A 57,780-nucleotide genomic window follows, 5' to 3' on the forward strand; every position below is an offset into this window, starting at 1 on the left:
TTATAATGAAAATTCATTTTTTAACTTTTAACTTTTCAACATTCAAACATTTATATAATATCCTTAAAATAAATTTTAATCACTCATTTTTTTTCATCCTCAAATCTCAACCACTTATTTTTTTTCCTTCTCCATAAATCATTTTATTCTTCTAATTCATTCAAAAATCTTTATTTCAATTACTATACATCGATAAATTATAAAAACTATATGAGTGTTCTTAAAATTTCATACTCTTTCATTAGAGATGTCATTCGATATATTTTCGACGAATTTTTAAATTCAAAGGCAGAGCCCGGACGGCTAAGACATTTGGCTATCACACTCCATAAGACTAACCTACCATCTCTTATTATCTATCATACTATATGACCTATCACTCCACCATCTCACCACCACAATGCATAAATATTTTGTCTCGTATATCTAATATGTTTTCAAACACCACTTTTAAATAGTTTATGTGGATGTAGAGTGCCGTTATCGTGTGATATGGATATTAGAAGCACTTTAATAATGGATATATATGATTATATTTAATCCATATATTCTTCCAAAAGTGGCTTTTTTTATCTCAAAAAACCTACTAAATATAACCCCCACCCCACAAACTATAAATGATAAATCAACTTAATTTATATGTTTAAAAATCAACCTAATTATATATAAGATAGAGAGTAGTGACATATGGAAGAATCAATGGATAATATTAAGAAAGAAAATTAGTGGAATTTAGATGTCAAATTTTCTAAAGTTTAGGTTTATTAAGGATATAAATTAGATTGATTTATCATTTTTCATATATATAATATGGAAAATGATAGATCTTCCTAAAGATTAACCTAAAAATCCTCCTAAAACTTTAAGAAGGTGACATATGATATCCACTAATTCTCTTTCTTAATCTTGCCCCATGATTTTTTCACATGTCATCATCTAATAGCTAGGAGAATTTTTAGACTATTAAGTTAGAAGGATTAATTATTTCCCATATAATATATATGTTAAGTTTACAACTCGTATTACATATAAACGCAATAAAAGGAGGATTACTCTAATTCAACTCAACAAAAAGGATATTGCAATGAGGTTTTTACCTTGTGTTAGGTATAAATTTGCTGATGAATCTCTTTATCATATTTTCACGACATGTTTTTCATGTCCATGACTTATACACTTTTCACTATTTCCGAACTGGGGATAAAAATTGGAAGAAAATACCCAAAGTCATTATTCTTATTGCTATTTGGAGCCTCTGTAAATCGAGGAATGATGCGGTGTATAATATGATATTTTTTTTATAGCTCCTATGATCTTTTTGAAGAGATTAGATCCATGACTTTTTTATGGATTTCGAATAGAGATAAAAAAGTGAACTTAGATTGGGATAGTTAGTGTAGTAAGTCATGTATTTTATGATTAGTTTTACGTTTTTTTTTTCTCTTATTTGTTTATCTAACTATTTTTATGTTATTTTCTTGCTAGTTTGAGTTATTAATAAAATTCACTTTTACCGTTAAAAAAAAAAACATATAAACCCAGCCACCTCTAACTTTTTAGCTAGAAAGCACATCTAGTACTACTGTACTAGGCTACCATATAGCAGTGACATTTCCAATTCGGCATTTGCATTGCCACGTGAAAAACATTATTACATCCCTTCCAAATTAAAAGCAACGAATAAATCTTTTGAAATAAATAAAATGAAAATATAAACATGATGTATATTTTAGTTGGTGCACGTACGGATGAGCAATTTTCCAAATTCCGATTCCCGTTTTGGTATCATCCAAGTCTCACTACTGGAAAGTGGTATCGAAATCAAATGAGACTGAAACCGGTAAACTTTTTTGGTAATTAATTTCGATGCTGGAATAATTCCGAACATATTAATGTTGTACTGGTTCTTCATAGAAATGAAAACAAAATCGGTATATATTTTGATGACTTTTATTACTGGTACAGTAACTAATGTAGAAAGGCATTAAAAAGGAAAAAAAGTTGGGGGTCTATTCTAATAGCTTGTTTCATTCTACCTCAGTGGTTAAGCACCAACTTTACATGATGACCGGAGATCTCGAGTTCGAGACATGAGAAAGACATTTCAAATAATTTCACAAAAAAATGTCATCAAGTGAAGCAGGCTTAAGTCATGCATAGGGTAGAGTTTTATCACAATTAAATGTCTTGCATTCTGACGGTTTAGTTAAAAGTTTCTCCTCCTACTAGATATTGGAGGTGAGAGGCTCTCTAAGCAAATCCGATTAAAACAACCTATGTTAGACTCTCCGCTGCGAGTAATCCACACGTTTTAAATAAAAAAAACACCTTGTTTCATTCAATCAATTAATTGATGCAACGTTCAGACATTACCAAAGTTGGGGTCTAGCCTAAGAGTTACATTTAATATTAAATGAGTTCACGAAACATTAAGACATTACCAATTATGGAGCATTTGCCTTGAACACCGAAAGAAGAATCAGAAAAGCCAACAACATACTTTTTATTAAAAGGTGAATTTCGGTACAAATTAACTTCGTGTCGTGATTCACAACAGAAGGTCTAATATACGTTGTCTTAACAGGGAGGTCTAGCATCGTTGTATTAATCCTCCCGAAGACAGATCGATTAATAGGAGTAAACTCTGCCTCTCAGACTTGAACCTGGTTATACCCAAATTCAACCCTCATAGCTAAAGGGACTTCCTATGTCCAACCCAAACTTTGAACACAAGACCTCTTGAATAGAAGATGTTTTTTCAACCACTGAGTTGATGCTCAAAAACCATTGACCCATTAGCTCACCTTTTCGTCGAGCAACTTCTTGCGGTATATAATTTAGTTGTTACCATCGTGTAACCGTTTGCATATATTGCCTGATACGCATAAGAACAACACTTTCATTAATGATTAATAATCTTCATTCGATAATTGATCGATACACATGTAGAAATGAACGAATGCGTGTTTTGACAAAAGTTTTACTGAAAAAAAAGACATTTAATTATAGCTTAGATCGGTCGGGTTAGTCTAATGGTAATGGGAAGTGATATTCGTACCATAAATTTTGATGAATGTACCACTAAGTACAAATTGTATAGCTTATTGTACAAATCTATAGTGCATAGTTGTGGTATATTCATAAAAAAATGGTACAAATATCCCTTCCTAATAGTAACGAGCATAGTATCCGCGCGTTGCGGCGAAATTTTATAACTACTTTTGTGAATGAACACATTGGTTACATAATGTGTCAAAAATATAGATTATGAGATTCTGTCGATTGTTTTAAAACCATATAAAAAGATCAATGTTAACTAAATTAGAATCAAAGATCGGTTTATTTTTTTGGGTTTAATTTATTTGTAAGGGTAATTTCGGTAGTTAGGAATAGATAGTGTAAAATATAAAGTAAATGTGTAGGATAGTATGGGAATGAAAAAGATGTTTAATTTTAATTTCAATACTCTTTATAAGGGTTTATAGATTTATAGATAGATAACATGAGTTGTTGTGCTCAATAATGTTAGTCTTGAAAATTACGGATTTCATTCAAGTAGCTAGCCAGCAAATGTAGGTAAACATTTATACTAACAAAAACCATAATAGGAAAAACCCTTATAGTTGTCTTCGTTTCTCAAACTATCCACAAAATGACAATGTTCTTTTAAATGAGGCCGGTTCCTTTGAATGCGATTTTATCATGGATTATTTTTATTTATTTTTTTCGTTAGTTTGGCCGGCAAAATAGTCGGGATAAAAAAAAATCGGATATATGCTGCTTAATTGATGCTATAGTAACTTGAATGGACTATAGTCTATAGTATGGCATGCGTAATAAGAAACCAATAAATGATGTCGTGTTATAGCTTATAGGTTGCATTTTCCCTCACCACCGCAAGCCCCTAACTAGGCGAGGTGGGTTGGCCAAGGGTATTTTCTAAATTCACTATATGGCCCCGGAGGTTAGTTTTTTCCAAGATCTCATGTTCGAGTCTTGGGTTTTTCATCTCAAGGTATTTTTCCATGAGGAGGGAGTTGGAGGTTCAACGATTTGTTAGTTAAAATTGCCTCCAACACGTCTGAATTGAAACGATTTGATGGTTTGGGTTTGTGTGGCAAGTTATAAGATTTTGTTTTCTCATTAGCAAAACTGCAAAAGTATTTACGGACACAAAATAGCTGCATTATATATATTTGAAGGCAAACACTCAGAAGTCAAACCTTAATTAAACCTGTGAGTAAAAAAAGTTTGATATTGAAGTAAGACATTCTGGTGTGTTATGCATTGTATATAGACCAACAATTCTTTTGTTCTAAATTATGAGCAAACGTATTGTTCATATTGTAAAATAATAATTATATGTCTCAAGTTACAAAATCTGCAGGTTCAACTTTGGATCAAATGGACCATTGACCCATTAGCCCACCTTTTCATCGAGCAACCCATGTCACCAGCAACTTAAAAGCCTTGAAAAACATAATCTTTCAGTTTTGAAAATTTGACTCATATAGCTGAGTTCAAGTCAACAAAATTCTGATAGTGTGCGCACTACAATAAAAACGTTAATTGCTCACAATTATTTCCTCGCATTTTTAAAAAATGTGAAAAAATATGTTAATTTGTTCACATTTTAAATTGTTTAAAAAAAATTCACACTTAGAAGTGTGAAAAAATTAATAAAGACATACTTTTTTCACAAGTATAAATGTATAAGTAAATTTTCACACTTAATAGTGTAAAAAAATGTCAAACATTTTCACGCTTAAAAGTGTGAGAGCTAATTTGTCACACTCAAATTCCTCGCACTTCCTCTTGTGTGAGGAAATTTGGTGTCATAAGTTACTTCCACACTTTTAAGTGTTAACAATTATATATTTTTACACATTTGAAAATGTGAACTTTTTGTTTTTACATATATAATTGTGAAAATTTTTTGATCCTTTAACTTTCTTCACACTTTTAAATGTGAGTTTTTTTCACACATTTATAAGTGTGAACAAATTTACAATTTTTTAAACATTTTTAAAAAGTGCGAAGAAATGAGTGTTAAGATATAACATATTTGTTGTAGTGGCGTTTTCAGATGGCTGAATCCATATGATTTACTTGTTACCTATCGTTACATTTTTTTTTAAATCTTATGTATGTATATAAAAGAATAGTAAATCGTCTTGATACCCAAAACAAATGATACATATAACTCATGTTTGATAAGTTATCATTTTCATTTATGAATCACAAAATATAATTTCTCTATACTTAGTTGGCAAGATTGGGTTTCGTTTGATGTAAATGTGTAAATAGTCGATGTATATTGTTAGGTCGGTGCTTATACACCGTCTTGAGTAGCGTCCCAAGCTGCCAAGACGCGGACGGTGTATAAGCCTTGATCGTCCTTTTCGCTGCGTCCCTCTACTTGTTCTTCGCCAAGAAGCTCGAGGACGTCCAAGGTGGGACCGTTTGTAGCCGTTAGTTACTTTTTTTTTTTCCCTCTTCAACAGTAACATATTTATTTTTTCTATTTAAACATTAACCTTATTCTCATTTTAACACACAAACAATTCATCAAACAAACTTCTCATTTCATTTTAACACACAAACATTTCATTTCAAACACCACCCAAATTATGTCTACTCCATCATCAGCAAGTGATGAATTCAATTTTCTTTCTAACACTGTTACACAAATGAACACGCTATTTAATCCAGAGATCGTAGACGTCGTTTTTAATCTTTGTAACGAAGAAGAATCAAACGATAACGCGTCTGGTGATAGAAGGATGCACCATCGACTTCGCAATGCTCTAGTGGAACATGTTTGGAACCTCCCGAAAAATTACCGTCAATGTTGATGATGTTTTATTAATGTTTTTATTATGTACTATGTAAAGTGGAATTGTGTTTGGAACATGTTTTATTATAAATAATTGTGGTTTTATAATAAAATGTGTTTTTTCAATAAATTAAGTGTGTTTTAATGTTAAATATATATATATAGTTATAAGAAATATTAAAAGAATTGATAATGTGGTGAAGAAGTTATGAAGAAGTTGTCCTTATAGGTAGTGAGTATCCTGAGGAGAGTCCTGAGAAATGTGATGCTAACGTGGCAGGCAAGAAGTCCCGAAGACGGCCTGCCTATAAGCACAGGCCTAAGCCACTCCTCTTTTTGGGAGTTGGCGAGTGATGAATAAAGTTTACTTTTTAAAAAAAATTAAATTTCTCTATACTTGTCTTTGGAAATTTTGAAACCATAACTTGCAACATTAAACTATGGGTTAATGTGTTAGTGATTATCACTGAGGTTCCCAACCACATCTTTTTTTTTTTTTACATAAATATTTACTTATATAAATATGTTTATATAAATAACGTTTGATTACTTTACCATTTTACAAGTAACTGTATCTATATATCTATGAACTTTCATAATCTTTAATAAACTTTTATATATAGCTATCTTGGAACTTCTTTTGTTTTTATTTTCGGAACAAAATACTACTACTGTAATAAAAACATTAAACATTACTAGTATTATTTAAGCACGTACTGAACATTAGATATTATTTCTCTTAAATAAGGGGAAATAATATGTTTGACTGATGGCATATATAAGATCCACGTACGTTATAAACTGTAACGTAACTAATGACGTCAATCGTCACATACGTACAATAATATTCACAAATATAGACCATAGACCATCTATTAATCACTCATTCAAAAAACAACAAAAAAAATATATATAATTTTAACCTTTTTTTTTTTTTTTATGTATTTATAAGATATTTTAATATTAATATTAAATAATAGTTATATATAAAGCTATTAACAGTGTGTATGAGTTTATATATCATTCGAAATATATATCGAATTGTAAGTAAATTGTAATAATGTTTCACGGTGGTGGAGGTGGTGGTGGTGGAGGTGGTATGCATGGTTTCAGAGGTGAAAGAACTCCATTACTCAATAGAAATGTAAGTATCTATATCTATATCTATACAGTATTTATATGCGCCGTCTAATTTAGATAATTTCTGACCGTTTTCGAACCTTTTTAGTGGCAACCTCAGAAAGATAGTATATAGAATAATTAGAGATAGAGTTGATAGTTGTGGTTTTATATACAGGGTTTGGCAAATGGTGAGCAGGGGGATCTTGAGCTTGGAGATGCAATCCCGGTAATTTTCGGTGTTTAATTTTCGGTTATGCACTCAAAGTGTTTGATAAAATGCTTAAGTGAAAGTCAACTTAAAGTCTTTCTAACTTTGGTTTTTTGAAATTTGGGCCAGGCTGCTAATGTGAGCTATGTTAGAGTGCTTTCTTTGGTAAGTGGATTACATTGAAATCTTTTTTATTAGCATTTTGCTGTGCTTTATGTATTAGCTTAATGGTGGGAGACATGCAGCGTAATTGTGTTAGTTACGGGGTTTGCTTTCTTTCATGTTGGTCGTGGGACCGGACAGTGGGGACCGAGAATGGGTTGGTTATCCATTATATTGGGTTTTCGAAAGTAAGATTATGTTGTGTGTTTTTTTTTGAAGTTATTGAAGTGTTTTTTAATTACTCAACAGGCTAAACCAGAGGCTGGAAGGTTGATTGTTGGTACTATTGCTTTGTTGATTGCCTCCACGTCAAGTATATTGATTGTAAGTTTGCATTTTGCTCTCTTTGAATATTATGAAAATGCATATGTGAACCATCTGTACATGAATGGATGCGAACAAATATATGGTTATGTGATTTGGCATGATAAGTTTAGTGTACGCATTGCAGCCACGGTTTGGTGGGACGGTTATTGATATTGTTTCGGGAGAACTGGAAACACCTGAACAGAAAAGTGAAGCGGTTAGTGAAGTCAACAGAACCATACTTGGAATCTTTCTGATTGTCATCATTGGGTATGAACATTTAGACTATCTCCAAGTTTTTGACAAATATATTGTGCTAATTTCCAGTTCTATTTGTCTCACATTTGGAGTTATTTGCTGTTTTCAGTTCCATCTGTACAGCACTTCGAGCATGGTTATTTTCTTCCGCAAGTGAAAGAATTGTTGCAGCCTTGAGAAAGAACCTATTCAGCCACCTCGTTAATCAAGTAAATACCAATTACTTTTAGCAAAAACGAAGTTTTATTTTACCTATTTGTTTGCTTATTTGATTCTATACATAATTGCAGGAGATAGCCTTTTTTGATGTTACACGAACAGGGGAGCTCCTTAGCAGGCTTTCAGAGGATACTCAAATCATTAAAAATGCTGCAACTTCAAATGTTTCTGAGATTCTCAGGAATCTTTCCACTGCATTTATTGGTCTAGGTTTCATGTTTGCCACATCATGGAAGCTAACATGTAATACCATCATTTCAGAACAAAAGTGATGAATGTAAATTATGCTTCTCAAACGTTAATGTGTGTTTTTTGGTTATCAGTACTGGCTTTAATTGTTGTTCCCGCCATTTCAATAACCGTACGCCAAGTTGGACGATATCTTCGTGAAGTTTCCCACAAGACTCAAGCTGCTGCAGCTGTTGCTTCCTCAATCGCTGAGGTACGTTTGTTTGAATATTTATGTGTCTATATATTTGTATGCAAATAAGCATATATGTATGTATGTATGTAAGTGTGCTTAATGCACTTGCTTTTGCTTTGTAGGAAACTTTTGGTGCAGTACGCACTGTCAGATCTTTTGCTCAGGAGAACTATGAGATTTCACGCTATTCTGAGAAAGTTGACGAGACATTAAAACTTGGACTCCAGTATGCCGTGAGTTAAATTTTAGCTCCGCGTCTCTTTTAAATGGTCGATAATATAAAATAAAAACTTAGTCTGTGTTCGTTTGAATGCAGAAAGTGGTAGGTATCTTCTTTGGAGGTCTGAATGCAGCATCAACATTATCAGTTATCATAGTAGTGATATATGGAGCAAATTTGACCATAGCAGGCTCTATGAGCCCTGGATCTCTTACGTCGTTCATTCTTTATAGCCTGACGGGTATTCAACTGATCAACCAATCTATATATTTGTTAAAGGTCAATGAATTTGAATACTTAAAGTGATCTTGTAATATTTGAGTGCAGTTGGAACCTCTGTTTCTGGGCTGTCTAGCATTTACACAGTGGCAATGAAAGCTGCAGGAGCCAGTAGAAGAGTTTTTCAACTTCTGGACCGTGTTTCGTCGATGCCACAAGCCGGAAAGAAGTGTCCTATGGGGTTAGTTTCTTAACTTTGTCCCTCTAATCATCTTACCTTGTTATGATGTGTTTTTTGCCCAAAACTTTTTACTCTATTGTACTTGGTTTTTATGTTACAATTGAGTCATTATTTTAGAAAGGCTTCTAAACAAAATATGTAAAAGAATGATGTTTTTGCACTGATATTTTTTTCAATGTTTAGATTCTTTCATATTCTAGCCAGCTGTATATATCTTTCTTGACAGTAAAAGTAAGAACCAACAGTATTAGAACTCTAGCTAACTATAGTGTATTACTTTAATTATAGGGATGGTGATGCTGAAGTAGAGTTGGATGATGTCTGGTTCGCCTATCCTTCACGTCCTCGTCATAATGTGCTCGAGGTATTTTTGTGGAAAAATAAAATCATGGGAAAGTTCAATATAATTACATTACACTCTACTAAACCTGGACATCTATTTGCGAAAATTTCAGGGAATAAATTTGAAACTGCAGCCTGGTTCGAAGGTTGCACTTGTTGGTCCTAGTGGTGGTGGAAAGGTAATACTAACTATTCTCAACTTCCTAATTCTTTACTCTCAAGAAAAGATGTTAATTTCAATCTATTTACTTGTTAATGAGTCAGTTCCAGTTGTGTTTTATTTTTAAATCGGTCAATTTAAAACATTTAACTAGAAGGGGAACTAATCTAGTTATCAAAAGCATTGAACTGGCCATATGAGTTGAAATCTGTTTTTCAGTTGCATACAAGCCTCTAAATCATTGTTTTATTTATTGATGATCTTGTCTTTGTAATCATAATTATTTGTAAAAAGACTATGCGGCTCAGTCCAACTAAACCTGTTGCCCATCCCTCACAACCCCTCTTCTTGCCACTTCTCTTAAACATTCATATGTCCTCTTCAGTTCGGATTATTTTTAACTACTAAGCTGTCTATGGCTAATAGCTTTTTTTGCTTGCAGACCACTATAGCCAATCTGATTGAAAGATTTTATGATCCTATTAAAGGAAGAATATTGATTAATGGGGTTCCTTTGGTAGACATATCACATGAACATCTACATAAAAGGGTAACGATTTAAAACTCCTCTTGTGATATGACTTCAAATTTCTATTTTAAGACTTGCCAAAACCAACTTGTCTCGATTTATGTAGATTAGCATAGTGAGCCAGGAACCTACACTTTTCAATTGTTCAATTGAAGAAAATATTGCTTATGGACTCGATGGAAAAGCAAGCGAGGAAGAGGTGGAAAAAGCAGCTGTAAGTTCAAAACACCGGTTATTTTCATTAGTCAGTCCACCAAGAAAGTAAATTTGAATCTGATTAGTACTTTTAAATGTTCTGCACAGAAAATGGCTAATGCTCATGAATTTATATCTAAGTTCCCTGAAAAATACAAGACGTTTGTTGGTGAACGTGGAGTCAGGCTTTCAGGAGGTCAGAAACAGAGAGTAGCGATAGCACGAGCCCTATTGATGAACCCAAAGATTCTTCTTTTGGATGAAGCTACTAGTGCTTTGGATGCAGAAAGCGAGTACTTGGTTCAGGTTAATTTACTTTTACTTTGGTTCAGGCATCCTATACAAGAAACAAGAGGTGGCAGATGGCAGAAGGGTTGGGTAACAAATCGAAACAGGTAAAAAGACTTTTACTTGGTTCAGCCATCCTATACAGAAACAAGAGGTGGCAAATGGCAATGTTGGATGGGTTGGGTACGTATCAAAAGAGGTAAAATTTATGTATAATTGGGTATGGTTGACCCATAACAATTCTTTTTCTTAAAAAAGTTTAAGACCTCTTCACTTCCTTGTTATGCCACATCAACACCTATACACTAACACCTACTGACACACCCCTGCCAACAGTGACTTGTGACCGACGTCACATTATTTTATACACACATACATATATACGCACACACATATCCCCCATAAGACCGCACCAGATCGTCTATTATCTCATTATAAAAAAAACCCATCTTATTACAATTATCTTCTTTTAATAGAAAAGATAATGACGTATTATGAGACACTTTCAGCAACTTTCGACCCATTTTTTAAAAGCTTTATTTCGTTAATACTTTGGCTTGTTGGAGATCATATGTCACCTGAATTGACTTATTTATAGCTATCAAGCAAGTCTAAGCTGTCATCTCTATGCACTTCAGCACACATGGTGTTTTTTTTTATACATAGAGAGCCTGGAGTGAAACATATCCCGCTACTTTCTTTCATGACATACATAGCTGACTAGTTTAAGCTTTTTATGTGGGTTAGGATGCAATGGAATCTCTAATGAAGGGGAGAACGGTATTAGTGATAGCACATAGGCTTTCAACAGTACAAAGTGCAGATACAGTGGCAGTTGTATCAGATGGAAAGATAGTTGAACAGGGGACTCATGATGATCTTCTAAGCAGGGACGGTATATACACCGCATTAGTGAAGAGGCAGCTACAGGGGCCTAAAACCGAGCTCTAATTATGCTGCGAAGTAATAAGAAATGCATCATGATTAGTGCGTTCTGATTTGATAACTTATATACATACTTTCGGTGTATAGGTGCTCTTGTTTAATTAAGCAAATGACAACACTAATGCTCACATGCATTTCTTCATCTTTGCATCTGCATCGTCAATTACCGTTCTTTTCTTATTACTTAGACTTGGCCTCTTGGGTCTTAAGAAGATCTAAATTAATCACAGAAGGGCCACAACTACTACCATAGTAGGGGTAGTTGGAGCTAGGCGTCCTACTAACCCATATAGTGGAGTTAAATTTTTGAAAAACATTGTGTTTTTGATAGATGCTAAGGGTCACTGTAACTAGTCTTTAAAAGATTTTCTTAACAATGGAACTTATAAAGTTGTATTTGTGTAATTGAATAGAAAATGGAAATTGCCAAAAGTGTTAAAAACTTCAATAAAATGCCAAGTATAGCCAAAAAAATTTTAAAACCAGTTAAAAGTTAGCAATAATTTAGCGATTATCAGTACTTTATGCAACTACATGTTAAAATCTTGGTACTGCATTCTGCATTCATTTTCAATAATGGTTTTGCTATTTCGTAAACTAGTGGGCAATTAGCTGGTGGTGATTATAAGGTGTATAACCAGGGAATATGATTTTATTTGATAGACTATTACTCATACAGTCATATAACAAAGTAATACTTTGGATATGTATTATCGTTAAAAGTAGTTCTACATTGTTATTGCATTTTTCTTAGTCAATGTATTTTACATGGGTGCATATGCAAGGTTTTGTGTATTGTGTTTTTTGGCTATATTGTATTCTGCACTTTACTTTTATATTAACCAGTAACCACAATAAAATTGTTATGTATGAAAAAAAATTGTGTTTATACAAGTCGCTCTCTTAATATAAACTTTGGACCAACACCGTAGATTTTAATGTCCAAACCCTGGCTCCAAATTAATTAAGATTAGCCCCACATGGTCTTTAGCCCAATAAAAATGAAGCCCGACATAGGTTGGTGAGTTTTGATGCATTATTTGAATCAACAGTTTCATTGTGGAAGATATATGGAGCCTGTTTGTCATATTTTCAATGCTGCTGCTCGTCAGCTCGTGTGTTCCCCTTCTTAATTTGTGTCGGTTTTTTTTCCTCATACGAGCACTAACTTTTATAATGACATGTACTATATATTTGTCAAAACTTATGAGTTCATCTCATCATATAAAACAGTAATAAAAGACGCACATAAATATAAACACTATATTACCTCTATATTATTATACTTTGCAAAACCTGTCCTCTAATCCAGGTTATGAAAAAATTTCACCAGTCCATTCTCTTCTTTTCTACATGGCTTATATTTATTATCGGGTTGTATTCACAAATAAAACATGTTCAATTTATAGGAAACGTTTAAAGTCATAAAACCTATATGTCAACCCGATTAGAGGTGTTAACCGTGCTTAACTACCGTGTTTAAAGTTATAAAACAAAAACTTATGATGTACTTTAGCTTCTATGTATCTATCCCTTTCAGGGAATTAAATTTTGTCTTTAAGACTGCAAATAATCAACCATATTCATCGTTAATTATTGATAGATAATCTTTTTTATACATTAGTCATAGATTGAGCTATTTTACAATTTATAATAAACTTTGACTGATATTCTAGTATCAAGACCATCAAAAGGAAGCTAGCTAGACAACTTATAAAGAAAACCATGCTGCCCTACTTCGTCGTTTTCATGTGCAAACATGAACAAGAAGAGACACAAGAATTATCGGAAGTGAACCAAGGAGAAAGATAAGGCCAAAAGAACCGGTGACTAAACCCACGGCCTCAAGAGATCCGGTGATCATGGCTGCACGACCATTTATGTCTTGTGTTTCAAGTTCGGATGTAATTGAGTTATATTCCCATCCAATATTTTTCATTCTTTTTGGCGCGGTATGTTTCAACTTCTCGTTCTTCATCACTTCTTCTATTCTCGCTCTCAACACATCAAGGTTTGCATCTACCATGTTGGATGCACTTCCTACAACCAAAAGAAATATTATCAATATATATATCGTCTAATTTTTGGTTATTAAGGTTATGGATATAGCCAGGATAGGTTTTTGCCTATACATTTTCATAGTTTATTCTCAGAATCACTCAATTGTAAACAGATGTACTACGTGGTGACTTTTTCGTAATCTAAGCAATGGGTAGTTGGTTTAGCATGGAAGAATATATATGAACGAATTTCAAAAGCATATAGTACTCCGTAATATCCATTTTTATAAGATTGACTTTTTCTTGACTTTAAGGTATAGAGGTGTGACAATCACAATTTTCCAATTTTATCAATAACCAGTTAAATAACCAATTTTATCAATAACCAGAAGCTGCTCTTAACACCGTTGGCAGGGTTCTTCATAGGGCTCGTCATAGGATCGTGTCGTGGTATGGACGAAATGGCGTCGAGGGGTGGGGTCACTTTTGAGATGTTAATTAACACTCAATAAAGATTTTTTTCCCCTAATATATATATATATATAAAATTTTTTTTTAATAAAGTAGTAAGGGAGAAATAAAAATAAAACCAAGAAATTTGGTAGAAATGTGATGGAATGTGTTAGACAGATCTAAAATATGATGCTCATGTAATGACGAAAAAATGGTTTTTGTTGGGAGAGGACTGACAACATTTTTTTTTCTTTTCCTCATTTTTCACTTTATTAAACAGCATGTGTGTGTAGACTGTAGAGCCCCTCATCTTAATACCAAATCATACACACTAGTCCATGTCATCGTCGCAAAGCATTGACAACAATTATTTATAAAAGGATTTATCGCAATGGGTAAGGGTATTGTTGTTAAACTTAAAATAGAGTCGGAGTTTCACAACAGGCCCATATAGACTACTTACAAACATGTACAGCATAAAAAGATTAGGCATTCAAACCCGGAATGTTAATAACTTTGAATCTGTCTTCATATAATGTATGGTTACACCAACACTTGAACAACAACAAAAAATTGGCTTCAAAACTTAGATCCAATGGTTATTGAGTTAAATCATTTGCGTTCGCCTAAGGTATGTAAGAAAACCATAATCTAATTTAAGACACCTAAATTACTTTACTTCTTTAAATACTTTCATTAACTACCTAAAGTATCTAATATATTAACCAAATCACAATTATTATGTTATTGAAAAATGATTTTAAACAATATCATGGTCTTTGAATTATGTAAAAAACTTGAACAATAATTTTAAAGTTCTAGTTTCCAACTAAATTCATATGGTGTACCTTCATCTCTCAAGCTTTGGGATCTTACTTGAAGAAACTTGGGTGTTTTTGGCTTTGAAATAGAACAAGTACCATTGTACAAAGGGAGTGAAGAAAGCGAGCTAAGTGAAGCTGAATACATCATTAAGTACGAGTAATAGCTTATTGTTGTTAGATCCATTAAATCTATTTATAGAGAGGTAGTATAAGTATCATTAATGAGTAATTTGTCAGATAAAAAAAATATAATGCCACCGATGCTTATATATTTTATTATTTTAGCTAAATGTGACGTGTCATATATTTACTACGTGGGTCAATGAAATTTCAACACTTTCCTACTCTCCTACTTTTCTTCACTTTTATCATCTTTTTCTCCATAACTTTGTTGGGGGTTTTTTTTAACGGAAAATTTGATGTGATGGTGAAGGGATCTAGCTTTTTACCTACAGTTAAAAGTCACTATTACATATATTAAGTAAGCTTTTGAACAACCAATGCTTTTGAGGTTAAATGATGAACAGTATGCATCCAAAATCTGTATATTTCATATCATATCGATCATATCATACCTCTTATTCTACATATAGTTAAACGTCTCAAATCGAAATGTACTTATAATCTTTCAATTCGTGTAACCTTGTTAACTTTGATGTCTTATAACGTACTGCCGAATATTGACACTATAGTGTATACCCATCAAAAGATGTTTAGCGAGGTATTGAATCTCCGTTCTCTACACAATAAATTATGAAACACAAATATTTGTCTCTCTCAATGTTTTAAAAGACATACTTAATAAATGACCAAAAAGTTATTGATTTCTTTTTTTATTTTCATCCGATTTATTTATTATATGGCCTTACTAAAACAAAGATTGATGAGTTCTTTCAGAGACACATGACATAATCAATATGTGTATTTTTATCTATTTAATGATAAATAACTAAAATATGTTGTTTTGAGTTTTAAATTTATGATGATTTGTATCTAAGATAATTTTAATATAATATTTTTAAAGTTATACTTATATAAGTTTTAATCAAACTATATTTGACTTTGAAAGTCTTTTTCTTTCTTTTATTTGTATTATATAGTAGTGAGTGAAATTTATATCAACGAAAAGTATCTTTACAACTCAATCCATACATATATTTTATATTAAGTGTTATATAACATAAATAAAAATATTTAATGTCAAAATCAGAAGATAAAACTTTGTAAGTAATAATAAGACATTTAAAATGAGAGGGAATGAGTATTATTATTTATTAAACTTTTAATATTATTATTTTTATAAAAGAACTTTAGCAAAATATTTAACATAAATACTAACATAATGGTAATTATATGTGCAAACACAGAAAAAAAATTTTCTTTTTTTTACGGTTTATACATTATGATATATACGTTCAATCGAGAATGAGTACTAGCATATGATATATAAAGTTGTAATTTCTACTACAAAACTTCCTTACGGAAGTCTTACACGTATAAATGCCACCATACGAAATCTCAAGTTAAGTTGCAACTTAAGTATTTGCTTATATGGATTAATGACTAAATGATGCATGCTAGAGTTTGTACAAATGTAACGTAATGAAGATGATTAATATCATAGGTTATCACACTGCCAAATTATCGGAGTGTTGTATGTGTCACAACAATCTAATAATGGTTAATTAGTTGATTAGGCAAAAAGTAAAGGGACTCGTCACTTTCTAGTTTTCGACAAAGGTAACTCTCAAAGTAATTTTTTTTTAATTTAAAGGCCGCCATTTGAACTAACTCAAACTCTTTTTCAGTTGGTTTGGTGTCTGCCGATCTTTTAACCAAATTTCCCTAGAAACCTTTGCTATGTGACTCATATATAGTCGACCATTGTTTTATATTTTTTGATAAATGATTGGGAACGGATACGTAAAAAATTATTTGGAAATTGAAATGTTACATTCTAGGGTATAAACAAGTTAATTCGATGATACATGATATTCGCCATACATATTACAAGACACGTTTTCCGTGGATATGAATTTTTTACTCGGATTTATACGACCTAATCAGAATCCTTTCCCTGACGCTGATCAAGATTCAAGATGTTTACTTAGAAAGTTTCAATATTATTTTGTACCATAGTTAAATTCTGGGTAAATTGGTGGCGTGGATCTTGTGCAATTTTTCATATGATTTAAGTTAAATGATTTTTTTTTTCCTTTTTCGATCGGCTAAGTTAAATGATTTACAAAAAGTTTATACTCTAATATGTTTTAAGTCGGAAATCGGGATAATAATCCAAAACTTGTACATGGCAGATGAATCAATTGATAACCGCTAAATTAAAATTCTATGGCTCAAAATTTACAAAATACAACAAGTTTTGTTTAAAATACATCAGATTTAATCTGGTGGAGAATAATTAATTAGATAGGTTGTTGCATAGAAAATTAGAAATGATCAAATCAGAACTCATCCTTCTCCTTGTATTCCATCAACATCGGTAATTTTACAAGATGTTGTAAATCAGATGATTAGAATGGTTGCTATTTGATAAGGTGGTGTATTGGTTAGACATTTGCAATGTCCCCATAAAAAATCTCATGGTCGATCGATCTTTTGAGGTGAACATCTTAAAGTAGCTAGAGCGAGTTCACTTACATCTTAGTCAAAAGAACATGACCTCCTAGGTAACTTGAGCAAGGACAACATCATCTAATTATATTGTTTATGATGCTTAATAACAGTGCAAATAGTTGGATATGTTTTTCCCTATGAAGGTTGAAAACTTAAACTGTACCATAGAGAAGGTTCAAGTATGCAAGTATCCAAAGTTTAAATTCTCAAGATATTGGACACATGTTTTTCTGCAAGTTGCCTAAATTGTATAATTGGTTCAAAATCCATTTTCACAAACAAGAATCTCAGTTCAAAAACAAAGACACTCACTAATGAGTTATGTACTACATGACTCATCAAAAACAAACACTAGCTTATATATATGCAGAAAGATCGTTTCTGAGTACACAAGTAGATGTCGCAACGATACACATGGCAAAATCGACAAATTGATATTATGGTTATTTGCTACCAGAAAATGATTTGCACGCCGATTTCAACCAAAACTTAAAGATGCATGAAGGGCTATTTCGGTTTGGTTTGAGTGGGTAACTGGATAATGTGTGCAAAAAAGTGCATAGTAGATGCATGTTTTAAAGGCATTTGTGGTCACATAACACATAAGATTCAACTAGGATCTCATCAAAAGTGAAACTACATAATTAAATCAGCTTAGTTGTACTAAGAAAATATATATCTATGATTAAATAACAAGACTATAGATGTCACATCATTAAGATGGACTAATCTGATAGGTTAATCTACTTATTGCAGCACTGAATCAAGAGGCACCACCAAGTGTTGCAATCTGATAGTGGCGTGCGTGGATGGTTGCTTTGAAAGGAGCTATTGAATAGATAAGCCAAAGAACCAAAAGATTTTGTATCACTTTTTTGGCCAAGACAAACAAGGATTCTTTCTCCACTCTTAATTACCTTCAATAATTTTGATTTCATACATATAAACATATTTGAAGAAGTTTCACATATACAGTGAAACCTGTATTAATTGATACTCGATAAATTAATACCTCGATAATATTAATAATTTGTCTGGGCTTAAAGAACTAGTTAAAATTAACACTCGATAAATTAATTACCCGTTAAATTAATAAAATATCTCAGTCCCAACACTATTAATTTATAAAGGTTTCACTGTATGTCATTCCAATTTTAGTTGGGTAGTAAGGTTCTTGCCCTTGGGAAATAATAAATTAAAATTTAATTTTTGGTGTATTAATGATATATTGTGGTAATTTAGGATTAAGTTCAAAAATACTAAAATATTATAAACATTAACTCATTAAGTATTCAAAAAGAATTTTAAGCGTTTTGGAGTCGGGCTTTTTGAAAACTTCCCCCGTGGATGTAGGGAGGTGGGCAGGTGGCCATCCATATGTAAGGTCTCTGGCCTCTCCTGAGGAGAAAACTAGAGTTTAATTCTTGACAATGATACAGTAGTAATGTATTGGGGTAGTTTAGGACTATGTGTCTTGTGTAATAGTATTAACATTCACTGTTAAAGTAAGTACGTTTTCCATATGTACATGTATACAGCAAATGTACCGTATTCTCTATCTATTAAATAACGGTATCAAATAATCAAAATACGCAATAAAGTGGAAAACGGCCCCAGAAGCTTGAAAACATATAATTGATTTTTTAATTCGTCATAAAATGTTTCTTAATTCATTAGAAAATATGAATTTTCTATATTACTTTTGTTGATAGACACATACTATCATTTAACGGTTGAAACATACCTGGTCAGATCGATCATCCAGCTTTAGAAAATTTTGATTTGTTCACTTAAAATACAAGAAATGAAGACATTAATGATGCAAAATTAACAATTTCTATTACATTTTGAGGTATTAACAAACAAACATGTATTTACCAAAATGAAACCATACAAGAATGAATATATCGGAAATTACAAATATTTTCAAGTGCCAAAGACGTCAAACTGAAAGGATGGCACCACCACATAGATGGGCATCATACAAGAACGAGCACAGAAACAGCAAATACAATCAACTCAATACATGATAATAATTCAAAGACAGCATCAACAGAACTCGAGCAGTTTAGTTCTGCGATGGCTCATAAACCAATTGCAAGTTAATGTAGATACAGAATCATGCATTCCTACTTCGCTACATACAGAATCAGGGAGCATCTCTAAACACACTGACTTATTTAAAAACTACTACTAGTAAACTACTGGGAATAACATAACTAAAGTCTCTTATCCAAATCTAGGTGAGCACTTGCATACTATAATGGTCAGGCCTACGATTTTGTACATTACCAACATTTAGATCCTAGACGAATATTAACATGGTATGTACAATGTTTTCCACATCAAATGTCCATATCGTCAAATATTTCATCATATTCTTCATAGTACCCATCCACAGTAAACCTCTCAGCTACCAAATTGCTGCAACAAATAGCAGATGGTAAAATGAGCTTTGAACATGTGAACAAAAAACTAGTAACAATATTGCAGAGGTGGCCATAGCGACTCGTTAACATATGAATGGTCACTTTGGATTATATGTAATCTGAAACAGATACAAGTTGAAAGTGTACTTCCAACTACTTAAAAACACTTAAATCAGAAGTTCAGATTTCCCAAAGTGATACTCGAATATAGTTTGGACGCTCATTATCCACAAAATAATCAGAAAATGAGCAAGTGGCTCGACCCAGCTTGACCGACACAAACAAATTATTAAATTTGATCCAAACACATTTTGACCCACAGCCCAACCAGACCTGCCCATGTTGTCACCTTTACAGTACTTCATTGAAATGGGATTAAAAATGTTACCTTAAACAGCTGAAACGGAAACTCACAACACGCTTCAGTTTTCTATTGTAGAAGAAGAAATTGAATGACCATCTGGAAGAATACAGGAGTCAGATATATATGCCTGCAAATTAACTACAAACTGGTTGAAAACAAATATAATGTTCTTACAGAGATCCTTTTTCTATGAACGGATCAGCATCAGAAATTGGGTCATAGCTATAAACTTCACATTCTGCTAGGTTAATAACCTGAAACTTTGCAATCAGATAAACATCGAGACTCATGAAACTAGGGATCGTGAATGGTTTAAGAATATACCTCATCTAGGGCTTTGTATAACATCTCCAGTAGGGAACCGTCTTCATTTGCTTCATTCCATTCCTGAAACCACAAACAAAGCTAAACAAAGACTCTAGAAAATCTGAAGTCGCCCTACGTAAGTTGAGCCATATCTCAAGCCCATGCAAAACAACAGATAATGTATTTATAGAAAAGCTACATCCAAGTTCATATTGTATTATTGTAAACTTGAAGCCATAATTGATTTCACAACTTTAGCATGATAAAAGCTAAAATACTGCGTTAGAATTGATTCAGTATCTACACTTCTACAGACATGTTTGCATAAATTAATGTTTTTTACTCGAATTGTAGAGCTCGTGCAAATTTTGAAAATAGAGTAAAGTATACTAGGTATAACATTTATACCTTAGAGGCATCAGACATGTAGCTGTCAAATATTTGCTTAAAACCTTCCCAAGTTTCCTCTGTGAAAAACTGGTGAGCCTTCACTGCACTGATTTAACATGTTGACAAAATTATGGACAACTAAATTGAACAAAGCCTCCTAGAAATGATATCATAAACCAGAACATACGAATACAAGTAGTAGTACTAAGCCACAAACCAACAGATCTAGTACCAACAACTTGCTTGAACCTGAATATCCAACAAGATCCATATGATCTTTCAAGGAGGAGAATTTCGATCTTTCAAGGAGGAGAATTTGAATAGCATAATGGAATAAGTATTCGTTATTGAAAATTCCTAATCTCCCTAATCCCTATGGTTGATTTCTGGTACAATTGAACCCCCCTCCCCCACAAAAAAAAAAAAAAAATGCACGCACAAGGGGACGAAAAGATTATATGTATTTTTGCATTGCCCACATCTAGCAAGGTACAGATGATATGTCAGAATGTCAGACCATAAAAAGACATGAACATGAACAAACAAAGCATTGAAAACTCAAGTTTTTCAAAAACGGTAGACTTTGTTTTTGGTGTTCAACATATCAGGGTATCAGTTCGTATAAATTTTAACAGTACAAGTTACATGAGGTTTCCATCATGTAACTTGTCTATAAGTTGATAGGCATAATCTGTAAATTTTTTGGTTTGCCTTATTTTGCAAAAAGCCATATATTGTTAGCATAACTGCTGAGAATACTGCTTAATTACAAGAATCAACTGACATTATGTTTTGGGAAATGGAGAGAATTGAACTCTCGGCTCAGTCAGAGCAACAGTTCAAAACTGCCTGTCAAACCACTTGACAACACTTCCGATATCATTAAAGAAGGATTATATAGTGGGTTGCCATGTCGCCCATGAAGCTGACAGTGTCATTACCCATAATCCTCTTTAGATGTCTCAAATGATAAATTTAAAATAATCAGCAAAGTCACCTGAAATCATAGTCGGGGTACATGTGATATAATGTGAGAATCAGATAAATCAACATCTTCCGGCTGGAATAAGCATATAAGAGAACAATATAAGACTCAATGTCACTATACCTACACATAAGCCAATCCAAAATGCATCATCACCTGGATCTGGTAGAAAAATATTCAACCGGTGAAGTGGAGTCATCAGGAGAGTTCCCAAGAAAATCAAGAATCTGAAATGAAACAATTCCAACAATTTGTCACACAACTTTTTTAGCATAAGACAGGCACTAATAACAGATCTTAATTTTTTCATGTCGTGCCACACTGACAAAGTGATAATAACTTCAGCTATGGCATCAAGGAGCTAGTTGCAGACCAAACAAAACCACATATAGAAAGAAAGAAAGAAACTGCTCAGTGCCGCCTTCCACGGGTTTTGAGCCCCAATACCTCGACGGTGTATGGGAGAGGTTAAGATGTAGGCAGACCTTACCCCTACCTAAGTAGAGAGGCTGCTTCCAGTATCTACCTAAATGGTAGAAAAGGTCCTCCAACCTTTGCATGGAATGAGGATCGAACCCATGACCTCTGTTTTTAAAGGCCAAGGTGGTTACCATCGATCCATCCATGCTACTTTTACCAAACAAAACCACATGAAACACTATAATCACCAAAAACTTGTAGAATACAATTACGAGCCCATTAAGAATCCCGAATAATACTTGTCAACCAATGAGTTTATTGACTCTAGAATTGTATTCCTATTGTTTTATTAGAACAAAAATAGTAGCAGATGATTCTAGAAGTGGTACCTCATTCTCCAAACTAAGAGACAACCTCTTATCTGTCCCTGTATGCTTGCCTAATAATGTACAACAATATTATTATTATAACTAAAGTTCATACACAGTAACCAAACAAATAACCGTAACACACGTTTCTACTCACAGGAGTAGGCTTCAATGCATCCCTTAATAGTACGTTCTCCAAGATTGAGGTCATCTAGAAAAGCATTTATTCTGCAAAAACAGAAGCAAATCACTACTTCAGTTGACGCTATCGTTCAACAAAAAAAACAAAAAAATGGCATCATTGATTGAAGAAATAAGCTATTAATATTCGAGAACATCGAAACACAAATTACCGATCAAAAGGAGTGTATTCCAAGTACTTCATGATACTGAATGATACTTATACAATAACTTCAGTATTGTCTACGCGTTCAAATAAGTACACCCTCTAAACCGCCTTCACTACAAGACAGATAACCCGAAGACAAACAAAATTCAGGATCCAGTCACAATGATTTACCTTTGTATATTATATATCAAAAACTAGAGCTCACAAATCGGTTTGATTCTGTATTGGCATAAATTTCGATAATTACAAAAAATTGTATGGTTTAGTTAACTTTATTTCTTTTTTTACTTCATATTCATCTATTGTATTCAAAAACTTCTCTTTAGTATTTAGTTTATTACAATGCATACAATAAACCGTATAGAGGTGTATCTCACTTATGTATACTTAGTATGCACTATGTTAGTTTTATGAACTTTTAATGCATCAAAATGATGTTTTTAAGTGTTCTCACCGTTCTTATTTTAATATATACATATATATATAGGGGAAAGATAATTTGAGACCAACTAAAAAAAGTCCAAAAAAAAACCATTGATTTTCGTAAGTTACACACCACCATCATGATCTACTACGATATACAAGACTTTTTTGTAAAAACACTAAGACTTTCCAGCGACGGGGCCACAGAAAAATCATGTGTAAGTAACTTACTTACGCATGTGTAACTTAACTTGCACATGATTTTCTGGTGGGCCCGTCATCAGGAAGTCTTAGTGTTTTTACAAAAAAATCTTGTATATCATAGTAGATGATGATGGTGTACAAAAATCAATGGTCCTAATTGGTCCTAAAATAAGAGATGGTCTCAAAATATCTCACCCCTATATATACAAACTTCAAAAATATTAACATTCTATACTCATCAGATATATGATTACAGGTTAAAAAATCTATATGTTTGTGCATTTATATAGGTCAATGTTTATGCACACAAATACAATCTCTCTGTCATTATTATCTCAAAAATATATACATATACAAGTTTTTGCTATAGATCTAACACAAATTATAACAGCCTAATCAACATATAATCAAACCTAATCACAGTTTAGCGAATACATACACTAGATCTACATAAAATTCGTATTTAAAATTTAACAGACCGTTATATCATTAAACATAAATAAAATCATTCTATATAAGTTTATATATAATAAATACAAATATTATTAATATTAAGTAATTAAGAAAAAGCATACCTTAATTTTCGAGAGGATAAGATGTATTTTTGGTGAGGGAAAGCTTTATAAAGTAGTAAAATAATTTCTTTCTTTTTTGAAGAAGATAAGAACAGGCCCCTATAAATTAAGGGAATATTAATCTGACGGAGCATAGGGTGCGACACGTGGCAGGTAGTCCACGTTGGTGGGTGCATCCGACGGTGGAGGATTATTCTGCTTGATATTTTTTCAAAGTGGGTTGGCTTGGATGATTGGTGGGTTGTACTATGTGCATAAAGTGTGGCGAAAATATTTTAAATTGTTGGTTACAGCTCTGGAAAAAAGGCTGTAAGGAATGCAAATGTTGATTTTAAAATGATTAGCATTTTTAATTTACAAGCTTAAAAATTTTATTATGAACTACTAATTTATAGGATAGTGTTATATATGAAAATTTAATGGGTAAAATTAAGAAAAAAAAATGAATAAAATCCATTTATCATGTTTATATGATTTTAAAAAGATTTTTAAGCTAAAATTTAAAATAATTGACCATTTTCTTGATTTTATATAATAGTCGTTCAAGTTTTATGATTTCCTGAAGAAAAATAATAAATCTTGCTAATTAAATAACCTAAAGATCCTCTTAAAACTATAAAAAGTTAATATGTTTTATTCATTAATTTTCTTTCATAATATTGCCTCTTGATTTTTTCACACGTTATCATTACATGATAATATGTTTAGGCTACTTAATAATTACATTTACATCAGTAACCAACGCTACTTATCGTCATCATCATCACATTGTATAGATACTATGTTGGTTTGATATGAAAACAATATAAAACTTGTGAAAAATGATGATCTTTATGCAACATTTGAAATTGGAATAAATCAATGGAATATGCTCATCTTTATCCAACATTTAGAATTGGAATAAATCAAAGGAATATGCTAATGTGTAAAAGCATTTCGGTGTAAACTTTTTCATATGTTTATCGAGTGTATGAAGTTTAACTCAATTAATTATCTTTCATTTAGTTTAGTGGTAAAAAAAAATCCTTTCAATGAAGGCTTGAATTTTAAAAGTTCTGGTTTCAAGTATTGAAGGGACAAGATTTACCCATCATTTGTCGTGACTTATGACGAATTAATTGAGAGTTTTTCTTCATATTAAGTATTAGGTGAAGCAGACTCTCTAAGGTGAATCGAGTTAAAACAACATAGTCTATACACCCCGTTGTGATATTCGATTCGCATCTGTCCACACAAAAAAATCTTCTTTCATTTAGCTATCGATATTATCCTATAAAGCATTGATTTATTGTTTAAAATTTAAATAACTACAACTTTTTTAGCTATATAGATTATCATATAAAGCATCGAATTCCTCAAGCGATTAAGTGGTAGGTATCGTCCCATCCTTCAGCCTTACCGTTTCGCCGTACAATAAGAGAGTACGTGAGAGAGAGGGACTTGGTAAATAGTCTAGTTTAAGAGAGAAAGACTTGGCCGCCAAATTATAAAGATCATTGAAGAGGGATTTTTTAGGAGAACACCTAATAGGATTGGTAATATGGACTTACTCATGCGACTAAAAGGTAATAATCGACCCACTAACCTAGCTACCAACTTTACTGATATAAAGAAGAGGTTTAAAAAATACACTGCATATTATAATCCTCTATATATAATAAAACATGATTATTTTTTACAAGTATTTTTAGAAAGTATTTGACATGGCAAATCCATTTTTTACCTTAAAAAATTTCTAATTGTATTATGATGTCATATATAAATAAAATAGAAATAGCCTTTTACATGTTTAATAAAAGTATTAATCATTTATTTCAAAGAAAAAAATTATAATATTACAAATAAAATATTTTATTTATTTATTTAGTGCGGTAGTCATTTTTATTTTATAAATTATTATTGTGTTAGTTGATTTATTAATTGTATAATTATTTTCTAATGTTGTAATAGCAAACATTATATTTTATATATATATATTTTATAATTTTAATTAACATGTTCGGGTTGAACTCGAGTTAATTAACTAGTATAAAGTAAAAATACATGAAAAATATCATCAGAATTGCCGTTCCAGAATCAATTATATTTGTAATGTCTAATAACTACACGCGGAAATTTTTTTACCGTACAAACATAAGTTCGAGGAAGGAAAGAATTTTTTCACATCTTATATGCAAAACAATGAACTCAAAATTACAGAATAGGCTTAAAACTCCTATAGAGGCCCATAGGCCCAGTGTATCATATCTATTTATTTTTTGAGTGACTATTGGCCTTTTGGGTTGGTTTATTTGATCTCTTCTCAACTGAAATAAGAACCCAAGAACTCAAGAAGAAAAGAAGAACCAAACTCGTATTAAAGATTTAAATCAGAAACCAACTTTTAGATGCTCTTTTACTTTCTAGTTTCTACAAATATCATTTGTATATTGCACTTGATACATTAAAGGGGGTGTTTGGGATTGATTTTTTGACATAATTTTTTGATTATTGTGTTTTGATATCACAAAAAATCAATTTTGAGTGTTTGGTAAAAAAAATTTGGAGGGATGAAAACGCGGAAATCAAAAAGTGGCTCCCTCCTTACTGCAAGAAAACGCACTTTATTAATATTAGTTCTCCTCCATTGTAATTTACCTAAATACCTTTATAAATTCAACGTCTTCACTCCCCACCACAATTTATCATCATCTAATTCATTTAAGAGTTATTCATCTTTTGTTCTTCTTCCGACTGGTCAACTAAGATCTTCAAGAAAAAATCAATAAAGGTAAATGTCCTCAATACTTATTTTAAATTATCATCAACTTACATAGTTATTCAAAGCAATCAAAAATAAAAAAAAATTAGGGACTATTGTATTACTCTGTGAGATTGATTTATAGGTAAAATCTTTAAATACTCCATTGTTGTTGTCTGTTTGTTTTATCATAGAATGATACAAAATTTATGATCATGTTGATGTTATTGTTCAAATGGATCGTGTATATTATTGTTACCAGGGAATAGACTTGAACCATAAATAATGTTAAAAGTAAGTTTACATCTACAAAGGTCGTTACCCGAAAAACTGTTTGGGATTATGGTACCCATATAATATTCGTTGAGTTGTGTCTCGAGGAACTCAAAAATGGTAACAGACCTTGTAGTCACTTCAATAAGGTTGGATGGTGAACTTAGGAAATAACCTAAGAAACAGAAAGGGAAAAGTTTACTCCAAACTACAACTCATAAACCATTGGGATTCAATGAAGAGGGATTGGAAGTTATATGTTCGCTTAATGAGAATTGAATCAGGTCTTGGATGAGATCCGTGAAAAAGTTGATAAAAGCAACAAGCGAATGGTGGGATGAAAAAATACATAGCAAAACACTAATTTTAACCTCACATGTAAGAATGGTAGGCTCTGCTAATCACTTGAACAATTGAACTTAAGAAACCCATAATTTGACATGGTTAAATGTTATCGTTTTATAATCTTATATGATATGATATGATCATATGAAAGAATGCAATACACATACATGATTGTGTTTGAGAACACAATAGGCAACAATAGGCAGAGAACACACGTACATCTTGTAAATACTACCCATTTGATTAATGTCCTTTTTCGTCAATTTACTTGTTTACTTTCTAAAATATATATATTTGCCAAACACTTATATAGTTGGTTATCTGATTATTGTGATATCAAACAATATAATCAAATCCAAACATTATTTTTCAATAATACGTTTTGTGACAGCTAATTATCTGATTCTGATTATTCAAAACGCATAATCTATTTTCAAAAAGTAATCCCAAACACCCTCTAAAACACAATTAGAAACAGATAGAATACTATCAAACTCTTCTGTATTAAAACACAATGGGAATATAAGGCTGTTAGGTACCTTAGCTTAGATGTCAGACACTCACATATTAATTTTTTAAACCATAAAAATCATGGGGGCCTAGACATTTATTCATTAAACAATAAATAATAAAATATTAGTGAGGGGTTTCACACCTAAGCTTAGATGTCAGACATCCTTATATTCCCTTTTCCCTTTGTATATATATATTATACTTTGTGCCTAACATATTTTGGTGTCAACAGGATTTCAGTGTGATGGTCTAGGTGATTCCTTCGTCATGGAGAAAAACCATGGTGGTGTATCTGAGTATTATTCAATTACTAAATATTACTACTAGATTCATTATTAGTTAACTATAATTTGGTGTGATTGTCAATGTGATGCACTGTGTGATTATTCTAAATAAGTGCTCTAATGTAATGTCTAAACATAGAAGTCCAACTTCGCTGCTCTCATAAAGTTCAGGTGATGAGGCGAGCTATGTGGAGTTGTTTGGTTTGTGTTGGAAAGCATATTGTATAAGTCAGATTAATTATGTGGAGTAGACAATGCACATAAACTTAGTTAATTAGATATGAAATCTTCAAGTATCAATGATAAGCATAAATAAATTACAAGCCATACGTATAAGGTGGTTCAACCAATTTGTGAAAGTGACCTAATTAATTAAGCATCTTTGATTTCAACTTTTTTGCAATGCACAACTTCAATCAATCCGAACGCTAAGATTTCATGTGGATAATATGATATGAATTTGTTGGTCAAGGATTAACCACCATTGAATAATACAGTTATAACCTACAAGATTTGCCGGTAATCGATGGTTTGTAATGATTCAATTTCACAAACATTTTTATGTTAAAAAATAAATAAAATTCCACTGACTTTTTGGTATTTTTATTTTTCTATGTTTTTGATAAGTACATTATATATATATATATATATATATATAAGAGATGGGTATCCGCACAATGTGGCAGCGATTGCGGCAACGGGTGGTGATGGTGGCGGTAGTGGTAATGATGTAGTTATTAATCTAAAAGTAATTGATATAAATGGTAGTGTAGTTATTTTATAGTTAAGTGGTATATTTTTTATAAATAGTTTATTAAGAGTGTTGTAGAGATATTACGTGAAAATATTTAGATTAATGAATAAAAAAGATAGATTGTTTTGATAAATATTGTTAGAAAATATTTTAGAAATATATTGGGTAGATTTAGTGTGTGAGTTAGAAATGTGATAAAAATGAAAGGTATTTTGAGTATTTTAAAGGTAGAGAGTTGAAAAGAGATAATGATAGTTTGTTTTATAATAATGTATAGATATAGATAGTATTATTTTGGGAAAAGATAATATGTGGTTATAAAATATGTAACCTTAAGTATATAACTCTTCAAAACGACATACTATATCCAAGCTTATATATATCTTATATAGTCACTTCATATAAAATTTTTTTGGTACCTTTGGATTGCGTTTATCTTTTATTTCTATGTAAATTAATATATATATCAATGAAATTCATATTAATATATATGATTATTTTGGTACCAAAATGATATCGGTTTTTTTTAACAGTTAGTCGGTATTCGATATCAAGGAACATCTCATTGTATAATGGTGAAACCCAAATAATTTCGTTTTAATGTTAAATCTCTGGTTGATCAATTTTACAGTTTTAATGTCATAATCAGATTTTCCATCTTGGTTTGTATTAAACTATATAGATGGTCACCAACCAAACCAACAAAAGGAGTCATGACTTGTATTTTAGCCTAAAGTTTACCTACTCTTATAAAATTTAACTCACGTAATCCATAAGAGTATTTACAGTGTCCTTTACTCATCATTTAAGGACTAATCCTTATCAGTACCACATCAGTTCCACGTCAGTCCAATAACTAACTAAAGACTAATCCCCCAAAACACCCACAATACCAAGACTAGTCTAAGACCTATTATTTATTTAATTTTACACTTTTAACCTAATAATAATAATACTAATAATAATAATATAGAAAATATAAATAAAAAATAATAATAATAAAATAATAATAAAGAAAATATATTTATTCTAGGGTGCTTTTTAGAATTACATATAACTATATGGGTGCAAATTGAAAATTAATAATAATAATAAATATATAAATATAGTAAATGGTTATAATGTTCAATGTTCGCAGATCTTCTTCGTTTTCTTTTTTGTTCACAGTTGCCACCACACATGTACGTCTCGTCGGAAAAAATGGCTACTCCTTTTTTTTCACAGCCACCATCACACACTGATATATACATACATAACACTTATATACATACAATATACACATATATAAAATATCTAAAAAAAAAAAAAAAAACCGAGACGAGCTCCGTCTTTGGAGGATGGACGAGCGGAAAATGAAGGTCCTCCAACGAGGTATGAGTGGATAACGGATGCTGAACGAGGGTGTTGTGAACCCTCTAAGTATAACCCATAAAGAATTAAAGATGAGTTTTCATATGTATGCAATTTATTACATTTTAGTCTAAAGTTACCTGTTTGATTTTATCATTATATTTATAGGTTTTAGATAACATAAAGAAGTATTAAGATAAAACAAATAAAACAATAGATTTTCATTTACTAAAAATAACCGTACATCATGAAAATCATCGTGCATCAATATATATGTGTATCTATCTAAGGGTCATGATCTTGTCTGATTTGTTTATTTAATATTTATTTTATAATAACTAACCCCTATATTTATATTTATATTAAATTATAAAAAAGTAAACTTTTGCAAAATAAAAAGTACACAACCAATAAACGAAAAATCGTTCGTTGATGGAACCTCCATTTTAAGGCTTTCAGGAGCAAGGCTCCCTTTGAACGCCAAGTGAGCCCAACAAAAATTAACGCCATTTCTTGCTCGTCTTTTCTAACGCCTCCGCTTGTTTTTGACCAAGAACGCCCCTCGGGGGGCACTGTTCGGGGCGTTCTCGGAGCGTTCCGAGGGGAAAAAGTGAAATTTAACGCCTAAGGGGAGCCTTGCTCCGGTCAGCCTAATTAGCATGATATATTATCATAATAATTTCTTATTTACTTTAACAAAAGCTTAAAAATTTCTCCAAAGATCACAAAAAATTAGAACTAAAAATTTGTTATGCTGCTTTTATTATTTCCATTTCTTCATAATTAGTTTCTTGTATAGTTATACCAATTTTTATACCAGGGATGAGAATAAGGTTGTTACTTGTTACTCTATATGCTTACCACACATTCATTTTTAAATATCTAATATAACAGAAAAAAAAATTAACGGTCGCCTACGAGCAAAATTAATTTAGCACCCAAAGAGAAGAGACCGGTTTTGGTCAGCATATATGCACGTGTATCGTGTATGCTCCAAAGTCCAATTTCTAGGCATAAGAAAAAGAGGGGTTGACATCTTGAGTATGAAAGAACACAATTGATCGTATTTACATTTACATTAAATAATACATATGTTTTTTTTTTTGAACGGTAAATTTGGATCACTGACTAACCACTGAAGTATCATTGTGCCACCAGGGTACCACCCGATCATATCCCCACTAAGCAATATAATGTCAATACACCAATTCAGGAGGAAACTCATTAAATATGAGAAAACAATACGTATGTTTTTCCAACGGGTACTTATCATATTTTTACATTTAAACTAACTCGAATCTCTAACATAAAATCTAAAACTTTCACTAAAATGCACAACCTTTTTTTTTAAAAAGTGAATTTAGCTTAAAACTTCGTGTTGCGATTCGACAACGGGAGATTTAGCATACGTTGTCTTAACCGGGTCCGCGCTAGAGAGCTTTCTTGAAGTAGAAATGTCTATTTCATATATTTGATGAGAGGAAAACCCCCTATTAATCCGTCCGAAGGCATGAAAATTAATAGGGGTAAACCCTGCCCCATCAGACTTAAACCTGAGTATACCCAAACCAAGCCCTCATAAAGAAACTTAATTTCTATGTCATCCTTAAGGCTTGAACACAAGACCTGATGCACAACTTTCCTTCTCTAGATTAAAACCTTATCAATATGCCCAAAAAACCCTAATAATTTTACACAACAAATTAACTTTTGTCAAGAACATCATAATTTATGAAAATAGGCACTTCATAAACATTTCTTGTACATTTGAAGACATCATTTTAATTCATCTTAATAATATATAACTAATGCAGTAAATAGATATACATCATGACCTTCAAAAAGATGTAGCGCAATATACTTAGGAACGACATAATCCCAATAATCATTTTGCCAATTTTTTGTTTTATAAAATTTTGCTTAGTTTCTTTTATTACTTATTATTAATGTAGTTGTTTTTCTATTAATGTATTATGTGTTTGATTTTCTTTAAGATAAAGTGTTTTTCAATTTAATAACAATATAACTAATAATATGACGCTAACAAATTGGTTTTCAGTATGATAGATTACAAGAAAAAATAGTTTAATGAATTGGATCAATGTATTTTTGACATGACATGACACTAACAAATTGAACTTTTAATATAGTGGGTCAGTGGGTCTAATAACATAGCTGGCGTGAATATAATTTCAAAGAACTTTATTTCAAAACAATTAAAATGAAAATGTATACATTGATTTGAGAATGGAAGCAGTAAAAATCGATTGTTTTAACTTTTTTTAGCCATGCTTTTTTAATGTTTAACACAACACCTATACACAATCACGTGGCTTCTATGTTTTAAAGAAATATTTAAAATTCTCATTTAGTGGACCTGTATAAAAATGGCTGAACCATGTTTATCAAGAAGAATGACACACTTTTGAGTCTCTGCAAATTTGGGGTTTGTAAAAAGTACTCGTATTCATAAATTTCTTCATTTCCCATCTTTTCTTGTAAGTTTTATCTTATCTTTCTCTTCCCTTTAGCTACTTTTTATCTTATACTATTCTCTTTATCTCTTAATATATTCCCACCTTTTGTGTAAACGGATAAATGAAAGAGTTCTTTTCTGCTTAGATTATCCAGAAAATACCAGTTTTAACTCAGTTATACTCGGCCTAATATTCTGCCTTTGTGTTTAAAGGTGAATTTTGCTGTTTAATCATCTGGGTAGTTTTTTTTTTTTCATCTGGGGTTTTATTTTTGTTATAAAAGAAACTTAAAGCTGATTACTTTTTTATTTTTAATGTGTTTAGGATTACTTATAAGAGGTGTAAGCAGTTAAAGATTGTGAATCTTGGAGTTCCTTTGTTTTTGTGGATAAAAAATGGGTGATCATTTTGTGTTTTTGGTTGACCGGTTACTCACTGAGTCAACTTTGGAGGCTGCAATTGAAAGCAGAAATCTTTTGGATCCAGTAGTAGCTTCATCTAATGAAGCAGTAATTGATTGTTGTTCAAGTAAAAAAATGGTTGAATGTAGGATATGTCAAGGTGATGACTTTGATTTCAAAATGGAGACACCTTGTTCTTGTTCTGGTACCTTGAAGGTTGGTTGTTTATTTTGCTCAGAGTTTTTTAGCTTATGATTTGTAGTAGTTTATTTTTTAAAATTTCGTTATGCATAGTTTACGCAGAACTTTGGCTTTAACTAACTGATGGAATTTTTTTTGTCAGTATATGGTTCAAACTTCAAAATGTCTATATTGAAGAACTTTAGATGCTTTAGGCCTTTTTGGTTTTTTATGTAGTCTAAGGTGTCCAAAAGATCTCAAAAGAGACCTGAGTTAGAACCTTGCCGGGTAAACATCGTGCGATGAACTGATAAAAAGTCTTAGGAAATAGCCACAGAAAAGAGAAATCCAGTTAAATCGCGTACATGGACTTTCATTGGGTAGCCTGAATAGAAATCCCTCTCCTTTTAACTGCTTTGAGATTAGTTTTGAATTTTGATCCCAAATAGTATAATACTAAAGCATCCAAACTTCCAAAGAGAGCCTAAATTGCTAAATTTGGAGGCCTAACTTCTAATAGGTCAAAAACTATCCTAGTTTGATAGGTAGGAGTTGCAAGTATTTGAATGTTATGCTACTTTCTAGATGGGAGCTCCAACTATACCAGTTTGATGAATATGGCCATTTTTACCATTCAATCAAGAATTGGTTGATTTGGGTTAGTTATATCTTCTATTCATCAAATGGAACTTTGATTATAGAATTTACATAATAATATAACTTGATAATTATCTAACTTTATGAAGAACAGAATTAGGAAGTTTATGTATTAGAAGAATACTCTGCTGGCTTTTAACCTGCCCAATCCATCTGGCTTGTTTCATTTTTTGGCACAATAGTAATATATTTTATATTTTCTGTGTTGAAGGGTTTTTTCGAGTCGGACTTGCCAGATGCGACCAATATCAATCTCTATACTAATTACCTGTTTTGAGTATTGCCTGACCCACCCATTTAGCCATATGTACTAATTAAGTTTGGGCCACTTCTATGCATGCTATGTGAACCAATTACTTGCATTATCTGCTCCTTAAAATCAACGCTCATGCTTCATTTTGTAAGGTTCATATCCAGTTTTACCTTTTTTGTAGTATGCTCATCGCAGATGTGTTCAAAGATGGTGCAATGCTAAGGGTGATATCATATGTGAAATATGCCACCAGGTGGGAATATTATCTTGCTATACTTTATTTTGGTCTTCAAATATCCACCAACCTGTTCATTTAACGAAACTATTCTCACATGTGTTTCAAGCTCCTTTACTGACCGTCCTTTGGATATGTCTAACTGCAGCAATTCAAGCCGGGGTACGTAGCACCACCTCCAATATTCCGCCTAGGAGGCATTCCAGCTAATTTCAGGTACACAGCCCAATTCTCAAAGGTCTTGAATTTTGAGGTAAGATCCACATTTTAAGTTCGTTTGAACAGAAATATTCTTAATTTCTTATGTTTAATTTTTTGTCAGGGGGCATTGGCCGATTGCCAGGAGGGATATGATTGAAAACCCTCGAATAATTACCATTGTTTCTTCAGATCAAAATTTGCTTGATCAAGAATATGATGAATATGCAGATTCCACGGCCAGAAGTATTCTATGTTTCCGTTCAGCTGCTGTCATTGTAATCTACCTCCCAAGCTCTAGACAAACATGCTAGCAATTTGGACCCATTTACTTATATAACAACATTTTAGCTAGGGAACATGTCAAATGGGCTTATTCGGGTTAACTTTTATTTTTAACGGATCAATTGTAAAAAAATATGTATCTACAAACGCAGCTGGTCAAATGAGTTATAAAAAATTTGTAGCTAAAAGTGGAACGTGCCAAATGATTCATAAGGGCGAGAGTCGACCAACGAGTGTTATTTATGCGTACAATCTTCCAAACTGTTTTGTTCGGAAGGTTCGATTACAACATGAAAGTATAGTCTTTTTATTTATATTTATCACTCTAGTTATTTAAAAAGATGTTCTGTTTTGGGGAAAAAAAAGTGTGTCCATTTGTTACCTCTGAGGCTCTGATGGATGGTCACAGCATATTCGATATTTCTCTAACATTTTCCGGTCTCTCTTGTGCAGTTTATGATTCTCCTGTTTTTGCGGCACATGCTACCCATATTCGAAACTGGAGTGGGGAGTTACAATTTACCAGTGTTTTTGGTGAGAACTACTTATTGATTTCATTAATTCATATTTATATCTCTTGTAGGAAAAATGATACAAATTAATACTTTTCAAGTCAAGAGAGTATCTTTCAGCTTCAAAATTGTCATAAATAGATTGCAATTCTTTTCTAAGAGTATTAACTAACCATGTTTGAATCTTTAACAGTAAACAGATTTTAATTGGTGAGCACTAAAATGGCACCAAAATCTGTAAAATATTGTTTCAAAATAGTGCCCACATACACCCCTTAATAGCTCGATGTGATTCAATTCACTTGCATCAACAATCCGTATCCAGGCACATTATGTCATAATCAATTGAAAAGATAAAAAACAAATCCAAATTCTGGTTGATGTATTTTATGCATGGAGATATTTGGATTAAGTGTTTTCCTGTTTGTCACAGTTACAACTTCTACGAACTTCAGCAATCATTGTACCAATTTACATCATCCTAAAAGCCATGACTGCCTTGTTCAATAGGCGATACCAGCTGGTGAGTTTTCGCATTTGACGTGGTCAAGATGGACGGGTGAGGAGTTAAAGTCAAAAGATAACAACAAAAATCATAACATTTTCAGAAATAATCTAATTTTGAAAAAACATATAGAAGGTTTTACAGGCTAATGTCAATACGGGTCACTCTGGATCCAAATTATCTTTAAATAATATCTCTATGTTACATGTTTGGCTTCTTATTCATGAGTTAAACATGTTGAAATTGCCGCCTCTAGTACTAGTACAGAACTACTTACACATTTTCATGTCGCCTTTTCTCAGCCCTCTAATGCATCAACGCCATCTTCTGATGAAGAAGCCAGTCCATTGCCTTTGCGGAGTCAACAACACACCAGCCGTGTTAATTGATACTTTTTGGCGCGATTTAAGCAATCAATCACGTGTTCTTGAAAGTGGTGCTTTAATTCAAACAGATGCAACTCATCATATATGGAGTTAATCGGACATGCACCCGTCAAGGTTAGATGTATTTCAAATATCATATGATGCTTATAAGCTAATCCGACTTGAAAATGTATTGTTATCGTATGTCACTGCTTTAAAATAATCTTTAATGTATAGTTTCTTTATCAAACTTTCTATATGTAAATGTTAAATCAACAAATGGAACCACGCAAGCCTGAAATATCTTTCTTTCAATGTATGGATAATCTTTTAAGTGGGAAGTCGTGACCCGCTCGACCCGCAGTTAGCATCTTAGAATTTTCAGGGGTGTTTCTTAAACCCGCTTTCTTTTCTTTCCTATTACCCAAATCAACTCACAAAGTGAAAAAATTTACCCAATCTTATCCATTTAGCTGATTACGCGTCTTGATTGCCAGGTCTAGTATACAACATATGTCCCCTGTATTGTTCTTATGAATAGACTTGAATGTAACGCTTAACGATACATGCCAAAATATCGTTTGTCACTTTCAAATGCAAGTATCATAAATTAGGAACGAATTTTTCTTTGTACACTTTAGTTTCTACTTTTCAAACATTCTATCACAATCAACGTTAAAGTCTGAATTTGACGCTTTCAATCTTGGAAATAAATTTTCTCATGGGTTGTGAAACTTGAGAATCCCTTTACTCTTTCCAACCACCTCTGAAGTCTGGACAACCTGCTTAAAGACAAATAAAAGCTTAATCAACAAAAGTGATAGGGAGAGTTCTTGATTTAACATGATCTTCAATATAATCAGAACAAACGAAGCGGTAGATTCATCGTGGCGTGATGGAGCCATCTAGCAGTGTGTTATTATCAAGTATTTGTGTGATTCATTGTATAATGACCGAATAATCCTGATGTGATTGTATCGAATAATGACAATTTGCTAACGTTAAGTAAATGGATTTTTATTTGTTCAGATTATAAGAAAAGGGTATCTTTGATTCAATTATGTGCTATTTAACTAACCTGGCTTTTCATATAACCGTTTTTGGAATATTTTTCAAGCTATTCTTGAGATGTTTATCTAGATAGGTAAGAATATAATACACCTAACTACCAAGTTGGTTTATTAAGCAATGAGATTAGCAATAATTAAAGAATAACTACATCTTATTCGTACTTATCCCGAAATGACAAATCATGGTCACGTTTTCTTGATTTCATTCATGATTGACAATTTGACATTGGAAAAAAAAAAAAAAAAAGTGAATAAATGCCATGCCAACTAACACGGTCCTACGTTAATAAATCACGGACCAAAGATGGTAATACCTTAATCACAACGATGATCACGGACTCATATCTCCAAAGTCAAAGTCAACTCAATAAGATCTTGCACAACCATGATAACATAAGTTGAATCTTCATCATCTTTTTTGCTTCCACAAAGTAACTATTTGAAGAAACTGGTACACAAATCAAAACTCACAGATTTACTATTTCATTCATCACAAAAACTTACAAATAACCAACACTTAAATAATATACTACTATTAAATTTCATCTATTAACTTCTATTTAAATTTTACAGCACAATAATGATATCTAAACCAAAATAGAAAAGATTGCGAATGAGATATGCAAATATGGCCAATAATTCCATGTGAGGTACAAGTAAAAATATGTGGTAGTGCACCCTGTAAAGCTAATGTGCTACCAAAAAATTGATTCTTTTCTATCATCATTATACAAATGACAAAAAACAATCCATCAATGAACTAAATGTTGGATATAACCAACTAAATATTAATATCTTATCAGAGTTTATTTCATCATCTTTCTTGACTTGCCTGAGCTTTTTCCGGGTAGAGTCGGAATACTTTGTTCATTTCTAAAGAAATTATCTGGATCAACCGCAGTCTTTATCTTCACCAATCTTTCGAAATTGCCCATGAAATACTTTTCACCATAAACCTCGCCTTCACTATAAACGTTCTTTCCGGGTGTCATGACACCAATGTCAAGATCCCGGTAGTTCAAAAATGCGCCTCTTGGATTCTTGGATACATACGGTGTCATGAATTCGTACATAACTCTACTTTGGTTTAAATAATCTCTTTCTAATTCAGGATCGCCGTCATTCCAATTCACCGAATATTGGATTTTGTAAAGGTTACCCGCGCGATGAGGGAACGGTGTTGCATCATCTGCAATCTCATACATTTTCCCACCATATGGGTTGAAAACAAACCCGATTTTACCCAATTCGACTAGTTTTGCAAATATTGATCTAAACCCGGATTCTGGGATCGGGGTTTGCACATAGTCCGACTTTCGTTTTCCATAGTTCACATTGTCGGAATGTCGGTCTAGAAGAATCTCGGGCTTGGTCGTGTTTAGATCGAAATTAGCCCAATAAAGTACGGATTCAATCCAGCTTACTTCTATACAATCTTCTTTTCTTAAACCCAACTCCGGGAATTTTTCACTCAATAACTTCACCAATCTATCAGAATCACCCAAAAAATGAGCAATAAACGAAGCCCGACCCGTCTTCTGTTTATTAACCGTAACAGGTTGTAACAAAACCCGGATAAATAAATCATCATCAATAGTCGGCATAATCGACTGCCATTTATAAACTAACTCGGAGGCATTTTCTGCCTCCGTTTTCAGTATCCTAAAAACAGTATTAACCTCTGGCACCGTGACCAGTTTCACGGTGTACGATAAAATAACACCAAAACTACCCCCGCCCCCGCCTCGTATCGCCCAAAAAAGATCCTCACCCATTGATTTCCGGTCCAAAACCCGACCATTTACATCAACAATTTTCGCATCAGTCACATGATCAACTGACAACCCATATTTTCGAAGCATAGTACCATAACCGCCTCCACTTAAATGCCCACCCACGCCAACAGTCTGACACACGCCCGCAGGAAACCCGAGAACTTTACTTTTTTCATAAATTCTATAATAAAGTTCACCTAACTGCGCGCCGGCGCCGACAACAGCAGTTTCGGCGTCCGCGTCAACATCGATATCCCGAAAATTAAACATATCGAGTATGATAAAATCGGGCTCGGATGAAATATATGATATTCCTTCATAGTCATGTCCGCCACTACGGATCTTAATCTGCACTCCAACTTTTTTCGCGCAAAGGACTGCGGCTTGGACTTGAGACTCGGTTTTTGGGGTTATGATAACCGAAGGTTTAGGCGTTGAAGTCGTGTTAAACCTTCGGTTTTTGATATACTCTTCGAGTACAAATGTGTACGCGGTTGTGTTTGCTGTTGAGCTGTACACGACCGCGGACAAATCTCCCACGGACTCAGGTGAGTTCAGTGGGAGACAATCGAGAAATGATTCGTAGATGGAATTAGGATCCATATCTCCTTTGGAAAAAGAGAAAAAGAAAAGAGTAGTGAGTACAAAGGAAAGTATCATATTTGATAATGATGTATTTATTTTGGTTTTCATTATTGGAATATTGATGAATGGAGTATTATAAAAATGTAGAGTTTGTATTTATAGTGTTGGTTTATGTTTGCGCGTTTTGTGGACTTTATTTTTATTTTTTATTATGATTTTTGTCGGGAAGTAAGCACATGAAGATTGTGTTTGAAGTGATTTTAAGGTCGTCGGTAATGGCGGATGATGAAACGTGGAAGTTTCTTGTTTGCAAAATATTAAGCGGTTGTCTGGAAAGCGACACAATAAAGGGTACGTACTTAACTGTGTTTGGAAAAGAATTTTTGGCATTTTAAGGTTATATATTTTTGTTTCGTATTTATTGTTTATTTTCACGCATAAAGTTGGTAAAATATTCCTCATCTATAATATTTGATATTCGTAATAATGATTAGAGTAATTTTGGTAACAAAATATGAGAATATATCAGTTTTTGTCTCGTGATATGTTTTATGATTTATCACTGCATATGGTAATTGCACTTGTAAGTGGAGCAGTTTAACATATCTTAGAAGATAAAAGATAGGTTAAAATTTATCTTTTCCAAGATTTGTCTTTCACAGGAAGTTTTGAAGTATATATGATATATATCGGATCGGATATCCGTATCTTGATCCATAAATAATAATGCTAAAAAAAAGTTGTAATAAAACAAAAGAAAACTAGTGCTAAAATCTTATTCATCATGAATATAATTTTTTTTCCCGTCGGATCACATCAGGAAAACCTTACCATATAATTGTGAAAGTTTGCATATACATTAGATAATGAGATGTTAACCATGAGCCGTTATAAGTATCCAGAAAAAAAAACCCCCAAAACATGTCATCCGTGAGGATCAAACTCAAGACTTTGGGTAAAACCGAAAGTGTTTCTGATTAGCTGAGCTGGTCATTATTGACTCATAAATATAATTAATATATATTTTTTTTAATCGATGTACCTAATAAGTTTACATGGAAAATATTGGGGCATATTAAGGTTTTTCTAATAATAAAAAACAATACTAATAATTAATGTACGCAGCACGAATAGGGTTTTCTTAATGCTATAAATTATTCCAAAAACAAGATATGTTAAAATTGTTACATAATGCTGATAATGATTTTAGAGTTTTATGGAATAAATATATGATTAAGAGTAGGATAAAATAATATCCTAAACTAGTTATTAAAGTTTAGTGTCCTATTCTATTAGCCTCATGTATGTATGATTTTCAACAACAATTCGTGCGAATGAAAAAAAAATGGAGATATTGAGAGAAGGTTGTGTATGTTTGACATTATGAATTAAATGAAAATGAAAGTGTTTATTTTATGGGGGAAAGTATTTTAGTCAAAATTCTCCCGTGTAATTTTGAATGGAAATAGAGGAGGGCAGTTTTATACATTTGTAGATTCTATTTTTAAACACTTAAAGAGAAAAAATGTTATTTCTTTTATAAAAAATACAAATTTATAGATCTTCATGAATTAATGGTATGAAAATAAGACTTTAATGTTTTCATATATTTAACTAGCTAATAATCCCGAGTATAACCCGGGCACTAACTAAAATTTTAAAATAAAAAAAGTTAAAAGAATATATATATATATATATGTAGTTTTTGTAATTGATATATCATAACTTGGTTTGGAGATATTAAGTTGGCTAACATAATATAATATATATGTATGAGTATTTATTGCATTAACAAAACATAAAAAAGAAATTTATAATAAAAAAGTAAGAATTTAATATAAACATTTAATAAGCTAGCTATTTATCTTTAAAAATATTATAATATTAAATATGACACATGACATCATAAATAAAATCAAAACTTTTTGAAGAAAAATATAGACTTGCCACATAATACTTTTAAAAAAAATTGTTTTAGAAAACAATTCTTCTTTATTATATATAAAGATGAGTTATCTCAATTTGCACATTAATTTTTTTTTGTAGTAGCGATTTTCTCCCATCGGATATTTGAAGTAGACATTTCTATTTAGCACGGAACTGGTTAAGACAATGTGTAACATTCGTGATTCTTGACTGGTCAACAACAACAACAGGACCTAATCTCTGCCCGGGGTGTGGGGGAGGTAAGCTGTAGACAGTCTTACGTCTACGTAAAGGTAGAGAGACTGCTTCCATAGGGACCTCCGACCACAAAGGATTAAACGTGAATTAAACGTGATTCTTGACTGGTATTAACGTGAATTAAACGTGATTAATTTTGATTTAATTCCATGATTTTATGGCTTAATTGATTATCGACCCGTTGACTCGAATGTGCTAAATGATTTATTATTCTAATTGAATTAAATAATTCATTTATTTATTTATGAATTAGAAACGTGTATATATGCTAGTCGAAGCTATGCGAACGTATCGATTCGGTTTAGGACGTAAGTTGACGTTTAATTGAATTAGAAATGTAATCGGGTGATCCATGGGTCGACCCATGACCTATGAATTACCACCAATGACCCAACCTTATTCAACCCTCCCCCAATCCCACTTCTACATTTTCCCTCATCCAATCATTTCTCACCATCTCACTCCCTCACTAAATTCTCGCACCAACCATTCCTCTATCAAAAGTTGGAAGCTTTGACTTCAAGAAATCTCCATTTTCTGGTTAAATTCGGATTTAAAGCTTGCTTGAAGTTTTCGTAAGTTAAACTTGTCTCAACATTGTCATTTTATATTTGAAAACTCATTTCTAATCATATATAAACAATCATGGGTCAATTTATAGTCAAAATCGATTATGGGTCAATTTAGGGTTTTTAACTAATTAAATGGGTAAAAATCGATTTTATCACTGCTCAATGTTATGGACAGAAATTATTGAGTGGGTTGCATTTCTAAACATGTTCCTAGTATATCAAAACCAATCCTTGCCCAAAATTCAGATAAAAACTCTTTAAAACGAAAATTAGGGTTTTATGCGTTACAAACTAGGTCAAAAACGAAATTAAATGTAAAACTCATGATTTTGGGTCGTTTGAGCGGGGGTTTTGTTTGTACATGTCCATCTCGATTGTATGCGCGTGAAAAGAGGTTTAATTCCATCACAATCGTCTTCTTCATCTCGAATTAGGGTTTGGAGTCGCGGGTCAAAAAAAGTCAAACTGTTTTGTTCTTCCAAATGGCTGCCCAGATTTTTGAGTTTTCCCTCCCACCGTACCATATGCCGTCCCTTAGCGTACCTTACGCCCCATCTACCCTGTTCAGCGTAACGCACACTTCCCATGCCGTAGCTTGCATCTTCAAAATGGACCATACAATAGAAAACTTCTGTCTACGCCACTTTTCTTCAAACCAGACGCCAAAACCAGACCACCGTAGCTTACGGTGGTCATGACGTACCTTACGTCAGTCAATCACTCGCCCATCGTCTTGTACGCTACTCTCCACCGTAACTTACACTTCCTATGTTTCTGTTTACCGTAGCAGACGCGAACAGCAACCGTACCTTACGGTGGCTCGATTTATGAAATTTCCAGATTTTTTTTTTGAGTTCCCAAACTCCTAAAGTACTTCAAGCTTTTGTCATAAAACGTTTCATGGGTTATTGATGTTATTTCCAGCCTATGGATTTCGATGTATATATGTGTGTGTGTGTGTGTAATACTGACACTTAATAAGTTCGTCATATAATTAAACGATAAGTTGCGAGCATTTAGAATTCTTGGACGCTAGTAGCTCGTTAAACGCTTATACCCCGACCTATCTTGTGTTGGTTACGAGACCTAACCATCGTCTAAAGTCGTGAGTCTCAATTGGAGTTTTAATTGGGAGTAAGAATAAATTGAAATGAAAATTTCTATATATATATATATTTATATATGCAACGTCATATTAATGCATATATACATAATATTATTGATAGATCTCGGACGTGTGACGAATCTTGGACGTGTGATGAATCTTGGACGACTTTAATTCGAACTAAATTTCCTTTTTTCCGATCAAGGTGAGTTTCGTAGCCCCTAAGTTTATATGATTTGGGGTGGAAAGTGTACTCGTTGTTAAACGGTTGTCGGTTGATTTGAAACGTTGGGATATAGAACGAGATGTAGAATAATTGAATGTATGCCTTAGTTGTATTGTCGTATTGTATGCTTATATATATATATATTAATTAATTATTATGGGTCGTTAAACTCACGTTATGGGTTGTTGAGCCCACGTTAGTGAACGTTAATAATTGTTATATGGGTCGTCGTTGTTAAACGTTGATTGTATTGATATTGTGCTAACGTGTTCGCTTAGCAAGGGTTTGTTGATGTGGTTAGATATTCTAAATCTCGTATATCGTTAACGGTTGTTATCCCGACACTTGATTTTTATTACTTAAACCTACGAACTCACCAACTTTATGTTGACATGTTTTAGGACACTTTTTCAGGTGAGCAGGTGAACTAGAAACGTATTGGATAATTGCTTGATTGTTTGCATGCTAGGATGGACTTGGACTATTTCTTAGATCCGTGATTCATAGTTTCCGTTAATGGGTTATGCTTAGGATCATTTACCATTTTTTGAACTGTTAGTTTGTAAACATATGATTGGTGTGCTCCTTATGCATTATTTTTGATCCAGAACTTGTATTTGAATGATTTGTATGGATTGTCCAATCATTTTAATGCATTTAGACCTGTCCATTTAATTTCCAAGTCGTGCTGTGTTTATTATGTAACCATCATGATTCCGCCTTGTTGGGGCGTTACACAACGTATGCTAGATCTCTCGCTGTCGAATCACGACACGAAGTTTCCAGCGAAATTCACCTTAAAAAAAAAACTAGTGTTTTAACATAATAAAAAACCTTATAAATAAAGAAAAAAAGTTATTAAAGTAATATATATATATACTAAAAACCTATGTAAATGTATAAGTACTTTATATGTGGAATGTATAAGCTTTTAAAGCATATACTAATTTTAACCAATATTCGTTTTAACCCCTTACATTTAAACCAAATTTCGTTTTAACCTTCTAAAATTTTTATTTTTAAACTTTTACCCCATATCAAAGTTTTCGCTTTCATTTTCGTGACACTAAATTTTTAAATTCCCATGTTTTCATCAAACAATTTTCACACTGTTACGGTTTTACTTTTAAATATTTGGTTTTTGATTATTTTCATTTGTCTTTTTATACGTATAGTGTTTTCATTATACAATAACTTTTATCATCGTTACGTTTTACGTTCATGTTACATTTAAAATATTAATATAGCTATTGTTTATGTTTTTATACATCTTAATATTCTTTACATTATTTTTATTGTATTGCTACATGTTTAGTTGTTTTTTTAATTAAAGTTTTTATCTTTTAACTTGTATCTCATATCAAAATTTTTGTTTTCATTTTTATTGATACTAAACTTTTGAGTTCTCAGGTTTTCATCATACATTTTGTACACAATTATGGTTTTACTTGTAAAGATTTAGTTTTTTATTATTTCCTTCCGTATTTATACATATATATATAACGTTTTTAATATATAACAATTTTCATCATGCTAACGTCTTACATTCATGAAACATTTAAAGTATTAATATAGTTATTATTTGTGTTCTTATACGACTTATTATTCATTTACATTATTCTTAATGTTATTGCTAGATAGTTAGTTGTGATTTTTAAAGTTTGGGTTCGAATATTTGATATAAATTTGTCAAAACTTTATTGTATACCCTTCGTTTCCTCATGACCCTCACTTTCTCACTCAACTCACTCAGACGCTAGCCAAAAACGTACCCCGCGGCAACGCGTGGGGTCAACAACTAGTGTATATTAAAAACAATGTATCAAAATGCGAGCAATCTACAGTAACGACTTCTAGCATGGCTTATAAACATTGCTATGTTGATGAATATGAATTCTCTAAAGTTGTTTTTCAACTTTACTAATAAATTTAGAAACATTTTGACTATTGGATTAAAATCAATGATTAACATTCAAAAATCATCTTTAAATCTTGATATTTATTTTTAATTGAATGGCCAAAATCCTTGACTTTGCTAATAACATTTGGAATAACTTTAGATAATTTCATTTTTTTTTAGGCCAATTCATTTTAATTTCATCACTTTTTTTATATTATTATGTAAGCTTTACATTTTCATAGTTTACTTCATCTACCAATATCTATAAAAGAGCATTTTAAATTTTAACATGAAAAAATAAAAACCCTCGAATAGATTATTCTAATGAAGATCTAATCATTGATGTCATTACCCAAAAATATTTAAGTTATGTTAAACCCTTTAGTTAAGTCACACATTAAAAAACAAAATGCTATTACGAGATTAGTTTTTCAAATTTTGAATTGGTTCTATAAACCAACTATGCAAATTAATTACAAATTGACTACTTTGATTTAAATAAATATTATCAAATTATTTATTGCATAATACACAGGGTTAAGCATATTAAGTTTTTGTTATAACTTATACGATAGTTCATAATTATAAATAAAACATGGTGAGATTTAATGATATTGTTTTAACACTGTTTTATATCAGAAATTATTATCTACCAATAAATTTTTACAATATCGTAATTTAACAAACATAGATTAAAAACACCACATACGTATCAACGATTTTTTTTATTTAAAATCATAAGATACCAACGATGTAAAATTAAATACTTATAATTAAAATTTATTACGTTATATGATACAAGTTCTATATAAAGTTGTATGTTGATAATAATGTACGACATAAAAAAAGAAATGTGATAAAAATAAATAAAAAAGTGATTATAAAACGGATAAAGTAAAATTCAGTAAGTATTTTCCATAATTTTACTATTAAAGTAACTACTTTCTATAATTATAAAATGTAAGAATTACTTTCCATAAATAATAACCATATTACTTTAATAAATTAAAGTTAAATCTAAAAAACTTAGAAAAAATATAGGACAACATCATTTTTATATAATGATTATAATTAAAACTTGAACTTAACCAAAAGATTCAAACTTTTCCAATCATTAATTAAGGTTTCTATTTCATTAGATATTATAGATGTATTTAAATATGCATATCAATGTCAAGCAATAATAATAATAATAATAATAATAATAATAATAATAATAATAATAATAATAATAATAATAATAATAATAATAATAATAATAATAATAATAATAATAAGTTAGTTATATATGTTCATTCGCCGAAAAAATAATCTAGCGAAAAAATAATCTAGTTTAGAGTAAAAGGAAACATGTATTTACCAAATAATATTCCAAATGCAAAAGACATATATTAAAGAGTTTCGCAAAAAGATATAACTTATTGTTTATTTTATTATAAAATGACATTTAATAAAGTCAATCAAGATTAATCAACATATATATGTACAACCACTGTCAATAAACTTTCTATATTACACCACCATTGTCAAGAAAAAAATTTAGAATTGTTGATCGACGTAGCACGAAGCTATTGTTCTCTACCTACTTTAGCAATTTATGATGATAAATTAAAGTTTTAAATTTTATTTTTGAAACTTTAAGTTTAATTTAAATATTATTAAATCAATTTATTACCGTACACAATATGATTCTTTGTAAGCAAATAAGACTAAGAAATGTCTAAATTTTTACTTGCTTGTATATAATAACATATCAGTCATGAGACTATTCAATAAGTGTGCTTTAATTTAGCCTTGAAAAATACCTTAAATAAACATATAAATAAAAAGATAACTGATCACGACCAGCACATGTGCATCGAAAATCGGCTAAAAAGCTGACTCAGGCTATATGAAAATTATTTTGAGTACTTAATGTTTGTTATATAATTACGTTGTTGTCAATATCATGTAGAAAATTCAACAATATATGAAACGTAGAATTTTCATAATGGTTAAGGGGATGTATATCTTGCACAATTCCACAATGAAAAGTTTGTAAGATATATGGCTGTCTTTAATTTGTAGCAAACAATAATCATGAAGCTAGGAACCATTCAACGTACAGGGATATATAACTAATTAAGTTTTCCTCCTTAGTTTGACTAATTCATACTAACCCAATTAAGCAAGTGGGGCTAAATGTATGTAAGAGTGGTGTCATGTTGACATCAAAACATCTCGAAATTTAATCAAAAAAGAAAATAGCTATAGACTTGTATAATGTTTAGACAATGCGTTGGATAACATTCAAAATTTCAAATACAAATGTTTAATTAACAGGTTTACATTTAGATGCAACCGCTACATCATGTGTGGAGTCATGCATGGCCATTGATTACTCGGTCATGTATGGAGTTACGATTAGCTATTTTTTTTTCCCTTGATTCGCCATCCTATAATCAAGCCCGATCCGTGATCATTAAGTTAATTTGTGATAGTTGGAAATTTTGACATTGATTTTATCATATAATTATATATGGTATGTTTGTTAATTGATTGAAGAAAAAGTTCGCGTCATCTATCTCCACGAACGTGTGTCATTCTGAGAAATCGGCTTTTCAGTGACCACTTGATTGAGCACTTAATTGGTTGCGGAGCCAATATATCAAATAATTATTTCAATTCGGTTTAAATCACAGCAATTAGCAAGTGGAGTACGTACGTATTGAGAAAGTCAAAGGCATTGTTTCCAAAAGGAAGTTGTGGTTCCTCCATGGAAAGGAGAAGTTGTCAAAGACTCAAAGAGAAAAAAAAAAAAGTCAAAGACATTGTTAAGATAAGTTGAAAAGACTAACCAATACAAATGCCTAATTAGACCATTGCAAACGGGTCATGTCACTTAACCGATCGACGAAGCCTCATTAGTTTTAAGAACCATTGGCACCGGCCACCAGATCACTTTGGCTCGTCAATCGGTTTGGAATGTTCGGATAAGCGACAAGGAAGTGTCAAAGTGAATGACAAAAACAAAACGGATTAGAAAAAAGAAAGTTAAATAGTTATTGCTTGGACTTGGGAGTGGTCTGATACTTTAGGTCGACATGATCGATCGACTTAATTAGAAATCGAATTGTCAAAACACAAAGTTACACTAGAATTTGGATATCTCTCGGAACATATCAATTAGCTCATCTTTCTTGTTATACACAACACATAATCTACAAATGCAACACATGCATGCAAATACCATTTCAATTTTTTTATTCACCTTCGAACTATGCCACAAATGGCGAACCTCAAACGTCATTTTCATATACTTCAAACAATGGTACATAATTAAAACAAAACAATATAAATTAATAGTGCACAGACAAAATGAAGAATGTTATTAGATCGATTCTAAACTAGTGTCGTCATTTTCCTTGAATTACCTGTACTCTTTTTAAAAAGAATTGGAATACTTTGTTCATTCCTGAAAAAATTATCAGGATCAACAACAGTTTTCACCTTCACCAATCTATCAAAGTTACCCATGAAATACTTCTCCCCATAAACCTTTCCGGAGTTGTAACCACTCTTGCCGGTTCCCTTCATGACACCGATATCAAGATCTCTATAATTCAAGAATGCACCTCTTGGATTCTTTGACACATAGTTTGTCATAAAGCTATACAAAACTCTAGTTTGATTTAGGTAATTTGTTGCTTGTTTTGGATCGGCATCATTCCAGTTCACCGAGTACTGGATCTTAAACAAGTTTCCAGCTCGGTGTGGGAATGGAGTTGCATGTGATGCAACTTCATTCATTCTCCCACCATAGGGATTAAAAACAAAACCAACTTTACCCAATTCAGACAACTTGTCAAATATGGACTTCAACCCTGATTTAGATATCGGGGTTTGTACGTAGTCTGACTTTCGTTTTAAGAAACTAGGATTGTCAGAGTGGCGGTTAAGGAGGATCTTGGGGATGGTCGTGTTGTAATCCAGATTTGTCCAGAAAAGCACGGATTGAATCCAACTTATTTCTATACAATCTTCTTTGTTTAGACCCAATTCCGGGAATTTATTGGTCATTAGAGCAACTAATCTTTCAGCATCACCTAAGAAATGTGCTACAAATGAAGCACGGACTGTCTTTGTGTTATTTATGGTCATCGGTTGTAAAAGAGCCCGGATAAACAAATCATTGTCGATGGTTGAACTAACCAACTGCCATTTGTAAATAAGTTCTAATGCATTCTCATTTGCGGTTTTCATTATACGAAAAACCGTATTAACCTTTGGCACAGGGACAAGTTTCACGGTGTAAGATAATATAACACCAAAACTAGCACCCCCACCCCCACGTATAGCCCAAAAAAGATCCTCGCCCATTGATTTTCGATCCAAAATATTGCCTTTAACATCAACAATCCGGGCATCGATCATGTGATCCACTGATAACCCGTATTTTCGTAGCATGGTACCATAGCCACCACCGCTTAGATGGCCACCAACACCGACTGTTGGACATACTCCAGCGGGGAAGCCATGCACATTGCTCTTTTCCCAAATTCGGTAATACAATTCACCCAATTGAGCCCCGGCTTGGACAACAACTGTTTCCGTGGCTATGTTAACATCAACCTTTTGGAAATTAAACATGTCAAGTACGATGAAGTTTTTCTCGGATGAAATGTATGAGATTCCTTCATAATCATGCCCACCACTACGAATTTTAATTTGGATATTAAGTTTCTTCGCACATAGGATGGTGGCTTGAACGTGGGATTCTTTGGTCGGGGTGATGATGACGGCGGGTTTAGGTGTGGAGGTGGTGTTTAAACGACTGTTTTTTATGTAAGCTTGTAAGACGGTGGTGTAAGCGGACGAGTTAGATCTGTGACTGTAGACTATGGTGGAAATGGTCGGGTCTGGTTGAGGTGATTGTGTGGGAAGACATTTTAGAAAAGATTCATATATTGGATCAGAAGCTCCATTCGAAGGGGTAAAACAAAAACAAGAACATAGAAAGAATAATGCAAGTGAAAAAAGAGCAAATAAAGACATGATTTTGTTGTATATTGCAAGAAAGGTGATAGCTAGCTATGTTATTTATACATACTAGCTAGTTGGTAAAAGAACTTAATTATATATTGATAAGAATATTGTTTTGTTTAAACATGTTATCAAATCATTAAAAAAAAAAAAATAGTAATCGTAGTATATAACTTTGTTTTGTCTCTTTTCAAAGTTTGACATGAAAGTTACGCATGCAATCCAACGTGACAAAATAGCTAAAAGTAAGTTCAAATATTTACCCAACTCCAAGTTGGTCAACGGGTTCAAATGGAACCACGGGCACTTAAAGTGCGCCGGCTACCGGCCCATGATTGGCTCAAATAACACTAGCAACCAAGTCATACCGTGGTCTATTGTCTATGACTTTTTTTGGACGTTGACTATTTTATCTCAGTCATGGATGACGTTATTCGTTATCTATCTTTCTTTCTTTCATTTTTTTTTCTTTTCTTTTGTGACAAGATGATAAAAGTTTATACTCTGTACTTACAATACCCAAAAACGGAATTATCATCCGAGAACTTGATAGACCGGAACCTATTAATTATCCAGATCGATTAAAGCCACCTATAAACTTTAGCTACTCTTTTAAGTCAAGACACAAAGTTAACAAGTTTAAATTAATGAGATGAGCGAGTGTCATTTTTGTGAGTCCGATATTTGGCTAACATAAAGAATTGAAATTGCAAATTTTGTAAAGCAACGATATGATCTCGGTCATTAACTCGAACATTTTGTCATTAACTACTGGTCTTTAATTAAATCGGTAATGTTATTAATTAACTGGAACATTAATATGCCATTTAACCGGTCCTTTGATCAGTAATGTTACAAATTAATTAAATACAGTGTATGATAACAATTTATAAATATCTACTGAATCACTAATAGATAATACTATTGATTGATAATTTCAATATCCGAAAGTATCCAAAACGTTAGTCTCAATATCTAATAATATGAATAATATGAAAATATCTATGATATTTTTTTCTTCTAAAATTCAGATATTTGAGATATTTTTTTCTAGGATACTCATTTTTTTTCTTTAGGGACTACGGTTGCAAAAAAAACCAAGAGAGGGACTGCCATTGCAAAATGTGACAAACCTTGCTTATAACTCTTTCATTTATGATGTTTAAAATAATTTGTATTTATGTACGAATCTTTAAATTTATGATACATGAGATTTTATATTCTTATGCAATATATTAATTAATTAAATTTATGATACATGGATTCATTATATTAAGAATTCAAATAGTCGTAGCAAGGATAGATAATGTCAACAACATGAATATGTATAATAGGGAGTAGTATTTTGTTTCTTTGACTACCGAATATAGTGTTCATGTGGTCCGGCTCAACCCGAATATGTAAAAATACATATACCCGAATAATCCGGCTCAACCCGGACGAGTTATGGTCAATGTTTTCAAACCGTCCGGTCTAACCGATCGGACCGTGATCAAACCGTCTTTTTTGAGAAATCCGGTCCAATCAACTCCGGTTGGAAGGGTGAAACTGAACCGCTGCAAACGTTTGAACCGTGACGGTCGGATTGAATCGGACCGGCATTTGAACCGGTGGAAACCGGTCAATACTTGGTCAAACACCCGAATCTCTTTTCTTTTTCATCCAATCATCCACCGCCGCCGCTCCACCTCTAATCGGAGTTGAGGATTCGGACGGAAATATAAGTCTATATTAATAGTAATAAGAAATCGAAACCGATCTATATTAACAAAGAATCTAAAGTGACTGTGCGTTTGTGAGTGCGTGACTATGTGTTTGTGAATGTGTATAGTTGTGTGTATTTTTTGTATAGATGAATTGAGGTAAGAATGGATAGTAAATTAGTGATAGTGTGGTACAGAACTATAGATAATATAACATGTTGTTTCATGCGTTTGGTTACTTTGGTATCTGCACTTTTATGATCCATATCTTTTATCCTTTTAAAATTTTATTTAGCTTTTTCTTTTTTAATACATGGACATAATCTGAAATCAAGTTTTAGTAACAATATAACGTACCATATATAGGAATAAACATATTTTTATAAGAAAATCAATCGCATATTATAGTATTCTAACCCGTTTACATTTTAAATTAGAGTAATGAAGATAATTAGAGTAATCTTCTAAACTAATAGCTTTAAAACTTTCCAACTATTAAATCAAGATATGTAAAAAATATCAAGGGGTAATTAGCATTAAAAGGACTGTCATTTTTCTTTAAGTTATTGGTGTCAAAATATGTAGATTATGGTTTTTGATTAGAATTTAATTTTTGTTTTGGATAATTGATGCTAGAATTAATATTATTGAACTCATATCATGTTTATGTTAAAGTTATATTTGTATTAATCGGATAAACGTATATGTAGTCAAAAACCCGGTCCAACTCCGGTCTAACCGATTCAACCGATCTGACCAGTAAAATATTATAAGACCGGTTCAGCATCCGGTCCGATTTTCAAAATATTGGTTATGGTCATTTGAGTCATGTTATTAATATTATTTGGGTATTAGTGGGTTATGTAGGTTATCAAACCCAAATGTTTGAATGGTTTGATATATGAGTTGAACAGATAACAATTTTAAATTTTTAATAACTTGAATAACTCATTTATCTATTATTTGATATATTTGTATAGGTTTGTATTCTTGTGTCCTTAGTATATATTGAGCTTATAATTTTTAAATGTAATAAGTTATTATTTGTATAATAAATTAACATGCTACATATTCATTTTCTTCAGTCATATTACTTGATCTTCATATCTAATTAAAGTTCTTAAATACTATATTTTTGCAGAAAAGTTGCAACTATGATGAATATAGTATTGGCGGCTCTTTACTCTGACTTTCGGAGGGGGACGTACGCGAAAGGGCGAAAGTCTTATTATCTACTTATATGAATGAGTCAAAATCTTTGATTTATATTATATTATATCAAAATTTAATCACAATATCGGCTTCGTACCATATCATAAAGAGTATATATATGTTTATTTGACTTTACGAATTCGGAAGGAAGGTCTGACTTAGGAATCAATACAGAATAAACTATGCAATCTAATCAAACTAAACTAGCTGTTTAGTTTATAGTTAGTTTGAAATTAATAGTTTTCGACTTAATTAAGTTCCGCACACCTATAACCCATTCTCTATTATCTTTACGACCAAAGTTAGTTCAATCTTTAGGGATTTAATATTATTTAGGGTAATTTAAGAATATAATTGATTTGTCATTTTTTTAAGAGGGATAAAAATTTTTGCATGTCATGTAAACCTAGGTATAAATTTACTTACATCTTAAAAAAAAGTTTTATAAAATACATGAGACATTTATTTATTCATTATACAATAAATCTCAAAAAATTAGTATGTGAGAAATTTTATACTTAAATTTATGTACATAACATACATAGATATTCACTTTTTTTCTTTTTTTTTTTAGCCCATGACGCATTTATTGTCTTTAACTTTTTTTTTTTTTAGAATGACAAAAACTGTATTTATACAGAGGTCACTCACAAGGTACTATAGTTGCCAAAGTATGAAGATTACAAGTCTAGAATACAAAGAATTAGACATCTAGATATTTCCAGAAAGTATTTTAATAAACTAAACAAATTAGATATTCTATAGGAATACATGTAAATAATACATTTAATATTCTTTTATACATTGTTCACTTCGTTCTACATGAAAATGCGATTTTGAATCGCCAACGACTAAAATATATATGGCTAACTGGGGGAACTCAATGGCAATAAAGACCACATATATCCGTAAATGTAGACAACGTAGGTGGTCGATTCAAGTCGATCATATAGCTCAATTCCAAAGGGAACTCCATAAAATTCTAGTCAATATCAAAATTTCCGATCTCATCATGAATAATACTTGAATACATCACGACTGCATATATGGTCGTTGGCTGTGAATGAAAATGCTAAAAACACGGACCGCATGTTGTGGGTAACACAAACATAAGACAATTTGAAGCATCTACGATCGAGGCCTATTACTTATGTCACATACCGAAGAAAGTCAAAGATAGAGCTAATCACTTTTATACCTACTTAATTAGGAATCGAATATAAACTTTGCCATTAATTAGATTTTTCTTAGTTTGCCTTGTACCTAGTCATTTCTCCAGAAGTTGACATTTTGATAAAAATGCATTCTACTCGTATTTAATATTTATCATTGTTTATATTTATTTATGTCACCCCAAATTTTATTACTGTATACAATATATCAATTTTATTTATTTTATCACAATACACAAACTGGTAATACGAGTGTGATATACTCATATACAGTATGATCATTAAAATTAAGGAGGTAATATTTGTATCACAATTTTTGATTAATCTACCACAAACATGTTTTACAGACTTACATATTTAAAGAACTGACAAGCCCATTCAAACGAATGAAGAACACACATGGCCCGATATGAGCCCGTATGAGATAACAAACGAGTGTAAAGGCCCAATAAGCTCACATTATATAACAAACATGTTTAAAGAACCGATAAACTCATTCAAACGTATGACGAACACACATGGCCCAATATGGGCCCATATGAGATAACAAATGAGTGTAACGGCGCAATAAGCTCACATCATATAACAAACAGGTTTAAAGAACCGACAAGCCCATTCAAACGAATGACGAACACACAAGGCCCAATATGGGCCCATATGAGATAACAAACGAGTGTAAAGGCCTAAAAAGTTCAAATCATATAACAAACAAGTTTAAAGGCCTTATCACACCACATGATGCAATTGATGAACGTATTGGGCATAACAGGCCCAAATACACAAGTTATATACACTACTTGACTCATTAGGCCAAAATGCACAAGTTATATATTTATACACATACTTGCCCTGTTATGATCAATATATATATGAGGGAAGGGAATATGAGGCTGTTAGGCACCTAAGTTGGGTGAAAAACTCATTACATACCTTTTTTGAAACTATAAAAAGAAAAAAGAAAAATAAATATAATTGGGGGCGACATTTGCGACGACCTTAAACGTCACAGAATATTTTTCAAATTTTGAGAGGAAAAAAAAATCAAAAATAAAAATACGAATTTGTTTTGGGACAACATTTGAGACGAATTTAGTAGATGGCATCATAGTATGAATTTTAACATTCATTCTAAAATACCTTCGGGAGATTTTAGTTAAAACCAAAGCACAATGAATTTTACAAAGAATTTCAACCAAAACAGTTGTTACAAGATTTACTAATTTAGATGTGCCAAAACCTGAATGCGCCCTAAATGTCTTTCATGAGCTTCGCCATGAGATTTTCGAAGATCCTGACCAAAATGGTGACAATGCAGTTGCTTATTTCTCTCCGATACAATATGCAGTGGCACACTCGCCATTTTGGTCAGAATCTTCGCGAAAAGATCGTCGTAAAGCTCATGAAAGACGTTAAGGGCACAAGCATAAAGACTTTCGCTTAATATGGAGGGATTATATAAAGACATATAAAACTGTGTCGATCAAGGATAATAACAGTTGGCTCTAGTGGCCATTTAATACAAAAATTTAATGAAGTAAGGGCTGTAGGCGGTAACTTTTCATTTAGGTGGGAAATGAAAAAAATTAAAATGAAAAACGAAAACATTTTTTTTGGAGGAAAAGTTTTGGGGACAACAAAGTCGTCACAAATGTCGTTCCTAAAACTATGGCGGGAAATTATTTTTTTGAAGAGGAAAGGAAAAAAAGGAAAAAGAAAAATAAATATATCTGGGGACGACATTGGCAACGACCTTAAACGTCACAGAATATTTTTCAAATTTTGAGAGGAAAAAAAATCAAAAATAAAAATACGAAATTGTTTTGGGACGACATTTGTGACGAATTTAGTGGATGGCATCATAGTATGAATTTTAACATTCATTCTAAAATACCTTCAGGAGATTTTAGTTAAAACCATAACACAATGAATTTTACAAGAAATTTCAACCAAAACAGTTGTTACAAGATTTACTAATTTAGATGTGCCAAAACCTGAATGCGCCCTAAATGTCTTTCATGAGCTTCGCCACGAGATTTTCGAAGATCCTGACCAAAATGGTGACAGTGCAGCTGCTTATTTCTCTCCGATACAATATGCAGCTGCACACTCGCCATTTTGGTCAGGATCTTTGCGAAAAGATCGTCGTAAAGCTCATGAAAGACGTCAAGGGCACAAGCATAAAGACTTTCGCTTAATATGGAGGGAGTATATGAAGACATATAAAACTGTGTCAAGGATAATAACAGATAGCTCTAGTGGCCATTTAATACAAAAATTTAATGAAAGGCTGCAGGAGTTAACTTTTCATTTAGGTGGGAAATGAAAAAAATTAAAATGAAAAACGAAAACATCTTTTTTTGGAAGAAAAGTTTTGGGGACTACAAAGTCGTCACAAATGTCGTCCCTAAAACTATGGCGGGAAGTTATTTATTTGGAGGGAAAAGGAAAAAAAGGAAAAAGAAAAATAAATATAATTAGGGGCGACATTTACGACGACCTTAAACGTTACAAAATGTTTTTCAAATTTTT

General features: G+C 32.0%; 5 protein-coding genes across 9 annotated transcripts; 2 read left to right on the forward strand and 3 right to left on the reverse strand.

Annotated features, from left to right (window-relative positions):
- The first annotated feature begins 6,881 nt into the window (after nucleotides 1-6,881).
- LOC122598154 (ABC transporter B family member 25-like) lies at nucleotides 6,882-11,816 on the forward strand. Its single transcript, XM_043770757.1, has 17 exons — nucleotides 6,882-6,980; nucleotides 7,134-7,184; nucleotides 7,296-7,331; nucleotides 7,578-7,652; nucleotides 7,780-7,904; nucleotides 8,002-8,101; nucleotides 8,183-8,354; nucleotides 8,435-8,553; nucleotides 8,658-8,768; nucleotides 8,852-8,996; nucleotides 9,083-9,215; nucleotides 9,504-9,579; nucleotides 9,671-9,736; nucleotides 10,160-10,267; nucleotides 10,353-10,460; nucleotides 10,550-10,747; nucleotides 11,477-11,816. Exons 1-17 carry the CDS (start codon nucleotides 6,897-6,899, stop codon nucleotides 11,678-11,680), a joined length of 1,911 nt encoding a protein of 636 aa, XP_043626692.1. The 5' UTR covers nucleotides 6,882-6,896; the 3' UTR covers nucleotides 11,681-11,816.
- Nucleotides 11,817-19,585: 7,769 nt separating this feature from the next.
- Nucleotides 19,586-24,466, reverse strand: LOC122584856 (repressor of RNA polymerase III transcription MAF1 homolog). 2 transcript variants are annotated; one of them, XM_043756928.1, is made up of 11 exons: nucleotides 24,399-24,466; nucleotides 23,201-23,309; nucleotides 23,005-23,075; nucleotides 22,869-22,918; nucleotides 22,216-22,286; nucleotides 22,072-22,134; nucleotides 21,093-21,180; nucleotides 20,703-20,765; nucleotides 20,553-20,632; nucleotides 20,403-20,474; nucleotides 19,586-20,009 (listed from the first exon to the last, which is right to left on the reverse strand). In XM_043756928.1, exons 2-11 carry the CDS (start codon nucleotides 23,230-23,232, stop codon nucleotides 19,931-19,933), a joined length of 669 nt encoding a protein of 222 aa, XP_043612863.1. In that variant the 5' UTR covers nucleotides 23,233-23,309; nucleotides 24,399-24,466; the 3' UTR covers nucleotides 19,586-19,930. The 2 variants fall into 2 exon arrangements, with proteins under 2 accessions (XP_043612863.1, XP_043612864.1); XM_043756929.1 differs by having other exon boundaries at nucleotides 23,201-23,304; nucleotides 24,399-24,422.
- Nucleotides 24,467-33,060: 8,594 nt separating this feature from the next.
- LOC122586109 lies at nucleotides 33,061-37,030 on the forward strand. 3 transcript variants are annotated; one of them, XM_043758216.1, is made up of 9 exons: nucleotides 33,061-33,155; nucleotides 33,280-33,346; nucleotides 33,459-33,751; nucleotides 34,807-34,878; nucleotides 35,009-35,076; nucleotides 35,183-35,336; nucleotides 35,797-35,877; nucleotides 36,289-36,378; nucleotides 36,663-37,030. In XM_043758216.1, the coding sequence occupies exons 3-9, from the start codon at nucleotides 33,530-33,532 to the stop codon at nucleotides 36,747-36,749; spliced, it is 774 nt and encodes a 257-aa protein (XP_043614151.1). In that variant the 5' UTR covers nucleotides 33,061-33,155; nucleotides 33,280-33,346; nucleotides 33,459-33,529; the 3' UTR covers nucleotides 36,750-37,030. The 3 variants fall into 3 exon arrangements, with proteins under 3 accessions (XP_043614151.1, XP_043614152.1, XP_043614153.1); XM_043758217.1 differs by lacking the exon at nucleotides 33,280-33,346 and adding an exon at nucleotides 33,347-33,372; XM_043758218.1 differs by lacking the exon at nucleotides 33,280-33,346.
- Nucleotides 37,031-37,309: 279 nt separating this feature from the next.
- Nucleotides 37,310-40,281, reverse strand: LOC122586108 (berberine bridge enzyme-like 21). 2 transcript variants are annotated; one of them, XM_043758214.1, is made up of 3 exons: nucleotides 38,628-40,281; nucleotides 38,110-38,243; nucleotides 37,310-37,507 (listed from the first exon to the last, which is right to left on the reverse strand). In XM_043758214.1, the coding sequence occupies exons 1-2, from the start codon at nucleotides 40,261-40,263 to the stop codon at nucleotides 38,155-38,157; spliced, it is 1,725 nt and encodes a 574-aa protein (XP_043614149.1). In that variant the 5' UTR covers nucleotides 40,264-40,281; the 3' UTR covers nucleotides 37,310-37,507; nucleotides 38,110-38,154. The 2 variants fall into 2 exon arrangements, with proteins under 2 accessions (XP_043614149.1, XP_043614150.1); XM_043758215.1 differs by having other exon boundaries at nucleotides 37,310-37,510.
- A 9,079-nt stretch (nucleotides 40,282-49,360) lies between these two features.
- On the reverse strand, nucleotides 49,361-51,198 carry LOC122584970 (berberine bridge enzyme-like 21). Its single transcript, XM_043757063.1, has one exon. It carries the CDS (start codon nucleotides 51,174-51,176, stop codon nucleotides 49,524-49,526), a length of 1,653 nt encoding a protein of 550 aa, XP_043612998.1. The 5' UTR covers nucleotides 51,177-51,198; the 3' UTR covers nucleotides 49,361-49,523.
- Nucleotides 51,199-57,780: the final 6,582 nt, after the last annotated feature.

This window comes from Erigeron canadensis, chromosome 1 (genome assembly GCF_010389155.1).
Source record: "Erigeron canadensis isolate Cc75 chromosome 1, C_canadensis_v1, whole genome shotgun sequence".
In the NCBI taxonomy this organism is placed as follows: Eukaryota; Viridiplantae; Streptophyta; class Magnoliopsida; order Asterales; family Asteraceae; genus Erigeron; species Erigeron canadensis.

Excerpts from the sequence above, each read along its gene's own strand:
- LOC122598154 (XM_043770757.1), top strand. The coding sequence starts at position 6,897 with ATGTTTCACGGTGGTGGAGGTGGTGGTGGTGGAGGTGGTATGCATGGT. Across the intron at positions 7,185-7,295 it reads AGCTTGGAGATGCAATCCCG|GCTGCTAATGTGAGCTATGT; the intron begins GTAATTTTCGGT and ends AATTTGGGCCAG. Across the intron at positions 7,653-7,779 it reads CCACGTCAAGTATATTGATT|CCACGGTTTGGTGGGACGGT; the intron begins GTAAGTTTGCAT and ends TACGCATTGCAG.
- LOC122586108 (XM_043758214.1), bottom strand. The coding sequence starts at position 40,263 with ATGAAAACCAAAATAAATACATCATTATCAAATATGATACTTTCCTTT. Across the intron at positions 38,244-38,627 it reads TCTACCCGGAAAAAGCTCAG|TTTCTTCAAATAGTTACTTT; the intron begins GCAAGTCAAGAA and ends TTTGTGTACCAG.
- LOC122584856 (XM_043756928.1), bottom strand. The coding sequence starts at position 23,232 with ATGAAGTACTTGGAATACACTCCTTTTGATCG. Across the intron at positions 23,076-23,200 it reads GAATACACTCCTTTTGATCG|AATAAATGCTTTTCTAGATG; the intron begins GTAATTTGTGTT and ends CTGTTTTTGCAG. Across the intron at positions 22,919-23,004 it reads ATGCATTGAAGCCTACTCCT|GCAAGCATACAGGGACAGAT; the intron begins GTGAGTAGAAAC and ends GTACATTATTAG.
- LOC122586109 (XM_043758216.1), top strand. The coding sequence starts at position 33,530 with ATGGGTGATCATTTTGTGTTTTTGGTTGACCGGTTACTCACTGAGTCA. Across the intron at positions 33,752-34,806 it reads CTTGTTCTGGTACCTTGAAG|TATGCTCATCGCAGATGTGT; the intron begins GTTGGTTGTTTA and ends CCTTTTTTGTAG. Across the intron at positions 35,077-35,182 it reads GGCATTCCAGCTAATTTCAG|GGGGCATTGGCCGATTGCCA; the intron begins GTACACAGCCCA and ends ATTTTTTGTCAG.
- LOC122584970 (XM_043757063.1), bottom strand. The coding sequence starts at position 51,176 with ATGTCTTTATTTGCTCTTTTTTCACTTGCATTATTCTTTCTATGTTCT.